Genomic DNA, 61,185 nt, shown 5'->3' with positions numbered 1-61,185 from the left:
TCTGCCCTACCCAGTATGGAGGGAGGGTAGGAAGAAAGGTACTCATTGTCAGTGTCTGCCCCCTCTGCCACGAGGGGTTAAGAGATTCCACTTGCCCTCAAGGGATAGGCCTTGATTTCCCCGGATCAGGAGAAAAGCTGGAGGATCCAAGACAAAGAGAACTCTATAGGCTCATCCTTAGCTTGAGCAAATGGAGAGATTCTCAAGGCTGTTGGAGAAGGGAAGGGTGAGAAGCAGGGAGAGGATTAGGCAACCAAGGGCAGAAGGAAATTATGGAGCAGGAGATGTTACTACCTGGTAAGCAGGAGCTTACCAAGGGCCTATAAAAATATTTGAGATCTTTGGGTGCCTGGGTGGCTCAGTTGGTTAAGCATCCAAGTCTTGGTTTAGGCTCAGGTCAAGATCTCCCAGTTTGTGGGTTTGAGCCCTGCATCAGGACAGCGCAAGGCCTGCTTGGGATTTCTCTCTCTCTCTCTCTCTCTCTCAATAAATAAACTTCAAAAAAATCTGAGATCTTAAAAAATAGTATTAGTTCTACAATACAAAAAGAGAAACTTGAAAAGTCAAAATTAATAAATACTTAATTATACGTCTATAAAATACACCTTTATGTCGGTCAAATGAAATATTTTGTAATTATATACAAAACTTATATTTAATATGGGATTTCAATATGTTTCAGTGTTTGATATGAAAGGTAGGGCTTCCAAAAAAGAAAAATGCTTTAAAGAAGGTCTACAAAGGTCTTAGAGGGACACTGAATTCATCTTAGAATCTAGTGAAAGTTTCAGGTCCTTTCCCTAGAAACATGCTTTTTTTAAAAAAGGTAATCTGGGGCACCTGGGTGGCTGAGTCAGTTAAGCGTCTGACTTTGGCTCAGGTCACGATCTCACAATTTGTGGGTTCAAGCCCCATGGGGGGTTCTGTGCTGACAGCTCAGAGCCTGGAGTCTGCTTCGGATTCTGTGTCGCCCCTCCCCTGCTCACTCGTGCTCTCTTGTGCACTCTCTCTCAAAATAAATAAACATTAAGAAAATTTAAAAAAACAAAAATTCTCTACACCTAACATGGGGCTCGAACTCACAACCCTACAGTCAAGAGTCAAGTCGCATGTGAGACTGAGCTAGCCAGGAGCCCTTCCCTAGAAACAGGCTTTTAAAATAGCGTTCTTAGATCCCAGGCTAAAAACTCTAGTGTTAGTAGCTTTGATAATCGCTGATAGTAACAGGAATCTGCTAGGGGAGAGTAGCAAGCAGTACAAGTACTTCCCAGCAGAAACAGGAGTTAATTTTTTATTCTCAGTTTGAGGGTAGATCCAGGAAGTGGCATTGGGCCTGGGCCTGGGGACTCCAAGCCTCCTCCCCGGATAGTTGGAATCTGACTAGTGAGGCTTTCCCAGGGTCTAATGATTAGGAGCAGGATTGAGTGACTAAAAGGACAGAGACTGGAGGAGAGGACAGGCACTGGAACAATTAGGGAAGGGAGTGAGGGAGTTCAGTGCCTAGCTGGCAGGACAGTAAAGAATCCAGGCTCTCGGGGAATGAGGCAGAGACCCATTGAGTCAGACCTGCCTCTTCAATGGATAGAAGCTGTTTGAAGAAGGCAAGTCCCAGGGCTTCCAGAAGTAGGGTATCTGGATTTGAAGTAAGGCCCTCACACATCCTAGCTCTGTGACCTTGTGGCTACATTAATTCAAATCTCTGGACCTGTTTCTCCCATCTCAAAATGGAGATAATAGTGGTACCTGCTACGTTGCTGTGGAAATTAAATGAGTTGCTGCAGGTAAAGCACTTAGAAGGGTACTTAGCTCTATAAATAACTTGATCACTATTAGCTGGTATTAATCAATGGAATTCTTGGCACCTTCTGACATAGTAACTGCTTAGTAAATATTAGATCCTTTCCTCTTGGATGAACGTAAAAATCTCCTAGGAATCATAGGGGAGCTACACAGAGAATTTAAAAACAAGACAGTATAGAAGTTCTATAAAAGACTGCGTCCGGAGGCTGCAAAGGGTCAGAAGCAGAATAAGAGATTTCTTGAAAGAGGCATTTGAAGTGCATCTTGAAGAATGACTCCAATTTTTTAAAGTGCCGATGAGGAAAGAGGCATTTTCAGATAGGTGACACATTAAGGGCAGATGTACAGAGGTTGGAAAACAGGCTGTGATCAGAAAAAAAGAGAATAGTCCCATTTTGTAGGGACGGAGGGAGGATAGAAGTTTTACAAGTTGGTGTCAGGTTTGAATAGTATCTTACCTATGGGCAGTTCTTTTGGGGATGAATTTGAGAAGTCCCTGGACATTTTGCTCTGATTTTTACTTTACTGAAGTTATGCAGGCCAGCGGCCTTCCAAACAACAGATGGTCATTTGGGACATTTCTGGAATGCAACTATTATTATCCATACAGAGCACGTAATGAGAGAATGTTTAGCAGTCTCAATATCCATTTTAAATGTACCCTTATGTGACTTTATCTTCTCACTCTCCTTAACTGAGGATATGCAGCAAGGGTCACATCAATGAAATAGGATTAAATTGTCTTAAAGCAGGGATGAAGAATGTTCTTCGTTCTATTTCCAACACGTTACCTGGCCAAGACCTGCGTTTCAGTTTCTCTCTCACTAGGTGAGTCGTCGGGCAAATCATTGCTCAGAGTCGTTTCCTCATCTAAAATGGTAGTAACAGCGTCTGCTTTATCTCATAGGCTTGCAAGGGGGTTCAAAATGGACAATGTATATGAGGCATGTATTTTTTTTTTTACTTTTTTATTGTAAGGACAAAAAATTTGCCATTGCTAAATTGTATTTGTTTGGGGGGGTGGGGGGCGGGGAGTACACATATATCCCCAAACATGAACACCAAGGTTTTTGTATTTGTATTTGTCCACAAGCCTATCTTTTCCTAATAGGGAAAAACTCCAGTATTTTTTAATGTTGCTAGAGTCTGTTGCTTTTTAATTATATTGTCCATAAAGTATTTCATTGAGTATACATGCGGTAAGTTAGCCGTTTTCACTTATGTTAGGGTTTTAACAGCCCTTTGCTTCAGAAGCTTCCATCTACACCAACTCCAGGTCAAAGCTGTCTGCCTTTGTCATTATCTGGCTTGGAAACCTTCAAGTCTCTGCCCCACGCTGCCCTCACAGGAGCCAGGCTGAATGTACAACATGACCCCACCCTAATACCAAACAGATACTGCAAACACCAGCCAGATTGATCTAATTGCCTCCCAAATGTGTCACTGTCCATTCTTATTCCTGCCTGTATCATTCTGCTTTTTATACCCACCCACCCCCCCCCCCCGGAATTTTCACGTGTTTTCTTTCTTTTGCGTGTGTGTGTGTTTCCTTTTTTTACAAATTACCAATCAAGGTCCATCCAGCTCAAGTCCCAACTTCTTTAAAAAAACTTTTCAATTCTAGCCTTCCCTGACCCTCTGAACTTTTTTTTGGATTACTTGCCTAATCACATAATGACTAATTTTTAACAATTTTATGTGTTTGAGACAACTCCCTATTGTAGTTTTCTTAACTCTTTGTATTTTTATAGCATCTGACAGGATACTGAATGAATCATTTTGAATTCCCACACGGTTCCCAGCCTTGTGCTAGGGATGCTGAACACGAAAAATAAGTATGGTCTGAGTTACTGTAATCACTTCTGGGCGTCAAAAAAAAAAAAAAAAAAAAAAAGGTGGCCTCTTTTATCTTAATTCTCCAAAGTCAGAAACAAACAAAAATATCTCATTTTCTATGTATACATATGCTTTCTGCGCCCCATGGCTCAAAAACAGGTCGCTCAGTATACTGGCTAACATGAAATGTGAGCATTGCTTCTAACAGCAGAAAACTGAAGGCCATCGAAAGCTCCAGTAAACAGACCAGTCAAATAAGCTATGAGACAAAGGATTATGTAACTATTAGCAAACCAGGAAGCTTTATAAATACAATATGGAATATCCAAGATATAATTTCCAAGACATCCAAGTCTATTTCGATGGACAAAATAAAAGGTGCAGAACACCTTGTATTGTATGCTACAGTTACTCTATGTTTAGACTAGTTTTGGAAAGACCTAAGGACTTGTTGACATTGATTGGTTGCTTTTATGGAGGTAAACAGGAGGCCTGGGGTTGGGGGGGGTAGGGAGACAGACTTCACTGTATAACCCCTTGATTTTTGAACTATGCTACTGTACTATTTTTTAAAATAAAAATTAAAAGACACCAATAAAAATATTTGAGGCTGTGAAGATTTTTAAAGTCACATGTTTATCATTTATCATTTTGAGATTTCCAAGACAGCTGCAGTTTGAATTGACTGTTCTAACTCCTTTTACTTTTAACCAAATTTTTAATCATTAGTTTTTATCAATATGTTACATTTTGGCTGAGCTCAATCCCTTTAACATGTCAACGATTGTGAATGATTTGGGGCTACTATTCCCCAGTTGCTACATCTCGATCTTTCCATAGCAACAGTTCCATAATCTCCAGGCTCTGGTTCTCCAGAAAATGAAGCACTGCCCTCTGCTGGCTCTAATAACACTGACAATTGGAAAATTCCTCATGAGGGTGGAAATACTGCTTAGTGCAGATTGTAGTCATCAATACATAGAAGCACTGATTAAATACATTTTCTTTTTCTTTCGAATGTAAACAATTTCCCACATGTAAAGTGGTCTCAAAATCCAACTGAGAGGAAAAGAATAGCACTGTCTGATTTGGCTAGGAAAATTCTGACCTCAAACATATCATTTCATCTCTTTGGTCTATAGGGACCACAAAAATAAGACTTCAAGATATAATTCCTAAACTCTTTCATAAAAACTACGGTAAAAAAAAAAAAAAAAAAAAAAGGCCAAAGGTTGCATATATTCCAAACTATGATGCGGCTGCTTCCGGTATTCCAGTAAGTCAAGTATGCTTGACTTAGACATACTGCCTTCATCTCAGTATTTACCTGCAGCAAGACCGCAGTATGGAAGTCCCTTCCCAATAGGTTCTCATATTTCCAAATCCAAGTAAAATGTGCCACTCGGTCCCCACCTGCACACCCAAGCCAGGCTTATGAACCACAGCCTGGGAATCAATTACCTGTAAACACCCCTCCCAAGACACTGCTACTCAAAAACCACACTGCCAAAAACCCTTAAAACAAGCTCTCCCTTAAGTCAATGAGGCATTGTTTTCAACTTGCAGCATCTGCCTGACGAATGGTTGTTGTAATTTGTGACAAATTTGGGAATCTTTCCCTGGAGCTGATTCCCCTCCTCAGGGTTAGGTGTCCCTTTAGTAACACTGCACACCCCATCTCCTATCATACTGCTTTCAAGTGGAATTTGTCAATTGTGTGAAGTTTCAGTCTCGAGTAACCCCCGACTTGATCCTTAGGTGACAACAAATTACAGTAAAACCTTGTACTGCAACTTGTTCTGCAAGATGAGCAAACATTTCTCAATTTTAACTTGATAAATGAGCAAGGTCTTGCAATACAAGTGGTATATGGTGCCAAACGTCAAATCACAACTAAACCAATGGTCTCTTTCTCGCTGCGGACCGTGGGTGATTGTCTCCCACGCTCAGATGCTTGCTCTCAGGCTGTGGTATTTGGCAGAAATCAATGATTTTTCATTGTAAGTGTGTCTGGCACTAGTGTATTTTTTTGTCACTTCAAAGCACCTCTGGGCAGTCCTTTGCTTGTCCATACAAGAGTAAGCTTAGGAATGCCTTGCTTCATTTTAGGTCAGGCTGCCTGCAGATAGAGACCCTCTGCTGCCTTATTGCCAGTTACGTTAAATACATACATGACAAGAGTCTCTCAACATTGTACTGTAGTTGTGGTGTCTGGGTGGCTTGGTGGGTTAATTGTCTTTTGACTCTTGGGTTTCAGCTCAGCTCATGATCTCAGTTTTTGAGTTCGAGCCCCACTGGGCTCTGTGCTTACAGCGGGGAGCCTGCTTGGGATTCTCGCTCTGATCCTTCTTTCAAAATAAAAAAACTGTACTGTAGTCAACATTCATTAATGATGGTGAAAGTCATCCTGCACAATAACCCTCCTCTCTCACCTCCCTCACACCAGCCATGAGAGTTTTCAAAGGTACATGCAAGTTCATTTTTCTTTATATTTTGTATTTTATTATTTTGTGTTAAATTACAGTACTGTAATCCTTTTTACATGAATGTTTCTGGGTTGTGGAATGAATCATCTGAGTTTCCAGTATTTCTTAAAGGGAAATTTGCTTTGATATACAAGTGCTTTGGATTGTAAACACATTTCCAGAATAAATTATGCTCGCAAACCAAGGTTTTACTATACTTCATCTGCAACTGAAGTCATTGGTCCATTTCAACACTTAATTTCCTTTTCTCCAGTGTTTCATTAAGTATTCCAGCAAACATTAAAATACCCCCAACATCCCCACTGAGGAAAACCAGCCTGGGTATTAACTTGGTTAACTCCCTGCAAAAGTACCCAAGGTCTGAACCATTATAAACCTGCAGGGCTAAAAATCTAGTAAAAAAATTATCTTTTTTTTTTAGCTTTAGGAAGTGCCTGCACACATGCACAAGCAGGGCAAATGGGCAGAAAATCTTTTTTAAACGTTTATTTTTGAGAGAGCATGGGGTGGGGGGACACAGAGAGAGGTAGACAGAGGATTCAAAGCAGGCTCTATGCTGAGAGCAGAGAGCCCTATTGGGGCTCAGTAACCATGAGATCACGACCTGAGTCGAAGTGAAGACACTTAACCAACTGAGCCACCCAGACAGAATCTTAAGCAGGCTTCATGCTCAGGGCAGAGCCCAACATGGAGCTCCAACCCACAACCCTGGGATCACAACCTGAGCTGAAATCAAGAGTTCGGCGCTCTACCAACTAAGCCACCCGGGCACCCCTCGTCAAATTTCTTAATCCAAAATTTCCACAAGTGAAGTTTATAGAGTTTCTTTTGAAAACAAGGCAAATATGAAACTTGCAATATTGTGGTCAAAGTGGTACCCTCGTGCATTGGGTCCAGAAACTATACTACGATCGAGTCCATTTCTACTAATTTGGGCTAAATATCTAACAATGCTGACCCAAATTTATATTTTTGAATTACACATCCATTGAGTTTCTTCCCTCAAAATGGGAAAAATATAAAAACCACCCCATGTAAGAGTCAGAGTCAACAGTTGTCTTCAAGCTTTTATTTAAGGGAAATTATCTACAACGAACGTTAGATCTTATTAAAAGCAGCCACGTCCATGGACTGCACATAGTCCTCAAAAGCAGTGATCCGCTCCTCCAGCATATCTGTTCCAACTTTATCATCTTCCACTACACACTGTATTTGAAGTTTTTTGATTCCATACCCCACTGGAACTAGTTTAGCTGAAAGAGCATCGAGAAAAAAACCTTAGGAAAGGCCTGTTCTTTGACAAAGGTGGTAATTATGCAAACTCCAGATGCTATTTTCAGAAAGTAAAGACTGAACTCACAAGAGCCCCAAACCAAGCCGTCTGCTTGAATGCTTCGGACGCACTCCTCTAGTTTTGCCATATCTGTCTCATCGTCCCAAGGTTTCACATCCAGTAAGATGGAAGACTTGGCAACAAGCGCAGGTTCTAAAAAGAGCACAAACAGCATTACTCAGACACTCAATTACGTTTTCTTCATTTTAGTCGAAGACATTTTTAAAATCGTCATCTGTTTTCCGGTGGGTCATCTCCTCAGCCCAACAAAACCACAGAAGTCATCTGTTTGTCACTCACATGCCCACTTTCTGTCGTGCTAAGAAAGAGGTATTTAATTGTGTGACAGTTTCTTTCCCACAGAGGAATGCCACAACTGCTACCATAAGAGCGGCTGCAGACCAGTAGCTGTGGAAGTTTTATGAAGAGCCACCTACACGGCTTTTAAAATACTGACCTATTCAACAAAGGAGGAAATTACTTTGGCGAGAAAGCTTCAAATGAAACTACTCACGTTATTATAAAATTAAAGCAGCACAAATTATAAAATGACCTACTTTTGGCTTTCTTTGACTCATATTGTGCAAGGCGTTCCTCTCTTAGCCGCTTTGCTTCTTCGCTTTCCTATGAAGAAAAAGTAAAATCATTTCACAAAGCTAGTTGTTCCTCAGCTCAAAAGCTAGTGGACCATCACAACAAAGACCAGTCTCATCAGAAAAAAGCAAATCCATCACGAGCTCAGCCGAAAGATGGTGATTTGGTTTTACTCATCATTTTTAAGTCAGGTAGGTAACAAAGCGGTGAAACCAGAATTGAAATCCAGGCAATTTCACCAGAGCCTACAACTAAGCTCAACATACGTATTCACGTATGTCATACCTCCTCATCATCAGAACCGAAGAGATCAATATCATCATCGTCTTTACTATCTGTTGCTCCACTTCCTGTGGTGTCTTCCACATTAGCAGGGCCATACTTGCCCAAAGCTTTCTTCACTCCTGGAAGGCTTGAAAAACATTTTTAAGTTCAATCACGATGAAATGGGTACGATGTTCTTTTTCAGACCATACGCCAGAACTTGTTTCCATCCCTATTTATCAACAGAACCCTTTTGTACTACGAATTTACCCCTAACCACTCCCAGATAAATACTTTTGCATCTTTACCTCCTCACCCAACAAACATTAGTAGCATGTGAGACGTTATTACATTCAATACTCACTAGGATTTACTCTTTCAGTATGAATATTTCAGTTTGAGATTTCATTAAGTATGCTCAGTTCCATTCTTAGTGAACTGGAGTCCACTTCCCCAAACTTCCACCCTTGTTGGCAGTTTCAGAAGAATGGCCAAGTACTGAATGAATGAGCCACCCTCTCACCCCAGAGGTGGGCCCCCCAGGTCAGGGTCGAGGCACATTGTCTGGGCAGTGTGGGGAAAAGTTGAACTGCTGTTGTCCATGTTCTACCTGTTCTGTGAAAAAACGGAGGACTTCAGTCTCTTGGCCTTCTCAAGTCACAAAGATACTTAGCTCACAATATCCCAACAAAACTAAAGTAGCCTGGGTCCCATTTGGTCAGGTGTTAAATCTTGGGTTTAAGTTTAGAAAGCATCCTGCTCTTCAGACAAATACCAAGATAATCTTACCTGGCCTTTTCCTTTTCGTACGACTTGATGTGATTATACCAACGTAGGGCATGATACAAGTCGGCAGGTGGGGGGCCGGAGACTGCTTCAAATACCGCCACGTCTGCTTGTGATGGCACATACCTGCCGCGGACGCAAAAATAATTACACTCGCCTTTAAAAGGAAAAAAAAAAAAAAACCACCAACGCCAGCAAATAAATGACAAACGCCACCCCTGTCTAACTTATTCCTGGGAACTGGCCCATTTGCTACCTGGCAACCTAAGCTGCCCGGCTTTTCAGTAAACTCGAGATCAGGGACCACGTGTTTGGTCCTCTGCGCTATCCCGAGAAATCCCTGCTACTTGGTGGACCTCAAAGATTGTAACCTCTAACCCAGACCTACAGGCTTACACTCGCTAACCGAGTAAAGCCGCGGGAAAACCCGGCTGAACCCCGTCAACGGAAAGAAAGCACACGTTTAATCCCTCACCCCTCGCAGGCCCGCTGCCTTTCCCCCAGCGGCGGCAGAGGCCGCGCCACGTGGCCCGACCGCAGGAGCCCGGCCCCAGCCCGAAGCCCGTCCTCACCCCTCGATGTAGCTCTTGTCCGCCAGGTAGTCGTTGAGCACTTGGAGGCCGGCGGGGGTTTTCAGGTCTCCAAAACCCATGGCGCCAGTGGATCGCGGAACGGGGCAGCAGCAGGGGGAAGAACGCGAGGGCGGGGAGCGAGCGCCTAGCGCTAAAAGGGAAAAGGGGCCGCCGAAGGCCGGAAAAGGCCTTATATAGAGACGTAGGCGTTTCCCTCTGCCGCACGGGGCCGAAGGTTAAAGGTCAAAGTACGTTAATCTCCTCATCCTCAACGTAAAACTGGGTGGCTCTGAATTGAACGGCCCACGTGTTATTCGCAGGCCTTTGTGTTTAGAAATAAACTGATACAAAAGGGTGTTTCTTAAATAAGTACCGCGCGGCCCCGGAACACTACAGGAACCGCCCCTTGAAGTGCCGGAAATGACCGAAAACGCCCGGCCTCAGGAGCCTGACTACTTCCGGCGGAACTGCGGTTCCAAGCTCTACCATCCCCACCCTGCCCCCGCCCCCGCCCCTTCCAACCGACTGGCCCTTCGCCCCGCCCCCTGGCCAGCTGACGGAAATTGCCGAAGTCAACCTGAGCGGGGGAAATTGTCGAATCTGGGGCTTCTAGTCCCTCCTGGCTTCCCGTTCTCCGGGCCCGGCGGGCGAGGTTAGCCGAGGCCGCCATATTGAATAAGCAAGCCGGTCTCTCTGAGGGGTTTGGTGCGGTGCAGACAGTTCCGCAGAGCGGCTTCGGCGGCTCCAGGGGGAAGGTGAGGTCGTGCTTGGGTGAGAAGGCTGAGGTGCCTCTTGCCACAGGAGTTGATTTCTTGACGAGACTGTTTCCTTTGGCCCAGGTGACTCATTCTACTCTTGTCCTTGACTGGGTGCCGCGTCCCACCCCGCCTCCGGCATCCCCGAGAGCCGGCAGGTGAGGGCTGTTAGCCATGGTCTCTGGTCTTTCGGAGCAGAAAGCTGGTGGAGGAGTAGGAAGCCCTGGGAGCGCTGGCCCGGAGACAGGCTTGTGGGTGACCTTCACTGTGCAAGGGAAATGCAGGTCATTCCCCTTTGTGGAGCCGAGGCCGTTTTGTTCCCGGGGGAGAGGATCTATGTACTTGACTTAGGCCCGCGGATTGAGCATTGCCCCCACCGAGTTCACACGCACTTGGTACAGTACGTTTGGCCGCTATTGCCTTAGCCACCATCCACTCCTCGGGGGGGTTTTGTTGTTTTTGCTTTTGTCCATTGAGTGCGTTGGGGAACATTTTTTATCCCTTTCCCTGGTGGGGAAACTGTAGGAAATATTTAAAAGCTTTGCCCCAGGTCGCATTGCGGATAACACAGCTTCGTTGCTTAAAAGTTCCTGGGATCTAACGCGGGTACCGGGAGACCGTGGACGCGCCCCAGCTCCGCTCGAGAACGAATAGAGGGCGTTGAAAATGTAACGTGAACCGTGTCTGCTGAATAAACTTCAAGTTGTTTCTTTACGGAATGTTCTTCTTTCCACCGAGTCGCGTGTGCATCGTTAAGCAGGGTGTTTGCTATAAGGCTGTCAGAGCACCTGCACTTTTTAATTCCAGGGAAGTGGAAGTTAAGTTTCGGCCAGAGATTAGACATAGAATTCATTTAGCAAATAGTTCTCGAACGTCTGCTATGAACTAGAACCGAGTCCACGAAGAATAAAATGGGTGATGGGACTAGGGACTAGTTGGGAAATTTAGGACAGGCTGATAAGGAAAGTCTCCCTGAAGAATGGCTTTTAAGCCCGAATTTGAAGGACAAGGAGAGGCCAGAAAGCTCTGAAGGAATGCGTTGAAGTCCGAGGCCACAGCCTGTGGGAAGACGGGAGAGGCTGTAGGAACAGTGTAGAAAGCAGGAGACCTGTTGGGGGGGCTTTTATAATAGTTCAGGCAAGACGATGGTGGCTTCCAATAGAGGGGTACCTTGGAGAGAGAGAAGTGCGTGGATGCAGGCTATATGGTAGGGAATATATTGTATTGTTCCTATGCTAAAATTGCCCAGTCTAGTTTTAGAAATGATTGGTCATTAACATTTTCCCATTTGGAGGCGATTATCTCCATTCCCACGCGGTAGATAAATACATGTAAAGTACAGATTAAAGTTTTGTGAAACTGTCTTTTGTTGGGGCTGTGCACCATTCCCTGCTGGATTTTCAAGAGACCACCTATTTCTGCTTGATTTCCTAGCTAAAGTGGGCAATACTTTTATATTGTATGGAGACAATAATAGTAAGAAAGTGTTGACGTTGTGTGAAATATTATTGATTTTCATTCTGTCACTACTCTTAATTCAGCAAATCCAGATTTACCTTTATATAGCAATAGATTTTAATAAGATAGAGTTTACTCATTTTGGAACTTGATAAGATTATTTGATGGTTATTTTTCAAGGGCTAGGTCTTCGGAAAAGGGAAATGACCAAATTGCACTATTCCTCTTCAAGGACCTTACAGTTTAGTAGGTACTAAAATCAGTTACTAACCTACAGTTTAGTAGGTGGAATAATAAAGTTATGTACACAATGTGTGCCTATGGTACAGAGAGGGAGTACCAAGGAAGAGGACTTTGAAACTGATCTTTACTGGCTATTTCTGTCTACGTTGAATTTAGCTCTAATTGACATTTACTGAACTCCTACTAATACCACATAATCTAAGAAGTATTGTTTGCTTCCTGATCTGTACATTAAGCAGAAACTCTGATTTATCAAAAATCACTCATTGGTATGTGGTAGCCTTCATGTCTGCAAATTCAGTATCACAAGTTCTGAATTAATGAATTTTATGAATTAACAAGTCTGAATTAGAAAGCTTGTTATACCTCTTCTATAATAGATATGTGAAACTTTATGCTTAAAACTTACGTATACATACTGTTTTCTACTCTCTTTACTTTTGAAAATCATTATGTTGATACTTTTTTTTTTTTTAAGTTTATTTTGAGAGAGAGGGTGTGTGTGCGTGGGGTGAGGGAGAGTGAGAGAGAGTCCCAAGCAGGCTCCATGCTGTCAGTGTAGCGCCCCAGGCAGGGCTGGATCTCATGAGCCATGAGGTCATGACCTGAGCGGAAATCAAGAGTCTGTCACTCAACTGTGCCACCCAGGTGCCCCTACATTGATACATTCTGATCACGTAATTTCCATTTTTAGAAGTTCCAAGTGAAAAATTATAATTTAGATGCTTAGCCCATTTGATCAAGTGAGTAGACAAAAAGTTCAGTTCCAAGCCCTTATGATCAAGTGAATGGATGAAAACTCTAAAGTTCGGTTAACATTCTGTTTGCTTATGTATGTCTTTAATTGGTGTTATTTATATAATTCATTCCTATTTCTTTCAGTAATTCAACAAAGATTTATTACGGGATACTGTCCTGTGTACTGTAGGATGTTTAGTAGTACCCTGGCCTCTACCCACTAGATGCTAGTAACTGCCCCCCCCCCCCCCCCCAGCTGTGACAACAGTGTGTACAGATGATGCCAAATGTTCCCTGGGAAGCAAAACTGTACCTGGTTGAGAATCACTGTTTTATTTATTTGTTTTTAAATTTTTATTTATTTTGAAAGACAGAGAGAGAGAAAGAGTGTGAGTCGGGGAGGAACAGAGAGGGAGAGGGAATCTCAAGCAGGCTCTGAGGTGTCAGCACAGAGCCCGATGCCCGGCTCGATCTCAAATGGTGAGATCATGACCTGAGTCAGAATCAAGCCTCAGATGCTCAACTGACTGAACCACCAAGGCGCTCCTATTTATTTATTTATTTTTAATTGTTTTTAACGTTTATTCATTTTTGAGAGACAGAGACAGCGTGAGTGGGGGAGGAGCAGAGAGAGAGGGAGACCCAGACTATGAAGCAGGCTCCAGGCTCTGAGCCAGCACAGAGCCTGACGCAGAGCTCGAACTCACAAGCCGTGAGATTGTGACCTGAGCCAAAGTCGGACTCTCAACTGACTGAGCCACCCAGGCGCCCCTTTATTTATTTATTTTTTAAAGTTTATTTATTTTGTGAGAGAGAAAGCACGAACAGAGGAGGGGCAGAGAGAGAGGGAGAGAGAATCCCAAGCAAGCCCCACCCTGTCAGCACAGAGCCCCACGCAGGTCTCAAACCCACAAACCATGAGGTCATGACCTGAGCCAAAACCAAGAGTCAGTTGCCCAACTGATTGAGCCACCCAGGCACCCTGAGAACCACTATTTTAGAGTTTACTGTGTATCAGCCTTGGAAATAGGCACGAAAGATACAAAGATTCAAGAAGTTCATTAATCCAATGAGGGTAGAACAGACCTATAATTGCAAATCTGTAAAATAATTGTACCAAGCCCAGAAAATAGCTCTCCAGATACTTAAAAGGCTTGGACTTCTGAGCCAGCTCAGAATCTCAGGAACATTTAGTAGATAACTGCTTAGAACATGGAAAGTTAGGGGCGCCTGGGTGGCCTAGTCGGTTGGGCGTCCGACTTTGGCTCAGGTCATGATCTCACGGTCCGTGAGTTCGAGCCCCGCGTCAGGCTCTGTGCTGACAACTCGGAGCCTGGAGCCTGCTTGGGATTCCGTGTCTCCCTCTCTCTCTGACTCTCCCCTGTTCATGCTCTGTCTCTCTTTGTCTCAAAAATAAATAAACATTAAAAAAAAAATTAAAAAAAAAAAGAACATGGAATGTTAGAATGAGTATTGGTACGAAATGAAGGCAGAAGGTCTTATTTACATAGTATTAATGATAAGCTCACTTATTCTTAAAATTTATATTACTGCATAGTAGTGTTTTACATTTGATTGTTTATACTTTAAAAACGACAAAACTGCCCTTTACGTAAATTTGATTACTAGCTGTTCCTTCTTAGCTCCTTGACATTGTACAAGTCAGTTAGTTACTCTCTCTCAGACTGAGTATTCTCATCTCTAGAATTTGAGGAAAAAATATCAGGACTTGTGAATGTTCAATGAAATAATGTGTGTAAAGTGCTATTAAACTTAAGAACCATTACCCAAAAGTTTGTAATTAGAGTTTTATTATTTCCTATGATAATATAACTATTCTTTGTTTTATTCTTAGCAATATGTTAAGGATACCTCTAAAAAGGGCCTTAGTAGGCCTTTCTAAGTCTCATAAAGGATGTGGTGAGTATTTTTTTTTTTGCATTTGTGGGTACTATTTTTGCATTTACTGTCTTTGTCAATTCATTGGTTTATGGAATGTTTCATAAAAGACCCTAAACATAATTTGTTTTAAATAAAATAGAAACAAATGACCCTAGTCAAATTGAGTAATTTTAAAAATATAACTTCAAACAGTTTATAGAAGTTGTCATGGAATAAAAAGTAGTAGGAACTATCAGTCCCAAAATGGAAAAAGCAGTCCTGCTTTTGAAAAGTAGTATTCCCATGAACATATTTTCCATGGTATTAAAAATTTTAAATTAACTACCATTAAAAGTGGGCAGCCATATTCTACCTTGGTATTCAGGTTTGGAAAAGTTTTTGTCTAATTCAGTATTCTAAAAGTTTGCATCTAGAGAAATAGAGGGGAATAGTGTAAAATGAGGAAAAATTTTAGACTTGTAGGTTAGAGTTAACCCATTATCCTTTGCTATAATAAATTCAACTCTTAATTTATTTCTCATCTCAATATTTTTGATGGTCAGTTCGAACAACTGCCACAGCAGCAAGCAACTTAATTGAAGTATTTGTCGACGGTCAGTCTGTCATGGTGGAACCAGGAACTACCGTACTCCAAGTAGGCATATGTTCCAATTCTTTGTTTTTGTATATGTTGTGGTTTTTTTGTATCAATTTATTTCTGTTACACTGTTTATTTACTTTAAAAAATTTTAAGATTCCTTGATAAATGCTCATAAAAGAACTATAGACAGTAAAATTATATGAAAGTAAACTGGATTTAAAATGTTGGCATTTCAAAGTGAGCTATCATTTATCTGTTTCTGACTTTCTTCAGTGAATTATGGCAGTTATTTTGTTTCACTTCTGCCTTCCCAGTATATACCCATTTAAAATTTGAAGTTACCAAAAATAAATTACAAGTTAATTTAGGTAAGTTTGGGGAAAAGATAATTTTTGTTAGTTGTGAACCTGCTTGATGCTTTTCATTTCATGTGATTTCTCTATTTTTAGTAATATTTTTTAAGAATGTGTCCTACAAAGCAGGTAAATGAATTCATGCATTAAATATATAATTCCTCTAGATTCCTTCAGAACTAACAAAATTGGTCTTGAAGAAGTGATACTTCATTCTGTCTGCAAGTTACCAAGAACTAAATGCTCTTTATTCATTTAGCAGTTATTTTTAGACTATCTGCCAGGCATAGACCTGTAAACAATAAATACATAACAGTATATGTTCGAGGTACAGTGGAGAGCATTTTTGCCAGGTATATAGGAAGTGATAGAAAGAGATGTTAGGGGGGCGCCTGGGTGGCTCAGTCGGTTGAGCGTCCGACTTCAGCTCATGTCACGATCTCGCGGTCCGTGAGTTCGAGCCCCGCGTCGGGCTCTGGGCTGATGGCTCAGAGCCTGGAGCCTGCTTCCATTCTGTGTCTCCCCCCTCTCTATGCCCCTCCCCCGTTCATGCTCTGTCTCTCTCTGTCTCAAAAATAAATAAAACGTTAAAAAAATTTAAAAAAAAAAAAAAAAGAAAGAGATGTTAGGGATATCTCAGGTGGTCCCTCAGGAGATTTGTAAAGGATAAGTGTTTATATTTGGACAAAGAAGCTTTAAATAGTTTGCTATTGTTAGAACATAAGGTATATATAGAAGATAAGAAAACAAGAAATCAAATTACTATAATAGATTCAGTAATGTAAGAAGATATATGTCATACTAAAGAGCTTATAGTTTGACTTATCAGTAGTTTTCATGGCAGTTAAGCTGTATCGCAGTGACCATAGAGGATGTTAGTTTGGAGAATAACAAGACTGGTGTGAGACACAAGGGAAGAGTATCTTGCATTAGTAGAACTGAAAATTAAAGGCCTAAAATAGATAGTGGCAATGGGAATGAAAATAAAAGAATAGATTCAGTGAGAGTGAGTTGATAGGCCTTTAGGCACAATGAAAAGCAGGAAAAACTTTTGTGGTTTCTGGCTTTGTTAACTTATTTGGAGATGTATCATAGGGGACACAAATAGATTGAATTTTAGCTGTCCATAGAGCGTATCCATGCACAGAACTATTTAAGTCTAAAACTTGGAGAAGTGGTGAACTGTCAGGGCTCCAGATGAGGGTTTGGGTATAATTTGAAATGTGAACCAGTATGAAGGTTGGGACAAGATCTTGCTTATTACTCTACCCACTGCATCTAGTACATGGGAAGTCCATGTATGAAACCATGGGGACAGAGTTTGAAGGGGTGTCTTTATGGACAATGGTTCAGAGTGGAAATGAGGAGTCAGACCTTCAGCACAATCTGAGGTTCATTTATTCAGTTTCTTCCATAAGGTATAGGCATGCTGAGACCTTAGAGCAGGCTTGAGAGCAGACAGGAGCAGGAGTCAAGAGCAAAGAAAGAGGGAAATCTCTTTAGGGATGAAGAATAAAAGTATAGATGTTTATAGATAGGAGTAATAAGGCAGGTGGTATAGCCTTTCTTTTTCTGTTTTAGGCAAAGCAAGGATGAGGTCAGATTGTTCTAATGCAGGAATTTTTTACTTTGTCTTCTAGGCTTGTGAGAAGGTTGGCATGCAGATCCCTCGATTCTGTTATCATGAAAGATTGTCTGTTGCTGGAAACTGTAGGATGTGCCTTGTTGAAATTGAGAAAGCTCCTAAGGTACTTGATACCTAAAATTCCACACCATGCTGTAGAAGGTAGAAAACTTTAATCTTGCAGCGAATTTTACTTAGAATCATTGTTGTAGTGGAGAAACCTAGCCCTGTTTAATTGTATCTGTAAATTTATTATTTTGTGCAGTTGAGTCTGTTCATTTCAAAACTGGAAATGCATTGATGAAAGTGCTTTATAAATGCAAGCCCTATATAATTACAACAGATTGAGAAATTAAAGGTGACTTCTTACAGCTGGCAGTAGTATTTCCAAATGGCTGTGTGACAACTAGGATGTGGAATTGCCAGGCAGTACATTGGAAGGGCTCATGCCGGGCCATTTTCACTAGAGAAAGGGATTACAGTGAAGACGTTCACTTTCTGTTTAATTTCATTTTGTCTTCTAAGTTTTAATTCAGTAGTACCTGCTAATCAAAACACAGTTATTTGATGTTCTGTTTCAGAGTCTCTATATAGAGTTGCATTGACTAGGAGGATAGAATTTAGAAGTACAAGATCTTATTTTTTTTTCACAGAGAAATGTGAAGTGTCAGATTATCGTATCGTAACTATGAAAAGTAAAAAAATGAATCTTCAAAGATACTGGGCTTATTTTCAAATGTATAGCTGAATGTTTTATATGTTGGGTTGCTTATAATTACAACTAAATACAAATACTTAGACATTTTTCCATTGAAATTCCAGGTTGTGGCGGCTTGTGCCATGCCAGTAATGAAAGGTTGGAATATCCTGACAAACTCAGAGAAATCTAAGAAAGCAAGGTACTTTCATGTTATTTAGCATAGTAACTTTTCTTAGAGAAGAAAATTGTTCATTTCAGTATTTAGACCTTCCCATAGATGGGAAATTCAATAGCAAGTTTTGAAAAAGTTGGTATGTTTGACTTCTAGGAGCAGTGGAATTAAGTACATGTTGAGGAGGTGAAGTCAGGTGTTTATGGTTTTGAGCATTAAAAGCTCTTATTTAGGGGAAAGAAAAAAAAAGCTTTTATTTAGGAGCACCTGGGTGGCTCTGTCGGTTAGGTGTCTGACTTTTGGTTTCAGCTCAGGTCATTATCTCACAGTTCATGAGATTGAGCCCTGTGTTGGGCTCTGCACTGGCAGCGCAAGAGCCTGCTTGGGATTCTCCCTGTCTGTCTCTGCCCCTCCCCTGCTTGTGCTGTCTCTCAAAATAAATAAACTTGAAAAAGAATCTCTTATATAGTAACCTGTTCAACTTATGATGAATAGTGAGTCTGGGGCTTATTGAACTGAGATTATTGTAGTGAAGTATTACTGTTACTATATAGGCATTGATTATATTTGTTTTTGCTGTGCATTTGTGTGGGTGTTTTGTTTTTTCTTAATTTTTTTTTAAGTTTATTTTTGAGAGAGACAGAGTGTGAGCAGGGGAGGGGCAGAGAGAGAAGGAGACACAGAATCCGAAGCAGGCTTCAGGCTCTGAGCTGTCAGCACAGCCCAAGACAGGGCTTGAGCCCACAGACTGCGAGATCATGACCTAAACCGAAGTTGGATGCCTGATTGACTAAGCCATCTAGGCACTCTGTTTTGTTTTGAATTAATGTTTTCTGAAGACTATTTAGTGACTTTGGGTAATTTTGTGTTTTTAAAAGTCATAATTTTCTAGATTCTTTAATGATATTTTATTCCTGGACTTCTATAAGCATTTTTTAGACTGTGTGTCTAATACTAGAATGATGGTTGCATTGGCATTTTGATAATAAATGTAAAGTTAATACTATATGAAAAAGTACATCCCTGAAGGTTAGATAGCCATTTTGAGTGCCAAAAATTTATATCATTTTGTGTACTACAACTTTTCATACAGAGAAGGTGTGATGGAGTTCTTGTTAGCAAATCACCCACTGGACTGTCCTATTTGTGACCAGGGAGGTGAATGTGATCTGCAGGTATGTTGTCAAACTTCATAAATCTTTTTGATTATCTCAGGTTTTAATTTCATTAGCAGCATTATGTTAACTCTCTCCTAATCTACTAAAGGACCAGTCCATGATGTTTGGAAATGATAGGAGCAGATTTTTAGATGGGAAACGTGCTGTGGAGGACAAGAATATTGGGCCATTGGTAAAGACTATCATGACTAGATGTATACAGTGTACTCGCTGCATCAGGTAATGTTTTTCCTTCTCTCTTCTGCAATATCATTCAGATACTTAATAGGCACAAAATTTGGTGGAATAACAATACTAGAAAAAAAAGGCAACTTTTTTTTTGGTAGGAGAAGAGGGATGTTTTTAATATTTTCTGCATAAGCCAATAAAATGAATCGTTCACTTTCAGTGAATATCAACTTCTGTGGAATTTACAAATAAAAATATACAAGCATTAACTCCTTGATAACTTGCTGAGCTATACCTATGATTCATGCAGTTTGTGTTATGCTGTGATTAAATTACATGCAAGCATTGAACAATTTTTTATTCAAGGACTTTTCTCACCATTGAAAATAAACTCGTGTCTTTTTGGTGTTTTGAAAATCATTATCTCACTGTGATCATAGGAAAGGAGATAATTTTGCTGGATTTTACCATTTGATGGTATATTTTTATCCTGCAGGTTTGCAAGTGAGATTGCAGGAGTAGATGATTTGGGAACAACAGGCAGAGGAAATGATATGCAAGTTGGCACGTACATTGAAAAGATGTTCATGTCTGAACTGTCTGGAAATATCATTGATATCTGCCCTGTAGGTGCCCTGACTTCGAAGCCCTATGCTTTTACTGCCCGCCCTTGGGAAACAAGGTATTCAGTGTTGTAATTTTTGACAATTTGTTTTTTATCCTTTAATTGGCTAGTATTCAAAAAAATTTAAGATTCATTTTCTTCCTGTATTCTAATTGTTTTGGTCTGCTAAGGTTTTATGTATTTGCTTTAAGTAAAACCCTCTTAATGGAAAGTAAGTAGATAGATTAAAGGATAGGATGATCTGGCAAATTAATTATAGTTTTCTTGGAGATTGATTCCAAAGTACTTAACCACATAATTATTTTATTCACTTGTTCTTCCAAAGAGTAAAATTGTCTTGATGTTTTAAAATTTATAGTCTCTTCTCACTGTATATTGTTTTCAGACATGTGGCTATATCATCCTTTATTTAATCAGTTCCTATTATTAGACATTTTAGTTTGTTTCTTTTTTTTTTTTTAATTTTTTTTAACGTTTATTTATTTTGAGTTTTAGTTTAGTATTTATTTTTTTTTTAACGTTTATTTATTTTGGGGACAGAGAGAGACAGAGCATGAATGGGGGAGGGGCAGAGAGAGAGGGAGACACAGAATCGGAAGCAGGCTCCAGGCTCTGAGCCATCAGCCCAGAGCCTGACGCGGGGCTCGAACTCACGGACCGTGAGGTCGTGACCTGGGTGAAGTCGGACGCTTAACCGACTGAGCCACCCAGGCGCCCCTAGTTTGTTTCTATATAGTTGTAAATCTATGATAAAAATTGTTATTCGTAAATTTTCGCGTATATCTCTGATTCTTCTGACTAAACTGGGAAATGGAGTAGGTAGTTGCAACAAATTTGGGTATTTTTAAGGTTCTAAAGCCTATCATTAAATTGCCCCCCATATTTAGACTTCCACTAGAATATGTGGGAGTATCTCAAAATTCTGTGTTTTAAGCCATGTATTTTATGTATATAAAAAGATTGGGGGGATGGGGCACAGTACATAGGTGAAATGTTCAAGTAGAGGTTTTTCTCTTTTGCTTCCTGAAACTCCCATAATGCATGCAGAAAAGAAACTTCCATCTCCACAGCCTCCCTGAGCCTGGCAGAGCCTCCTGTTCAGGTGGTAGGAAGGGGATGAGAACAGGCCCCAAGACACACCACCGCTGATTTCTATGCTTCTTGCTTGAAGTTCAGTAGTTTTGCCCCACATAAAAGCTTCTCATGATGGTGTTTGCCTTTGGAAGATTTCCAAAGTGCTGAATTGGTTGTTTTTTGTTAATTTTGTCCAGCTTTATTTTTGCTTTTTGTGGGGAGGATTTATCAGACTTTTTAATTGGCCATACCCAAAAATCTTACTCTCTTGCTATTTATCTTGATAATCAGATTTGGCCATTTGGAGCCTTTACCATTGGCTTTTGTATTATTTAACAGTTCCTATTTTTATTTATTCATTTATTTGTTCTTTTAAAGTTTATTTTTGTGAGAGAGAGAGAGCGCGCATGCATGCAAGCGCAAGTGGGGGAGGGGCAGAGAGAGGGAGATGGAGAATCCCAAGCAGCCTTCACGCTGACAGCCCGGATTAAGAAATTTTGTCAGTGCGGAGCCCAACACGGAGCTCAAACTCACGAACCATGAGATCATGACCTGAGCCGAAATCAAGAGTCAGACTCTTAACTGACTGAGGCACCCAGGCGCCCCTAGATAACAATTATTAAAGCTTTATTTTTACAGTAGGAATTAATGTGACGTATTCAAGTACGAGGGTATTTTTTTTTATTGCAGTTTCTCTGAGTCCCATTAACTTTAGAAATTCAGAAAGGAAAGTCATCGTAAAATTTTTTGTTTTTGGGAAACCAGGTAACAGAAACTTTGTCCTTATTGCCAAAATAAATGTGGTAAACATAGGTGTTTATTTTCTCAGAAAGACGGAATCCATTGATGTAATGGATGCAGTTGGAAGTAATATTGTGGTAAGCACAAGAACTGGAGAGGTGATGCGGATTTTGCCAAGGATGCATGAGGACATCAATGAAGAGTGGATCTCTGATAAAACCAGGTATGTGCTACTACATTGTTTTCCTTCACTTTTGCAGTTGATTTAAACTAAATTTTATAGTCACTTTAATTTTAAGGGACTGTCTTTATCCTTGTAAATTAGTTAATCTAGATTATTTGTATAGAGAACTGGACAAAACTAATGTTGATAGTCCTAGGTATATCAATGGCTTTCTTACTAAGTTTGACAAATACCATTTTCCTCCCAGTTGGAAAAATTGAAGGGGATTAATATATTTAATCTATTCCAGTTTGTTCATTGGAGAAAAGAAGCTAAATATAAGTTAGAGCTTGCACGTGATAATTTTGATAAAATATCTGGAGGTATTCAAGTTTTATAAGTAAAAGTGATTTGAGAAAAAAAAGAAAAAGTGATTCAATGATTGGCTTCTTTAGCTGTCAGATTTTTATGTGTTACAATTTCAAGAGTATTCAGGTAGCTGAAAACAAATCATAAGAACCCAAACTTTTTAGATGTTTTAGTTTCAGATGGTGTTCATAAAATAATTTATTAGTTCATCCTTCAAAAGACCTGAAGTAATTATTTGTATTCAGGTATTTATTCTGTTTGACACTTTAACCAGTACTGTATTTAAATAACATTTCTTTTATATTTTAAACTTGAAAACTATAGTTGCCTCTAGCAAGATTCCGTAAATGGTGTATTTTCTGTTACCTAGATTTGCCTATGATGGGCTAAAACGTCAAAGACTAACCGAGCCAATGGTCAGAAACGAAAAGGGGCTTTTAACCTACACTTCCTGGGAAGATGCACTCTCTCGTGTAGCTGGAATGGTAAAAAATTGAAATATAGAATAAATAGTATTTGTAATTTTTAAGGGACATCTTTGTAACAAAGAGGGGTCATGTATGTCTCTTCACTTCTTTTGTTTTACCAAGATTGCCTTCCATTTAATGAGCATTTATTAAGAACCATATGCCAGAGGGGCGCCTGGGTGGCTCAGTCTTTATTGAGCATCCAACTCTTGATTGTGGCTCAGGTCATGATCCCAGGGTTGTGGGATCGAGCCCCACTTCCGGCTCTGCTCTGAATGTAGAGCCTACTTAAGGTTCTCTGTCTCTTTCCCTCTGCCCCTTTCTCCCCTACTTGTGCTCACTTGCTCTCTCTTCTCTAAAATCAAAAAACAGGGGCGCCTGGGTGGCGCAGTCGGTTAAGCATCCGACTTCAGCCAGGTCACGATCTCGCGGTCCGGGAGTTCAAGCCCCGTGTCAGGCTCTGGGCTGATGGCTCGGAGCCTGGAGCCTGTTTCCGATTCTGTGTCTCCCTCTCTCTCTGCCCCTCCCCCGTTCACGCTCTGTCTCTCTCTGTCCCAAAAATAAATAAACGTTGAAAAAAAATTTTTTTTTTAAATAAAAAATAAAAAAAAAAAATAAAATCAAAAAACAAAAAATGCAACAAAACAAATAAAAGAACCAAATACCAGATATGCTGGAAGTAGGGCTATAGAGACCACTAATATATGGTCCCCACTTCCCACAATTTTGTAGTCGGGAAAGATGCAGAGTCAGTCAGGTATCATGTGCTGCTGCAGTTAGTTGTGCAGGAAATCATGTCTGAGAGAGCCTGTGGGAGGGGTGCCTTACCACGACCAGCGTATCAAGGATGCCTTCCTACGTGAGGTGACTTAGGCAAAATCTAAGAATGAATGCAAACTTGCCAGAGCAAAAATGGAGAGAATGGCTTTCTAGCCAGAGACAAAGGCAACATACACAAAGGACTTGAGGGAACGGTGGATACTTCAGAAGAAATTGTATTTAGCTGTAATTCCTCACTCTTCATTCTCCAAACTTCATTATGAGACCTCTTTGTTTCTAATATAAAACAGCTTCCCTCCAAGCTGGTGGTATTATTAGCCTCATCTACACCTTTGCTTCTCACTTTTATATTAATAATTAGTGTAAACCTTTTAAGTCAAAAGTTCATTGCTTTTTTTTATACTTACAAATAACTATTGCTTTGTGTTCTGAGCAGTGGTCTTTGCCGAACGGAGGTGTTTTGGTGATACCCTTTTCATCCATTTCTAGTTGCAGAGTGTTCAAGGCAAGGATGTGGCAGCAATTGCAGGTGGCTTGGTGGATGCTGAAGCCCTGGTAGCTCTCAAAGATTTGCTTAATAGAGTGGACTCTGACACCTTGTGCACTGAAGAGGTCTTCCCCACTGCAGGAGCTGGGTGAGCAGTATGAATCTAGCATCTAGGCTTGCTTTGTTGTTGTTGTTGTTGTTGTTGTTGTTGTGACAAGCTGTGTATAAATCAGTACATCTGGGCGCCTGCCTGGCTGGCTCAGTTGGTAGAGCAAGTGATTTTTTTTTTCCTGATTTTTTTTTTTTTAAGTTTATTTACTTAAAGGGAAAGTGCAAGTCAGGGAGGATCAGAGAGAGAGGAAGAGAGAATCCCAAGCAGGCTCTGCGCCATAAGTCTAGAGCCTGATACGGGCCTCGAACCCATGAATTCTGAAACCGTGACCAGAGCTGAAGTCAGATGCTCAACTGACTGAGCCACCCAGGTGCCCTACAGGTGACTCTTCATCTTGGGGTTCTGAGTTCAAGCCCACATTGGTGGTAGAGTTTACTTAAAAAGATAAATTTAAAAAAGAGAAAATACACCTATGGCTGATATGTGACCGCTTGGATTCTCCATCATACCCACCAATTTGTTTTCACATATATAGGCCAAAGTCAAGCCAGGAACTATTAGAGAATCCAGTTATCAATACTAAGTATCTGAAACTTTGATGTAATTTAGAAATACTTCCTAAGAATTTTTTTGTCTGGGAATACCTTGGGTTTGTGGACTTGAGAATGTTGCGTGGATTGTCATTGTGTATTAGTAAACCTGCATTTTTAATTTTGTATTTCTAGCACAGATTTGCGTTCTAATTATCTTCTTAATACTACAATTGCTGGTGTGGAAGAGGCAGATGTTCTCCTTCTGGTTGGTACAAATCCGCGTTTTGAGGCACCACTGTTTAATGCTAGAATTCGAAAGAGGTTAGTAATATTCAGGGTTTAAAAACTGGTTATATAATAATTTGTTTTACATCTGAAAAATGACTACTTAGCTGATTCCTAATAGTGTTAGTCGGAATGAGACTCCAGAAGATAATTGGAGGGCTGCTTCTAATCAGTCCATTCCTTCCCTCTTCTCCTGCTGATCGTTTTACTTTATCTTCTCATTTTGAAATAATTCAAGATGCACCAATTTTTCCATAATTTCTTTTATAATTTTTTCTAATGATTTTTTTTTTACCTGCCCAGGATCCAGTTTCAAGTCACACATTGCAATTAGTGTCATGACTCTCTCCAGGGTTTTTTTTTTGTTTTTTTTTTTTACATTTTTTTGAAGAGCAAAGCCAGGTATTTTGTAGAATACCTCCATCTTTTCATATTTTAGAGATTTATAAATAGGTTGGTATAATTTGTCTATAATGTGATACTGTTGAGAGTGATAGGGGGAATTAATTACTCCAGGGTAACAGATGAAAACCAGCACTGTCTCAGACAAACAATATGTGGTCACTGCATTTGTAACTATTTTTAGAAGAACTGGTTCTATACTTGCCTATCAAAGAGAATAAATATGAATGATATAGTTTATTTTCATGAACTATATTAAAGTGGCCTTAATGGATAATTAGGAGATGACTGGCTCTGCTGTGATAAGGCAAAATAAAAATTATAAATCATTTATTCTAAAATTAAAAGTTTTATTTATAGGTTGCATAGGGTTCCTAACAGCAAATTAATTCACTGACTTATCTTGGTGTGTATTCTTACAGCATTATTATTTTGAAAGGTATACAATAAGTTGTATCTGTTAAGGTTAAGTGTGCTGTGAGTGTTTTTGTGTTTTTAACATTTGTAACATAAATGTAGACCCTAGCATTGATGAGACTGATGACTATTCTGAATTAGTAATTTAGCTCTAAAAGTTTGTCATTTTTATTTCAGCTGGCTTCATAATGACTTAAAAGTGGCCCTTATTGGCAGCCCAGTGGATCTCACTTACAGATATGACCATCTGGGAGATTCCCCCAAAATTCTTCAGGAGATTGCTTTGGGTAACCATCCATTCAGCCAGGTGCTCTCAAGTTATATGTACCTACCTTTGTTAATTTTTAAGCATTTTTAGTTTAAAAAGTTACTGTTTTATAAGAGTGATATGTAATTACTGTTAAAAATTACACCAGTACAGAAAAGAAAATGGAAGAAAGTAAAGTATTACCCCAAATTCCACCAACCCAAACAAGCATTGATGAACCATCATAGTCATCTCTATTCATGTATAGAGCAAGATGGATGGATAGGCAAACAAAGATGAGATCGTGTTATACATGCTGTTTTTATGTACCATGGTTTAATTTTACTTGAAATTATCAGAAAAGAAATTGAAGTGAACCTGAAACAATTAAACTTTAGGAAATCTTTCTTTATTGCAAGAGTTATTACTAAATTTCACCAGTCCTTCCCTACTGAGCGCTTTATTTACATTTATCTCATTGCTGTCTGGTATTTATAGGTCTTAATTTACTTTTCCAAGAGGGGCTGATAAGTACACTATACCTTGAGTTCTTGCTTGCTTGGGAGTGTCTGTTTTATTCCTGAAGAGAGTGTTGGCAGGATACAGAGTTCTTGAGCCACACTCTTTTTTTTCTCTTTGTGAACTTTATAAACAAGGCCTTTTGTTACTGTGGAGAAGTGTGATGTCAGTCATATTTCCCCCCACCCCTGTCCTAATTTTTTTTTTAACTGTCTAGGTACTTATTTAGAGAGCTTGAGCAGGGGAGGAGCAGAGAGAGGAGAGAGAATCCCAACCAGGGGTTTGCGCAGAACTCCATGTGGGACTTGATCTCAAGAACTGTGAGATCATGACCTGAGCGAAAATCAAGCATCAGACGCTTAACCAGCTGAGCCGCCCATAGAAACTTTTTTTTTTTGATACTTTATACTTAGATCTTTATCTTTGAAATTTAATAACTTCACCAGAATACCTTAACGGTGGTTCTCTGTCACATTTTTATGGGACATGGTATACCTTTCATTGTGAAGATTCAAGGTTCTTTTTACTTTAGTATTTGTGTGTGTATGGTGGAGTGCTGATTGTTAAAAAAATGAAAGAAGTTTCTGGTTTTCATGTAATGGCTCTGGAGGGTAGGCAGTTTGACAGATGTTGTGGTTGTCCAAGGATGTCATCATGGAAGGACATTCCTTCCTGCTTTACTATCCTCTGTGCCTTTGCTTCCTTGTGTGTTTGCGTGTGCGCTTCTCCTTATTGTTCCAAGATGGTGTAGCTTTAGGCGTAGTCAAGTGGGACAAGGCAGCTAAGCCCAGTTCCTTTGTTTTGAATAGGAAAAACATGATTACAACTGCAGTGATCAAAAATATAAAAAAACTTAAAAGTGTCCCTCTCTTCTAGTTCCTATCTCCATGCCCCAGAAGATGATAAGTATGTTTTTTTTCTATACTAGATTTAAGTCTGTTTTCTATTAGTTAAGATGTGCTGCTAACAAAAAAAGAATGAACCAACAAAGCAGATACTGGATCCCCTTTTGTGTCTTTTTCTGTCATTTTTCCTTTGTTCTTTTATTCTTTTTCAGTTTGCTTTATATGATTTTGTATTGCCTGTCTTTCTTGTCCCTATTTTTGAAGTCCTGTTTTATTTTGTTTTTTATTGTTTCTGGAATGATGTTCATCGCTAATTTGTTTCTCTTTCAGTTCTTTCCTGAGTTCTGTGACAAAATGTCCTTCTATTGTATAATACTTTCTGTTTTGTCACTCTTCTAAGCCTTTCTTTTCAAGCGAGAAAAAGCGTGTTTTTCATTTTCTCTGAGGCTATTGAAAACTATTTCTCTGCACACTTCACATTTTCTTGGGAAATTCCTCTTGTGATCAATGTCCTCCCCTAGTATGTAGGCATACTTTTCATGCTGATTCTTTGCTTTGGGCCGCTTATTTATTGAGGAATGATATAGAGGGTGGACAGGAGAGTGAGCTATATAGTCTTCAGCTTTTAATTTTTCTATCCTCCACCAAATCTGTTGTTTCCTTTGCTTTTGGCATGCACTTCCCTTCATGTTTTGACATTCAGGAAGCAGAGCCCTTAAAGTCTTAGCTATTCTGCGTTGTAATCCTAGTGATTGTTGCTTTCCCTACCTCTTCCTCCTTGTCTGGAGCATGGTGGGTAGATAGACTATAGCATGGTACTTGAGTGTGGTTTTTCCTCTTAGACGGTACCAACTAAATGTCTGTAGGGACGTTGCCCAGTTTTTCTTGGACATACCCGTAATCATTCTGACCAAAGGATATTTGGGAAAGTCTTTCATTCTCAGTACTTAGTTTTAGAAAGTCTGTTTTATCTGATTCTCACTTAGCCATTTCACCGTAGCATTGGCAACATGTTTTTGGTTAAATCTGGTTGGATGTATGTCTATATGTTGATTAGTAAAAATCAAAGGCATTCTGCATTGAAACTAAAACTTGACACAACATATCGTAGATGCAAATTTGATTAGATTTAGTTGATTGTTTAGATTTTTTAATCAAAATTCTTTTTTTTTTTAAATAGGTATTACATGAAGCTAAAAAACCAATGGTGGTTTTAGGCAGTTCTGCACTCCAAAGAAATGATGGGGCAGCAATTCTTGCAGCTGTTTCCAACATTGCTCAAAAGATTCGGACGAGTAGTGATGTTACCAGTGATTGGAAAGTTATGAATATCCTTCATAGGTATGTTGAGTAATTGTTTTATATACTGTAAAATTCAAGTAATTTGTGTACGTGTATTCTGTTACATTGTCACATTTAGACTTACAAACAGCTTAATATTTAGCATCTGTAGCAGATGCAAAATAGATTAAAACCTTTATTTTCTGTGTGAGAAGAACCTGAGATAATAAATAGTATTTAAAATATTTGAAAAAGCAGTGCTGACAAAATTTTGAAAATCTGTACCCTATTAGTATACCTTGGTTCAATAATTGCAGCAAGTCCTGTGACTTCGATTAAATGATAAAAATGTAAACATGAGAACTCAATGTAAGGAAAGTTTTTTTTCTGACTATATTAATAATGCAAATTTATTTTAGAAAGTTGGAAAGAGAACAAAGTATACAAAAATGGAAATTATCCTTATTCCACAATTTACAGATAATTACTGTTGCTACTTCTGGTCCTTTTTTTCCTGTGTAAATATTTTTCTAGTTATATAGTTGAAATCATATTGTGTAAACAGTTTTGTAACCTGGTTTTGATCAATTTTCATTACCTGATAAAATTTCCTCCTGTAATTAGAAATTTTTTATAAACTTTAATGGCTGTTTAATATCATGAATATGTATAAAATTTTAGCTGTTTCATTATTATTAATATGTAAATTGATGCTAGTCTTTTTTTTTTTTTTTCGTTAAGAGAGAGCAAGAGTGAGCAGGGGAGAGGAGCAGAGAGAGAGAGAGAGAGATTGATTCCCCACACGATGTGGGGCTTGATCCCAGAACCTTGGGATCATGACTTAACGCCAGAATCATGAGTCGGATGCTCAACTGACTAGCCACCCAGGCACCCCTAGTTTAATATTTCATTTCATTTCATTTTATATTTTATTATTTATATTTGAGTTAGTTAATAGTGCAATATTGGTTTCAGAAGTAGAATTCAGTGATTCATCATTTACATACAACACCCAGCGCTCATCACAAGTACCCTCCTTAATCCCCATCACCCATCTAACCCATCTCCCACCTACCTCCCTCCATCAACCCTTGGTTTGTTCTCTATTGTTAAAAGTCTCTTGTGGTGTATTTCCCTTTCTTCTCTTCTCCCTCCTTCCCATATGTTCATCTGTTTTGTTTCTTAAATTCCACATATAAATGAAATCATATGATAGTTGTTTTTCTCTGATTTATCTGGCTTAGTATAATACATTCTAGCTCTATCTATGTCATTGCAAATGGCAAGATTTCATTCTTTTTGATGGCTGAGTAATATTCTGTCTCGTGTGTGTGTGTGTGTGTGTGTGTGTGTGTACACACATACATACACACACCACATTTTCTTAAAAACATTTTTTTTTTAATGTTTGTTTATTTTTGAAGGAGAGAGAGACAGAGTGTGAGTGGGGAGGGGCAGAGAGAGAGACACACAGAATCTGAAGCAGGCTCCAGGCTCTGAGCTGTCAGCACACAGCCTGATGCGGGGCTCAAACTCACAAACCGCGAGATCATGACCTGAGCTGAAGTCGGATGCTCAACCGACTGAGCCACCCAGACGCCCTGACACCACATTTTCTTTATCCATTCATGAGCTGATGGACATTTGGGCTCTCTACATAGTTTTGCTATTGTTAATACTGCTGTAAACATTGGGGTGCATGTACCTCTTCAGATCTGTATTTTTTTTTATCCTTTGGGTAAATGCTTAATAGTGCAATTGCTAGATTGTAGGGTAGTTTTACTTTTAGTTTTTTGAGGAATCTCCGTACTGTTCTCCAGAGTGGCTGTACCACCAGCAGTGCAAGAGTGTTCGTTCCCCTTTCTTCATATCTTTTCCAAAGCCTGTTGTTTTTTGTGTAGTAAATTTTAGCCATTCTCACAAGTGTGAGGTGGTGTCTTACTGTGGTTTTGATTTGTATTTCCCTGATGAAGAGTCATGTTGAGCTTTTTTTTTTTTTTTAAATCTGGGGGGAGGCGCTAGTCTTTAAAAATAATGCAATATCAGAGAAAGTGAGAGAATCCCAAGCTGGCTCCACACTTAGCGCGGAGCCCAATCCAGGGCTTGATATCACGACCTTGAGATCCTGACCTAAGCCGAAATCAAGAGTCAGACACTTAACCTACAAGCTACCCAGGCACTCCACGTATTACTTTTCAAATTTGTTTAAGGATTAAAGCTAACCACTTTAATTTTTTTTTTTAATTTTTTTATTATTTTTTTTAATGTTTATTTATTTTTGAGACAGAGAGAGACAAAGCATGAACGGGGGAAGGTCAGAGAGAGGGAGACACAGAATCTGAAAGAGGTTCCAGGCTCTGAGCTGTCAGCACAGAGCCTGACGCGGGGCTCGAACTCACGGACCACGAGATCATGACCTGAGCCGAAGTCGGCAGCTTAACCGACTGAGCCACCCAGGCGCCCCAAGCTAACCACTTTTAAATATGATAGGCAAATTGTTTTCATTTAGAAGTATTTTCATACATTCTAAAACATTAATTTCAGTGTTATATTTCTCCTTTATTGGTTTGATTTGACATTGCAAATCTTGTAAACACTTTGAAAAACTTTATATTTTATATATGTTTTTAAATGTTTATTTACTTTTGAGAGAGAAAGAGAGAGACAGAGTGTGAGTGGGCAAAGGGCTGAGAGAGGGAAACACAGATTTGGAAGCAGGCTCCAGGCTCTGAACTGTCAGCACAGAGCCCGACATGGGGCTCGAACTCAAAAACCACATGATCATGACCTGAGCCAAAGTTGGACGCTTAACCGACACCTCTGGATCCTTTCTGGTCACAATTTTTACTTCTTATTTTTAGTTCACCCTTGCATCCATGTCCTTATTCGTACAGTTTTGTGTTTCTGAATGGGTACCAAAATTAATAACTTCAAAAAAATTCCTGAATGTCTAACAATGTATTTCTGGTTCCTTCTCACAGATAAACACCTGGCTAAGTACAAAGGTGACAGTTTTTTTTCTTTTAATAGTCAGTAATTTTTCACCATTTCATTTAACATTTTAAAGAGAATCTCCTGTAATCTCAGTTTTGTCCCTGAGAATGACCTGACTTTGTGTAGGTGTGCGTGTCTGCTTGCTTGCCCTTTGGTTCTTGATTTTTAAGGGTTCCTTATTTTTGATGTTAAAGAAAATTCTGCCAGAATATAAGTGGTGACAGTAGGCTGTCATTACCTTTGCCTGGGAATATCATAGTTACTGGTTTACTTAGTTACTTGCTCTCACGCAGAAGCTTCTTTTGTTATGCATTGGTGGCCCTCAGACTTTTGGTTCTTTTCCCTCATAATTTTTCTCATTTCCTTTTTTTCTGGGTTTAGAGAAAATGCCTTTTTAGAAAAAGTGTATTTATTGGGGCACCTCGGTGGCTCAGTTGGCTAAGTGGCTGGCTTCGGCTCAAGTCATGATCTTGGGGTTTGTGGGTTTGAGCCCTGTGTCAGGCTCTGTGCTGACAGTTTTGGATTCTGTGTCTCCTCTCTCTCTCTCTGTCCCTCTCCCATTTGCGTACTTTCTCTCTCTCAAAAATAAACAAACATTTTTTAAAAAGTTTATTTACTTTTGAGAGAGAGAACACAAGTGGGGTAGGGGTAGGAAGAGGGAGGTTGAGAATCCCAAGCAGGCTCTGCACTGCCAGCACAGAGCCCGACACGAGGCTCAAAGTCACTAACAGTGAGATCATGACCTGAGCTGAAACCAAGAGTCAGATGCTTAACCGACTGACCTACCCAGGCACCCTTAGAGAAAATGTCTTGTTTTGTTCCATCATTTTGTCGGTTTTCATTCTAGAGAGCACTGACGTTGATGTAATTTTTAATTTATTAACCTTGTTTTTCATTTCATTATTAAAAGATTTCCTTTTTTTGAAAGTTCATTTTAGTTTATTAGGACGTATCTTTTATTGCAAAGGGAAAACTTAGTCTTACTGAGTTTGTTTTTCCGGGATGAGGTAGACTGTCATAAGTTAATGTGAGTCTCTGCTCAGATCTTTGAGAGAGAGATATCAAGACATTAAAAAAATACTATTGGGGCACAGGGATTAGTTTTGAAATTGGGGAGTAGGAGTCTTCCAACTTTGTTTACTTTCATGATAGGTTTGGCTATTCCGGGTCCTTTGCAAACCATATGAATTTTAGGATCAACTTGTCAGTTTCTGTAAAGTATTCAGCTGGGATTTTTGATAGGGATTGCACTGAATCTATAAGTTCAATTGGTGAGTATTGTCTTAACAGTAGTAAGTCTCCTAATCCATGGACATGGGATGTCTTTCCATTTAGTAAGGTCTTCACTTTCTTTCAAAGTTGTTCTGTAGTTTTCGTTATATATATCTTACACTTTTTTTAAAAACGTTTCATTCTTTTGACGTTATCCAGTCAGAGTTTGACAGAGTAGTAGCATCTGGTAGGAGTTGGTTTGACCTGCTCTCCTCCCCCAACAAATAGGTAAAACACCAATCTGCTTTATATATAGTAGGTCCTCAGAATGGCTACTATTTCTAGAAAGAAAGTTAACATTAGCAAATTAGACCAAAGACTGAGTTGTTCAGAGTATAGTTATTTCAGACTTGTTCTTTAAAGGATTATTTTCTGCTTATAAGAGTAGTATATGTTCATAGAAAGAACTTCATAAGGACATACACCCATGAACTAATTATAGTTTTCTCCAAGTTACAGTCTTATGGGTAGTGTTTTAATTTCTCCCTTTCAGTTTTCAAAATCGTCTAATTTTTATCTAATGACAGTTTTTGGCTTACTGTGACTGAGAACCAATTTTAGGGTAATTTCAATTGGCATAATGTTTCCACAATTATTCTAATAATTCTAAGCACCTTGTTTCTTTGTTTGCCATTCTTAAAACAGTAAAAAACTGCTGTTTCTGGTTTTGACATCTGTTTAAAATGGGTAAAGAAGATAAGGGAAGGTCTTTGTCAGCATTGAATAGAAAGGAGATTAAGTATCATTTCAACAATCACATTTAATTTTTTATAATGATAACACTGCAGGTGTGCTAAAAATCTGATTGTTTTACAGGATTGCAAGCCAAGTAGCTGCTTTGGACCTTGGCTATAAACCTGGGGTGGAAGCAATTCGTAAGAGCCCTCCCAAAGTGCTATTTCTCCTGGGAGCAGATGGAGGTTGTATCACTCGACAGGATTTGCCAAAGGATTGTTTCATTATTTATCAAGGTAAGTAGCATCTGTGATACCAGAAACAGAAGAGAATTGAATACTGTGTAGATTAGAAACTGTATGGCAATATATTTAGTGGATTGAATATTTTCCATTCAAGAATTTCATACACACGCCCCAATATTTTTTTAATATATTTTTTTAATGTTTATTTATTCTTGAGAGAGAGAAACAGAGTGTGAGTAGGGGAAGAACAGAGAGAGAGGGAGACACAGAATCCAAAGCAGGCTCCAGGCTCCGAGCTGTCAGCACAGAACCCTATGCAGGACTCGAACCCATGAACTGTGAGATCTTGACCTGAGCCGAAGTCAGATGCTTAACTGAGCCACCTAGACGCCCCTCAATATTTTTTAAAAACCAAATCGTAGGTTTTATTAGTTACATAGTTGATGCTGCAATTGAGAATTATTACCTGTAGAAAAAAAGAATTATTACCTGGGACACCTGGCCAGCTCATTCGGTAGAGCTTCTGACTCTAGATATCAGGGTCATGGGTTCAAGCCCTATGTTGAGTGTAGAGATCACTTTAAAAAAAAATTACTTAAGGGTCCTGGGTGGCTCAGTTGGTTAAGCATTGGACTTCAGCTCAGGTCATGATCTTGCGCTCCATGAGTTCAAGCCCTGCATTGGGCTCTATGCGGATAGCTCAGAGCCTGGAGCCTGCTTTGGATTCTGTGTCTCCCTCTCTCTCTGCCCCTCCCCTGTTCGCACTCTGTCTCTCTCTCTCTCTCTCTCTCTCTCTCTTAAAAGTAAACAAATATTTTAAAAAATTAAAAAAAAATTACTATCTGATGATATCTAATAACAAAAAATTAAAAGAAGCCTGAATGCTTCAGTAACAGGAATGGTTAAATTATGGTTTATTTATACAGTGAAATATTATGTAGCACTAAAATTCTGCTTTTCAAAGAATGTTTACCATTATTATATAATTAGAGGAAAGCACTTTTATATAAACAGTATAAAAAGTTTAAAAAATCATGAGTGTTATGTTACAGAAAATTTAATGAAATATATTTGACAGTACTCCTTTGGCTTCTTTGTATTTGACTCATTTTCTTGAACTCTTACTCATAAATGTAATCAAGTTTCCCTGGAATAGATGGAGTCCAGAGTGTTCCTGGATATTTTACAGGGAAAAGTATTACATAACTCTCTACTTCATTTTACACAAACACCATAAATTTATTAATAGGCTTTTTATTCCCATGGCACATAAAAAGCATTATATAATGTTTTGTATTTTTTGTTTGTTAAAATTAAAGCAAAATACATAAATTACATCCAGCTCCTTATCCTATCCAGAGATAATCATTGATGATGGTTTTGAAATGTGTGCTTCATGTATTTTTCTATGTATGTACAAAAATGAGACTAAATATTTTATATATTTTGTTTAACTCAAGTTCTTTTTTCCTTCTAACAGTTTCGTTAAACTATTAAAACTTTCATTATACTATTTCAGTTTTTCAGCAAGCTATTTTGTATAGTTTTCTGTTTATTGTGTTTTTAGTATTATCACTGTCATTCCTGAACTACATTTTTGTTCCTCCACCATTTCCATCTACTTTACCAAATTTCACTTACATATACCTGAGCATTTCTAGTTTGTAATTATCAAGAGAAATAATATAGCTAGTTGCCCATATATGTGCGGTGTTATGTGTATTTCTGTATTTGCAAAAAATTATGTGGGAAGATACATAGCAAATGCTTATCAGTGATTTCTTTGGGAAGGGAGTTGAAATGTGGGCTTTTTATTCCAAAAAATTTTTATATTGTTTTGTATATTGTAATTTAGTAAACAATTTTGTAATTATTTTTTGTTTTTTAACACTTTTTAAATTTTTTTTTTCTTTTTTTATAATTTTATTTTTTTTATTTTTTTTAAATTTTTTTTTTTTTTCAACGTTTATTTATTTTTGGGACAGAGAGAGACAGAGCATGAGCGGGGGAGGGGCAGAGAGAGAGGGAGACACAGAATCGGAAACAGGCTCCAGGCTCTGAGCCATCAGCCCAGAGCCTGACGCAGGGCTCGAACTCCCAGACCGCGAGATCGTGACCTGGCTGAAGTCGGACGCTTAACCGACTGCGCCACCCAGGCGCCCCAACACTTTTTAAATTCTTAATGGGATTTACAAAAGGGTATCTTCTGGGTTCATGTATGGTACCTAATCAATTTTTTGCTAAAATATGGTTTGCATTTTCCGTCTTTTCACAGGACATCATGGAGACGTTGGAGCTCCAATAGCTGATGTTATTCTCCCAGGCGCTGCTTACACAGAAAAGTCAGCCACTTATGTCAATACTGAAGGCCGAGCTCAGCAGACAAGAGTAGCAGTGACACCTCCTGGCTTGGCAAGAGAAGACTGGAAAATTATAAGAGCCCTCTCTGAGGTATTTGTTCTTAGTGATGTTGCTAATGGGAAGTTTGACTTGTTAGCTTGTCAAAGACAAAGCGGATGCAAGTCTGAAGTGCAGAGATGATTTGAATAATCTCTGTTGGAAAAATATGTTCAGAAAATGGGAATTTGATATTGGTGTTTTTATTTTTGGCTTATTTTTTGCCTAAAAATACTGCTTTTAACTCTTTTTATTGTGAAAAAGAAAAAAGGCATCGTGACATTTAAAATTATACACAGTTGTCTGTAGATTTTGTTCATGATCAGTATCAGGTTAGCAAAAGCATTCAGATTTAGCATACCATTATCTCTTTAATGATTTATTTCATGATCAGTCTAATTTCTAAAGAGAAATTACTAACATACTGATAGCTGTTTATGAATTAAAATTTTTGACCATTGTGTTCTCCACTTAACCACAATATACATGCTAATGAACGCCAATAGAATTTTCATTGGTACAACATTATTTCACTATAGTTGCAATTACGTATGATTTGAATTTTTAAATACTAAAGCTTTGTGTCAATTTTGGGGACCTGATATGTATAGATTGCAGGTATGACTCTTCCATATGATACTCTGGATCAAGTAAGGAACAGATTGGAGGAAGTCTCTCCTAATCTCGTCCGATATGATGATGTCGAAGGAGCCAATTATTTCCAGCAAGCAAATGAGCTCTCCAAGGTAAAAACTTGCCTGTATGCAGTTTTCATACTAGTGTATCCTCTGGTGTTAGTTTTCAATTCTATTATTGATCTCATGCTTTTTTGTTCTTGTTGTTGTAGCTAGTGAACCAGCAACTTCTTGCTGATCCGCTTGTTCCACCTCAGCTAACAATAAAAGACTTCTACATGACAGGTATGCATCTGTCAGCATGCCTGCCAAATATAAAAGGTGGGAAGGTAGAAGATCACCTAATTTAGCATCGTGATTCCAACGTCTTCGAGTGCCTGGGTGGCTTAGTGTGTTAAGCAGCTGACTTGATTTTGGCTTAGGTCATGATCTTATGGTTCATGAGCTCGAATCCCATATTGGGCTCTGTGCTCACAGTGCGGAGCCTACTTCAGATCCTCTGTCTCCCTTTCTCTGCCCCTCTCCCGCTCAATCTCTCCCTCTGTCTCTCTCAAAAATAAATAAATGCCAAAAAAAAAAAAAGATTCCAACCTGTTATTAAGAATATTTGATATTTTTATTTAATCTTTGAAAATTTTCAAACATCAGAAGTAATGTAATTTGTATCATCTGATTTTACTCTCTTTTTTTTTTGTTTCTGAAATGTAAGCATGTTTTCAATATAAAATTTTACTGTTGTGTATAAAATCATTGTATACTAATTTAGGAAGCATTTTTGTAAGTGACAGCCAGAATTGCTAAGGTTTTTCTGAGAAATACAGTAGAAATATCAAAACTCATGTTAAACAGTGCATCTAGGTATGCCTGGGTGGCTTAGTTGGTTAAGCATCTGACTTGGGCTCAGGTCGTGATCTCATGGTTCGTGAGTTCGAGCCCCACATCGGGCTCTGGGCTGACAACTCAGAGCCTGGAACCTGCTTCAGATTCTGTGTCTCCCACTCTCTCTGCACTGCCCTGCTCATGCTGTCTCTCTCTCTCTCTGAAAAATAAAATAAAAAAATAAAAACAAAAACCCAGTGCTTCTGATGTATGTTGTTAGGAATGTTTTTAAGGAATGCAGACTTACTGAAACTTCTTTACTGCAAATCTTCCATTTGGTATAAAATAACACCTGATATAATATCTGTGTTATGAGGTAATTTAAAAATGATTTTAAATAATTTTCTATCAAAGCAGATAGTGTTTTTTTAAATTTTTTAAGTTTGTATCTAAGATTATTGTTAATTGTTTTTTAGTTATGTTTGTTATAGAATACATACTTAAGCCCAAAGAGCAAACAATTACTATGATCCCACCATCCAGAAAAATAACTATATTTATTTTTTTAACATTTTGTCAGGCATCCAGGGATATACACATACATTTATTTAAACAAAAGATATGATTATTCATTTATGGGGGGGAGGGGGGTTGACAGCTTTATTGAAATATCATCCACATACCATGAAATTCACTCATAAAGTGTACAATTCAGTGGATTTTAGTATACATACTATTTTAAAAACTTTTTTTCAAAAATAGTATTTTGTACATGTTTTACCTGTCTTTAATAATTTTCTACAATATTTTTAATGTTGCATACTAGCACGTTGTATGAATGTATATAATTATTATTATTTTAAGTTTACTTATTTTGAGAGAGAGAGAGCATGCACAAGTAGAGAGAGAGAGGGAAAGAATGAATACCAATTTGTGCTGGCAGCACAGAGCCTGACATGGGGCTGGATCCCATGAACCCGTGAAATTATGACCTGAGCCAAAATCAAGAGTCGGACACTTAACTGACTGAGCCATGCAGACACTCTATGGCTGTATATATATAATTATTTAATCATTCCTAGGAGTAATTGTTAAAAACATTTATTAGCTAATAAGGGACTTCTGAATTTGTTGCTCTCACATTACATATAGTTCAATAGGGTTTTATAGTCTTTTTTTGTTGTTCCTGAATATGTGCAACAAGAAAGTTTTACTGTGTGCTTTTTTAAAAATTGTATTATCAAAATGCACTTTTTAAAATATCTTTCAGACTCAATTAGCAGAGCCTCACAGACAATGGCCAAATGTGTCAAAGCTGTCACAGAAGGTGCCCAAGCAGTAGAGGAGCCATCCGTTTGCTGAAACATCTACTAGGAACCCTGTTTTGTTACAAATAATTAATGGACAATTATGTTGGAGTGATCTCCTACAGGTTTATGTGTTTAAAAAATAATCTGAATGATGTAATATTTAAGATTGTACCATGCTTATTTGAAAATGATACTGTGGTTATTAGTGAATTTTGAGGTTTCAGAAACATTTATGTGTTGTATGTAAACATTGTTAAATAGTTTAATGAACATATTTACAGATGCTCTTTCACATAAAAGCATTGGTAATCTTTGTGACACATAAAGAAAATCCTTAAAATAGGAGTTTTTGTTTATTTTCATTGATTGTTTATGTTTGTAAAATGGTCCTTCCATTAGGAGCCACTGTTTTCTAGTGCTAATGATCTAAGCATTCTGTCAAGCTGGGTAAATAGAAAATATATATATATAATATAATCCTACATCAGATATGTATTTGAACAATTATAATTAATCATAATAATGGTAGATCATGATTATTCAGCTTTTCCTGTATGCTAAGCACTCTGGTTTTATGTGTATTGTCTTGTTTTGTCCTTGCTACAACTCACTGAGATAGTGTTCTCTCATTTTACAGATGAGGAAACTGAAGCCTAGGGGTATTTGGTAGCTTGCCCAAGGTCACAGCAAAGTCGAGGACTCAAGCTTAGTTCTGACTTCAAAGCCCATTGTTCTTTCCTGCTACACATAATTGCCTCCCATTAATACAGATCCTATAGGTTATTACTTCTAAGAATTAGCATTGAGAAGCTTAATATATAGTCCATTTTTCTGTTTTCTCTTGAATCTGTTTCTATGTCACGGTGATTTATGTGACATTTTTCTTTGTGTAAGAGATTATACACACACATACACCACTAGAGTGAAGGAGTAAAGAGATATAATTTAGGTCTTTATTGAAGTTCCATATTCATTATATTAACACTATCTGTAGTCTTAAATGAACTAAATTATTCCAATAATAGAAGAAAAACTGACAGCTTTCATAATTTTCATTGTTAAAAAGTAAGTAAAAATTTCACAATTAACCTAGGAGATAATCTAATTTATTAAATTTTTTTCACAATCTATGGTCAGAATCCTTTTGTTTTATAATCCTTATTCCTATTTTCACTAAAGACTTAGCCCAATTATAGGATGCAATATTCTTGATACAATGAGATTTTTAAAATAATAATATGTCATTGATACTTTATCTTCAAAAATTGTACAAAATGTGTCACTTGTAACAGCTTTTTCAGAACTGTTTATCTTCTTTAGTAAAACATTAAGAAATGTATTTTGCTTAAAGTACTTAAAATTCTAAGTTGCCTGAAATTATACAAATTCTTGCTTAAAGCCTTTGAATTCAGCACAACCTTTCTGTCCCCTTAGCACTGTAGCTGACCTCGAGGGGGCATATGTGGCATATGCTGTTTTGTATTTTACACAGTACTTTTCAGTGAATGTTAGTAGATTTCATAGGCTTGTTGGTGAGGGAACATTGTGTTCAAGTGGAGAAGAGGTGACATATAACCAAATTGGTCCAGAATCCTTGGGCTGCCATCTAGGCAGTGCGTGTTGAACTTGTAATTCTTTAAAGAATACTCTGTCTGGGGTAAGTAGTGCTCTGTAAAATTGGCTTGTTTTTACATAAAGTAAATATGCAAGTCTGTCTGATGAGTGCCTATTGTGTGTAATGCTTAATAGTAAGGTTATTGCGGACATAAACATTAAGGGTGGTTGCTAGGGAAAAAAAAGACTTTCTGAAGAAGAGCTCCCAGATAGAAAAGAAATATATATAGGTGAGACTAACCTGGCTGATGGAATTAAGATTCTAAGTAATGAAAGGGTCAGCAGTGAGAAGGTCTACAAAGGCTCAGGGCCAAGTCCCTTTGGGTGAAGAAACCAGTCTGAAAATATCCAGGAAGAATGATACTCATTTACACTTGATCTTAGCCAAAAGGGAAGCTAAGAAGCAATGGGAAAAGTAATATCATTTAAAGAGGACCTTCTAAATATGTATCTCTAAAGCTTGAAGTACATTATGTCTAATTTCACAAAAAAACCTGCAACTAATAGGTTTGAGACCCAGGAAATATGAAGTAACTTGCCTAAAGCTACAGTTACAGACTAAAGGTAAGGGAGTTTAAATTCGAGATATTTTTATTGTCCTATGTTGCCTCAAATGTAAACCTTTTGGACAGTATGAAAATTGAGTACATGTACAAGAAGAATCTTAATGCCTAAGCTCCATACAGAATGCTCCCCAAATTTATTGTGAATTGTATTATAACAAATACGTTAATAAAAAGTATTATGCCTTCTTAATACTCAGTATACAATCATTATTGTTTGTTGCTGAGTTGTTTAAACACCACTTCTTGCCAGGTCTGACATATCTAGTTCAACTTTGGAAAGGTATTTAGAAAAATTTTAATACTGTTCGTTTGTAAAACGGGGATAAAAATTGAATAATTGTATTTACTTCTGACCTCAAAGAGTTGTTTTGAGGAGTAGGTCAGAAAACCTATGAAACTCTTAGCTTTCTTCCTGACACATAGTAAATGTTCAATGTGCTCAATAACTGAAGACCATTATTAGAGGAAAACGTGTACTCAAAATTTTGCTCAATTTCAGGAGGTTGCAGTGAACCATCCGTGGGAATTCTTTTTTTTTTTTAAACTCTGTGCCCTGCCCAACATGGGGGATTGAACTCAGAAGAGATCAGGAGTCACTCTACTGACTGAGCCAGCCAGGCACCACCATGGAAGTTCTTTATCCTAAAATTAAAAGTTCCATTCTAAATGAATCAAGTGAAAAACTCAAACTATTGATTGTGAAAGTCATGCCTAATACAACCTCCAGCTTACATATTTCTAAAGAAATGCATTCCTTTCCTAAGGCTCCAAGGAATTAAATTGACTTATCCAAGGTCAACCTAATCAACAAAACACTGCTACTACGGACCGTCCACCAAGGTTGTGAAATTTATTATGTAGAACTCTGCTTATTTTGATAGAACTTTTACCAGTCAAGTAGAAAGATTTACTGAGTGTTGCGTTCTAACCCTTAAAAGAGAGTACTTCTAAGAGCAAAACCATAAAAACAATGCTATCAGAAGAGGGGGAAAATACTTGCTAGTGAAGTAAAGGTAGTAAGATAGATAGTAAGGTAATAGAGGGTCAGAGCTATTGATGTGCACAAAGGAGGCCAGTGGATTCTTTTGCCAACATAAACTTCTAGCTAATATAAACTCAGCCTTATTGCTACTCTAACCAATTACACTGCCACTATTCAACACATGAGAAAAGAAAACAGTGCTAAGAGGTGTTTTGTTTTGTTTTGTTTTTTAATGTTAACATGTCATGACTACTGTTAAGATGTCCCTGGTAATACTACAAATCTGTTGGTAGCAAAGGTCTTGTATGGCTATGAAAATGAGGGTTCAAATAGAAATTATGATACACATTAATATTACAAGCTATTTTTTTTAGGACTTTGGTGAGGCTAGTCGTGTCTTAGCATGCCTAGACCTTGTTAGTGATTGACTCAACTTTTGAAAACGAGTGGGAAAAAATCTGATAAATCTATTGGAAAAAAATATATAGGGACAAAAATGGCCACCTTTTAATAATGATGAAGATAGCTAGTAACTCCCTAATAATTTTTTAATAACCAATATTTTAAAATATCTTAATTGCATAGTACTTTAATTATTTTATTTAATTTAGCCTAAGAGACCATGTTAATGAGAAAACTATGACTAGATCTCAGGTCTAGATTTTAAGAGAACAAGGATCTTGGAAACAAATACCTTTTGCTTAAAGTATTTGTGAATTTTACCATTGAAAAACTTTGAAGATTGATTTACCTATGACTGATATTCAAGATCTTTGACATCTTAATATTTCAAAAATAACTTACACTACAAAGCATATGTTGGTATTGAAAAACATGGCAAATGTGTGGTTTACGACTAGTCATTAGTTTATAATATTTAATTTGAATTGGTATGTAAAGAGATCACAAAATGAATAACATTTATTTAGAAGCATATAATTTTGGATCTGGAAAGGACTGTAGAAAGAAATCTAGTATTACATATGCATTTTGTAATTGTGGAAATAGAGAATTAAGGACAAATTAGAGGCAGGTTTTTTAATTAGAAACAGCTCTTTTTTTACTATTTTTTTTTAACATTCATTTTTTGAGAGACAAGAGTGCGAGTGAGGGAGGGGCAGAGAGAAAGAGAAACACACAGAATCTGAAGCAGGCTCCAGGCTCTGAGTTGTCAGCACAGAACCTGACATGGGGCTCAAACCCACAAGCTGTGTGATCATGACCTGAGCCGAAGTCGGGTGCTTAACAAACTGAGCCACCCAGGTACCCCAACACTCTTATTTAAATGAAGAATATGTAGCAGCACCTGGGTAGCTCAGTCAGTTAAGTATCAACTGCAGCTCAGATCATGATCTTGTGGTTCACGAGTTCAAGCCCCACGTTGGGCTCTGTGCTAACAGCTCAGAGCCTGGAGCCTGCTTTGAATTCTGTGTCTCCCCTCTCTCTGTCCCTACCCCGCTCGCAGTGTATCTCTCAAAAATAAACATTAAAAAAAAGGTTTTTTAAATTTTTATTAAAAAAAAATTTTTTTTTTCAACGTTTATTTATTTTTGGGACAGAGAGAGACAGAGCATGAATGGGGGAGGGGCAGAGAGAGAGGGAGACACAGAATCAGAAACAGGCTCCAGGCTCTGAGCCATCAGCCCAGAGCCTGACGCAGGGCTCGAACTCGCAGACCGCGAGATCGTGACCTGGCTGAAGTCGGACGCTTAACCGACTGCGCCACCCAGGCACCCCAAAAAAGGTGTTTTTTTAAATGAATATGTAGTGAAACAAAACATCAAAGTCGATGACAACTAAAAATAGGATACAAAATTATGCGCATGTTATGTGTGGTAGGCAGCCTTGAAAATGACCCCCACCATCCCTGCCTGTTGGGATTCATGCCCTTATGTCCTTATGTAATCCCCTCTCCTTAAGTGTGGGCTGGATTTACTGATTCACTTGTAATCAGTAGGGATGTCCCTGCTGAGATTAGGTTTTTAAAAGACTGGCTTTCATCTTGGTTGTTCTCTTATTCTCTCCCTCTCAGATCACCACCTACCATGTTGAGAGGACACATAGGCAGCCTATGAAAAGGACCATGTGCTAAGGAACCAGCAATCATCAGCTAAGGATTCAGCAACCACTTGAGTAAGCTGAATCCTTTGGCCCCCAGTTGAGATGGCTATAACCCATAGACTTCCAGATTCCCAACACACAGAAACTGAGGTACTAAATGTTTGTTGTTTTTAGCCACTAAGTTTTGGGTTATTTTGTTATGTAATAATAGATCACTAATATGCTGTAGTTATAACCTAGCAAAAGCATATGGTAGGATGACTCACATACAATGACTGACCCATGTGGGAGTATAAAGGCCTGACCTTCTAGATCCACTGGAGGACAACTCTAAAGGGCTTTCTTAAATCTTAGCTTCTGAACTCTTTGTGGGTTTGGATGAGATTGTCATTGGGCCTGTACTACAGCTCAGCCTTTCCCTCTGCCCATTCCTGTTTTCTTTCCCTCCTTAACAGGTGTTGACCTTCAGGGAACTCCTTAATAAATATTCTGTAACCTGGGGTGCCTGGGTGGCTCAGTTGGTTGGGCAACCGACTTCGGCTCAGGTCACGATCTCACAGTTTGTTGGTTTGAGCCCCGTGTTGGGCTCTGTGCTGACAGCTGAGAGCCTGGAGCCTGCTTTGAATTCTGTGTCTCCCCCTCTCTCTACCCCTCCCCTGTTCATGCTCTGTGTCTCAATAATAAATAAACGTTAAAAAGAATAAAATAAATATTCTGTACACTAAACTCTTCTCAGAGTCTGCTACGTGGGGAATCCAGTCTGTGATAGCATCCGGAATATCTATGTATCCTAGATAGCTGCTCCAATTATCACTGTTTCAGCCAGCAAGACATGGATGGATGAGAGAGAGGAAGTGGAGTTTTATTTTATTTTATTTTATTTTATTTTATTTTATTTTATTTTATTTTATTACTTTATTTTTTAGAGAGAGAGTGCGTAAATTGGAAAGGGAAGAAAGAAAATCTCAGGCAGGCCCCACGCTCAGCGTGGAGCCCGATATGGGGCTGGATCCCACGACCCTGGGATCATGATCTGAGCTAAATCAAGAGTTGGCTACTCAACCGACTGAGCCACCCAGGCACCCTGCCTTTTAACATTTTATTGACTTGATGTAGAAATTGCATCATTTCCACTCATATGTCATAGGCAAGACTTAATAGCCACATTCACCTGCAAGAGAGGAGACTGGGAAATATACCCAACTAAAGCCATCTACCTAACTAAAACAGATTCCTATTTAGTTAGTTTTGAGAGAGAGAGAGCAAGCAGGATCAGGAGAGGGGCAGAGAGAGAGAATCCTAAGCAGGCCCCATGCTGTCAGCATGGAGCCCAATGTGGGGCTCAATCCCACAAACCATGAGATCATGACCTGAGCCCAAATCAAGTGTGAGACACTTAACCAACTGAGCCATCCAGGTGCCCCTAAAACAAAGATTCTAAGAGATGGTGTTCTAGTTATTTTTTGCTGTGTAACAAACTACCCTAAAACTTAATTATATAAAACAACAACTATCTTACTATGCTTATAAGATGACTCCATGAGTGCAAAGTACAGAAAGGGCACAGTAGAGATGGGGTGATCGATCTGTGTTCCATAAGGCTGGATCCTCAGCTGGATGAATGGAATTCTACAAGATGACTGAAACAGCTCGGGGCTAGAGCACCTGTGGTGGGAAGACTCCGTTCCCAGATAGCGTCTTCACTCACAAGTTTGGCTCCTGGGCTGGAATGCTAGAAGGACGGTTTCAGATGGGATTGTCTTCAAGAGCATCTACTTGTGGCCTATTTAGCATGACAGTCTCAGGATAATCGTAGAGTGTTCAGGGCTCCAAGAGCAAGAGCATTCCTGGAGACCAATGAGGAAGCCGCAAGGTGTTTTATGACTTACCCTTGGAAGTTCTATAGCATCACTTCCACTGTCCACAGTCTTAGAGTGCACCCAGATTCAGGAGGGGGAAACATACATCCCATGGGAGGAGTGTCAAAGAATTAAAACTGCCACAAGGGTGAATATTGAGGGACAATTAGTTCCTGCCATAGGTCCTGAGTCTGTACCACAGCAATGAAGAGGGAAATAGAGAGAGAGAGAAGGAAAGCCAGAGACCATTAACAACTATAAAATGAAGTTTCTATAATATACCAATTAATCCGTAACTATTTTCTAATTACTTACTACATACACAACTCTAGTACTTTTGTATCCATTACAGAGTTGGTAAGTGTCCTGTTATATACTAGATAGCATTGAGGCCCTTCCCTTTGGCTCAAATTCTTTAAGCTTTTAAATATAGCTCAGGATCCTTGGCATATGTAACTGAAATGTTCTTTGTGGGCTTAAGGTTATTTATAGGAGGAAATGAGTCTTTGTTAGGTTGCTTGCAGATTGTCCAGGCTGGGGTGCTATAGATTGGTAAGTACTAGGTCCAAACGAAGTAGTGTTCCTCAGGTGACATATTTAGTATCACAGTTTGAGCACCACAATGGACCCCGAACTGTAGTTTTCTAGGGACTTCCATTCCATTTCCATTTAAAGGATTTACTACATTATTCAGCAGGATAAGTAACCTCCCTGCCAACAGTCTACTGTATATTATTTTTTTTCTGAATTAAAAAAAGAAAGTTGGGTTTTTAAATTTTTTTTTTAATGTTTATTTATAATTTTTGAGAGAGACAGAGCATGAGACAGGGAGGGCAGAGAAAGAGGGAGACAGAGAATCTGAAGCAGCACCCAGGCTCTGAGCTGTCAGCACAGAGCCCAACACAGGGCTTGAACCCAGGAGCCATGAGATCATGATCTGAGCCAAAGTCAGATGCTTAACTGACTGAGCCACCCAGACACCCCCAAAAAAGAAAGTTTTGTAATCACAAAGACAAACTAGGACAGGAACTGAGCATACTGAGATCTTTAAACTCTTCCAAGATTTTGGGATTTTCCTCATATTCCTAGGGATAGGGTGACCTCACCCCATTGTTCTAGAATAGAAGCGTCTACTTTGCTGCTGGAAAGGCCTGGGATAATGTTGGAAATCTAAAAGGAGCAGTAAAGCATGGCTAATTTCATTAATCTCCTTTTCCCCTGTCAAGAAGAATAAGGGCCACACATTTTTTGCCTGTTTCGTTTCTTTTTTTAAGACTGGAAGCCACTTGGGGTGCCTGGGTGGCTCAGTTGGTTAAGTGTCTGACTTGGCTCAGGTCATGATCTCATGGTTCGTGGGTTCGAGCCCCCAGTCGGGTTCTGTGCTGACAGCTCAGAGCCTGGAGCCTGCTTTGGATTCTGTGTCTCCCTCTCTACCCCTCCTCCACTCGTACTCTCTCTGTCTCTCAAAAATAAACATTAAAAAAAAAAAAGTCTGGAAGCAACCTGGTCTCAATCTCAAGGGCAACATTATGTGGGTAAAGTTAAGTAATAAGATAACATATGCCTTCCTTTAGCTCCCCATATCTCAAACTACAATTCCCATAAAGCATGAAGTGGAAATGTATTATTTACTTAGAAGCAGGAACTAAACAGCCACACCTCTTGATGGGTTGGGGCTTGTTTTGTACCTGCAAACCCGGAGGGAATGATAAGGAAGGGTAGTGTATCCCTGGGCAGCCGCATTCCCTTGGGAAATTGGGGTTATTCCTCAGTAACTCCTGTGTGTGTCCTCACTCTTGTGACCTATGCCCTCTCCTTTATCCACTTTACCAGCCAATGTGTGTGTCCATCTCCCTTTAAACCTTTTGTTCCATAGGAGATGAGATGTGTTCCATATTCCTTTCACTCTATCTCTAGTGGTTTGCCTCAAGTGTTCTTACCTATTATTTCCCTCTCATGTCATTCCCACTTATACTTGAGATGCATTTTCTACCAGTTCCAATTTATCATTGTCCTCCCCTGTACTCTGCATCTTTCCTTCATGTGACTCGGTATAGAAAATGTATTGCCCTTTGGTAAAACCCTCATCTGAAACTGGAATATTAGGACAAATATCTTGTAAGGGAATAGTTTTAGGAACATGTGGTGCCCTGTATAAACCTATTGGTGGCCAGAAAAGAGATACCTAATCATTTTCAATAATATATTTGAGTCTTAAGAATCCACATCTTATTCTACTGTGAACTTTTTGATGAGAATTAGTTCTTCCATTCATGTTTTATGGTTTAGTTCATTAAGTTCCTGTGCAAGAAAAACAATTAAAATTTTTTTAATGTTTATTTATTTTTGAGAGAGAGACAGAGAGACAGAGTGCAAGCAGGGGAGGGGCAGAGAGAGGGAGACAGAGGATCTGAAGCAGGCTCCAGGCTTTAAGCTGTCAGCACAGAGCCGACATGGGGCTCGAATCCACGAACTGTGAAATCATGACCTGAGCTGAAGTTGGGCGCTTAACCGACTGAGCCACTTAGGTGCCCCAAGAAAAGCAATTTTAACAAGGAAAATGGAAAACACCCTAAGAGGGGTAGGAAACCTTTCTGCCAGGTGAACTACTAAAGAGATTATTAGGAGCTTCTGTGCTTTTAACAGTCACCTGCTAATATCCTTAATAGCTTGACAATTAAGGTTACTAGGCAAGAACTGTGCCTATTCAATTTTATTCCCTGGGCAGTACCCAACGTGCTCTGTATATGTGAACATCTGATGTTAACTTGAGTTATTATGCCTGATCCTCAAGGTTGAGTAGAACAACTCAACTGCTCATTCTTGGGAATAATAGGTAATTTTTCCCGGGCACCAAGATACAATGATTAGGGCATGGGCAAGGAATTTTCCTAAACTGGCCTATCTGCCCGGAAGAGGTCATTCCTTTTCCCATGTGAGTACCTCCCTCCCAGAGAGCTGCATTGACTCACTCTCTGACTCAGCACGATTACACACAATAAACAGTTGAGAAATTATTGTCTCTGCTAAGAGTTTCTGATGCGGTAAAGCACATGGATGCAATTAGTGACCAAAAAGATACCAATCTCAATTTCTAATAAGGCCCCTAGTTCTTTCCCTGGTCCCTTTTCTCTCCTGAACCCACTCACAAAGCTAATGCATCAAAAGTGTTGGCTACCCTCTTCTCTCCTCACACTCCAGTTTCTCCAAAGCTTTTCACCTTCCTTCTCCAAAACCCCCAAATGCTTTTTCCACCAGAGTTCAAAGAATTTACTCTTTGTTCTTCAATATATATGTGCTAAGTTTAGCCAACTTAAGTTTAGCTAAATTTTTTTCTTAGGCATTGGAGGGAGACTAAGTTGGCAGAGATTGCTTTCTGGTTAAGTAGAGTATATAGGGTTCTCTTTACTAGTTTACTAGTTACTTAGTCTTCCATTGTGTGCCTCTACCAAAATTTATCCCAATTCCTATCCATAATGATAGCTAAAATGTATTGAGCATATACTGTGGGTTAGGCACTGTTCTAAATATCACAGCCCAATGAAGTAAATTCTATTATTAGCTTTTGGTAAACCAAAAGCAGAGTGGGGTAATTTGTCCATGATCACATAGCTAGTAAATTGTGCAGATGGGATTGGAAACTAGGCAATTCTTAGCCACTATGCTATACTTCTTCCCTGTTGATGGGATATTTAGGCCTTTCTCTAGATTCCTTTAGATTTTTTTTAAATATAGATAATGCAGTAATGAATACCCTAGTACATAAATATTTACTTTTTTTTTTTTTTTTTTTTGAGAGAGAGAGGGCACAACTACAGGAGAGGGGTAGAGGGAGAGAAAGAGAGAATCCCAAGCAGGCTCCATGCTCAGCATGGAACTTGATGTGAGGCTTGATCCCTCAACCTTGGGATCATGACCTGAGCTGAAATTAAGAGGTGGATGCTCAACTGACTGAGCCACCCAGGTGCCCCATTTTCTAAGTATATCAGTAAGGACAAATTCCTTGAGATGACATTATGAGGTCAAAGAGCAACACATTTTTATTTGAACAGGAAAAGTTTCTCCTCCAAATGTATCATTTGTTTGGAGGAGGCAGCATTTTTATCAGAGGCAACAAGCTGTCCTCTTACAGTATTTGAATTTTTACTAGCAGGGCATCTGGGTGGCTCAGTTGGTTGAGCATCTGACTTCAGCTCAGGTTAGTGATCTTGTCATGAGTTGGAGCCCCACATCGGGCTCCCTGCTATCAGCATAGCACCCACTTTGGATCCTGTCTTCCTATCTCTGCTCCTCCCCTGCTTGCTTTCTCTCTCTCTCTCTCAAAAATAAACAATTTAAAAATAAGTAAATAAAATAAATCTTATTAAAAAATAAAATAGAAAATAAAATAAAAATTTACTAGCAGAAGTACTAGAAAGTCATCTTAGTCCTTTATCTGAGGGAGTGATTATCTAAGTGGTCCTTTCCTCCTATCATTGCTGTTATTTGATTAGGAGTGCACACAAGTAAATTGCAAGCCGAAGAGCCCTAGACTGGGGCCTGGGTCATGGTAGTTCAGTGATTGAATTAAATGACAAGGTCTTTGATTTTTTTTTTTAAATCTGTAAAATGGGGACATTAAGTACTACTTACTTTATCTCCCACGTATGGGTTTAGAGACACAAATATGAATGTATACATTGTTCATATGTGTCATTAAGAACACTTATAATGGAGGGATACCCATCTAGGAACCAGGGGTGAGAACTATGGGGCCCATTAGGAAATTGAGATCTGGTATCTTTTGGGTCACTAAATGCATACATGTGCTTCACTCATACATGTGCATTAGAAACTTAGGCAGAGACAATAATTTCTCAACCATTTATTGTGTGTGACCATCTGTATAAGTCTTAGTATACTTTTAGCAGGTAGGCTTACTATAAATATTTTACGAATAAATTAATGAACAAAGTTTTCTTTCTTTTTTTAAGTTTATTTATTTTGAGAAAGAGAGCAAGCTAGCAGGGTAGGAGCAGAGAGAGAGGAAGGGGGAGAATCTCAAGTAGGCTTCCTGTTGTCAGTGCAGAGCCTGACATGGAGCTCGTTGTGAGATCATGACCTGAACCAAAACTAAGAGTTGGATGCTTAACTGACTGAACCACCCAAGTGCCCTGTACAAAGTTTCCAATGCTGGTCATCAATTTTCCAAAGCTAATACAAACATCCTTTCAAAAAAAAAAAAGAAAATAATTTTTAGCACTTTGTTTTTCCCCTAAATAATGAATGTCTATGTCTTCTTTAGGAGAACTATGTTCATAATATGGCTTAAGGTCTTAAATTTTGGTCTTGGGTAAACTAATAAGCAAATCACCCAGAGCAGAGTCTGAAGTTATCTACGTTGTCAAATGTTGAGTAACTGCCTCTCTATAAATTTGGAAAATACAAAAATGTAGAAAAATAATCCATTTATTAACTAGTAACCCTTATGCTGTATAATTTATTGGTCCTTCAGGATACTATCTTCCATTTCTTTAAATTTGTTGATAGACAACCCTATTTGTGAATCACTTCCAAGTGATTAGCAATCTAGTAGAAATTAGTCATATGTAGTCATATATATGCTGACAAAACTTTCAAATTATATCTTAGATTATGTGTATTTTACTGGACTATATAAGTCACTTTTTATAAATTTCATCTTCTATTTTATTCTAAAACTTTCAATTATCTTGAATAATGTTCTTTCTTGTTGAGTGTATCCATATTTCAAATATTTGTACAAATGTGGATATAAATTGAATCCATTTTTCCCCTTTTCCAACTTGTGTGTGTGTGTGTGTGTGTGTGTGTGTGTGTGTATTTTATTTTTTTAAGTAAGCTCTATGCCCAGCTGGGGCTCAAACTCACGACCCTGAGATCAAGAGTTGCTTGCTCTATTGACTGAGCCAGCTAGGCACCCCTAGATTTATATATTTTTTAAACTAAGTTAGGAAATATCTACCAACTTCAACATGGAAATATTATTTATTTATTTATTTTTAGCACATGTATGAACAGGGGAAGGGCAGAGGGAGAAAGAGAATCTTGGCCTCCATGCCCAGTGCAGAGCCCAATTTCGGGCTCATGATTGTAAGGTCATGACCTGAGCTAAAATCCAGGGTCGGATGCTTAACTGACTGAGCCACCCAGACTCCTAATATGAAAATATTTTACACTTAGGTGTTTTGGAATAGAAAACTATACCTTTCTATGAATGATACATGTGTGTACTCAAATGCAGAAATAAAGTAAACATGAAAAACATTCTTTCTAATTAGGGATAGATAGAATATATATATATATATATATATATGTATGTATATATATGTATGTATGTATATATATGTATGTACGTATATATATGTATGTATATATATGTGTGTATGTGTGTGTATATATATATATATATATATATATATATATATATATATAATTTTTAACATTTATTTTTGAGAGAGAGAGAGACAGAATGCAAGGGGGGGAGTGGCAGAGAGAGAGAGGGAGACACAGAATCTGAAGCAGGTTCCAGGCCCTGAGCTGTCAGCACAGAGCCCAACATGGGTTCCAACTCATGAACCGTGAGCTCATGACCTGAGACACTTAACCAACTAAGCCACCCAGGTGCCCCAGATTAGAATATTTTTAAAGAATTTATCACTAAGCAGCCAAAATTTTTATTCTCAAGAGTTTCAGGATTTTTCCAAGAACTAGAAAAATAATATTGTTTTAGTCTGTTGGGGTTGCTATAAAAAAATACCACGGACTAGGTAGCTCATGAACAAATTTATTTTTCACAGTTCCAGGGCCTGGAAGTCCACCATCAGGGTGCCAGCACGGTTAGGTTCTGGTGAAGGCCCTTTCCAGGCTGCAGACTGCCACCTCCTATGGTGCCTCACAAGGTAGAAGGGAGCACAGGGCTCCTGAGGTCTCTTTCATAAAAGCACTGATCCCATCCATGAAAGCCCCATCCTCATGACTGAAGCACCTCCCAAAGGTCCCACCTCCTAAAATCATTACACTGGGCATTAGGATTTCAACATATAATTTTTGAAGGGACACAAGCATTCAAATAAATGTTTGAATAAATCATAACAAATAAATCAACAAATACCCAACTCGACAGCAGTCCTCCTCAGTTATGGGAAAGTAATTGCCAATGCAAAACAGATACTAGTATGAAGTTCTACTTTATTCTGAATAACTGTGCTGGGACCTATATTTTCTGAGTCATGCTATCGAATAGACAACGAACTCAATGATGAACTTAAGTTCTAGTTATTGCGTGTGTACTCAACAAGACTTTGATTTACTAAGCGTTTGCAGCATTGAAGCTGTTTCTAAAATTTTTGTTCACTCTTTTTGGGGCAGTCATTATATCCAACACTATTTACTGGGTGGCAGCACTATGTGATAATGTACACACTAATTTGTGGGGTACCTGGGTGGCTCTGTTGGTTAAGCGCCGACTTAGCTCAGCTAATGATCTCACAGCTCGTGAGTTTGAGCCCTGCATCAGGCTCTGTGCTGACGGCTAAGCCTGGAGCCTGCTTCAGATTCTGTGTCTCCCTCTCTCTTGCTCCTCCCCTGCACGCACTCTGTCTCTCTCTCAAAAAATGAATAAATGTTAAAAAAAAATTTTTTTTTAATGTACACACTGATTTGTGTGTTAAGAAAGAAAGTTCTGGAATCAGTTAATTGCCCAGATTTGAATCCTGGCTCGACCACTTATCAGCTATGTCATTTCTATTACTATTACCTATTGAAATGGAAATGACAAGGATAATTACACCTGCCTGGTAGAGTTAACTAAATAATATATATAAAGCACTAAGCAAGAGTAGTCTTAATAAGTGTTAGTTGTTATTTCATCCTTTAAAAAGAAAGAATGAAAATGTATACATAGGGATGCCTAGCTGGCTCAGTTTGGTAGAGCATCCAACTCTTGATATTGGGGTTGTGAGTTGAGCCCCACATTGGGTGTAGAGATTACTTTTTTTTTTTAATTTTTTTTTAACGTTTATTTATTTTTGAGACAGAGAGAGACAGAGCATGAACGGGGGAGGGTCAGAGAGAGGGAGACACAGAATCCGAAACAGGCTCCAGGCTCCGAGCTGTCAGCACAGAGCCCGATGCGGGGCTCAAACTCACGGACTGCGAGATTGTGACCTGAGCCAGTCGGCTGCTCAACCAACTGAGCCACCCAGGCACCCGAGATTACTTTTTTAAAAATGTGTGTTTAGAAGTCTGTGATTTAGTATGCAACCCATCTGTAGCTTAGGACTAGAGTAGAAAGCCTTATGGCTTTTTCCACATAATGCTTTACATCAAAAATTTTATTTCTAGTCAGTTGAAAGTAATAAGAATGGGGAAACCTTGTCTTTACAAGTAACTTCCAGACAGAAAATAAGTATATAAATATTGGATACCTGGATTACTCCCTGAGGTTTAGCTACTAAAAGCAATATCCCCTATTTTGAATCATGATTTATTACATGCCCAGTAGTAGTCACCACCAGTACCTATTGCAGTGCCTTGCACAGTCAGGCATTCAAACATTAGCTCAATAAATAAATGAATAAAAAGTAAATTCACAGTTAAAGCCAAGAGTATGAAGAGAATGTTTAATTTTTTTTTTTCATTTAGTTCCAGCAGTGTAATTCCCAACCAGCAAAGTGCATACAGGTTATATGAATCAAGCTCTTTGGTCCACAGAGTAATGCATCATACGAAATTATAATCATTGCTTTTACAACGGTGTATGATCCTGTAAAATTCTGTGCTCTTGGTGGCAAATGGAGGAGGAAGACAGATAGATGGATCAGCAAGAGTTCTTCACTCCTGGTGGAGGACAAATCAAAACCAATGTCCTACCAATGGAAGATGACCGACATTTACTTTTATGAAGGATTTAGACAAATTTGCAAACATATTGCAATTTTTACTTTTTATTGAAAAAAAATTTTAAATACATTTTATTCTGTGTTTTCGTATTTTTTCTTAATGTTTGTTTATTTTTTTTTAGAGAGAGAGAGAGAGAGACAGTGTGAGTGGGGGAGGGGCAGACAGAGAGGGAGACAAAGAATCCAGAGCAGACTCCAGGTTCTGCGCTGTTGGCATGGAGCTCAATGCGGAGCTTGAACTCACAAACCGTGAGATCTTGACCTGAGCTGAAATTGGATGCTTAACCGACTGAGCCACCCAGACTCCCCCATACTGCAATTTTTAAAAAAGTGATTTACTGAGCTATGAAAAAATAAAAGGGGACCTGTTATTAAAGAGATATTTCCCTTTTGCTTGATTTATGTGGCCTGATTGTCCCATTAGTCCATATATATTAATTAGTCTAAATATATTCATGTGGTAGGCTGAATGATGGCTCCCAAAATGTCTGTGTCTTAATTTCCTGAACATATGAATATGTTACCTTGCATGGCAAAATCAATTTTGTAAGTATGATTAAGTTAAGGATCTTGAGATGGGGAGATTATTCTGAATTATCTGAGTGGGGGCCCAATGTAATCAGAAGGATCCAAATACAGCGAGACAGGAGGAAGGACAAGAGACAGAGGAGACTGGAAGACACTGTGCTGTTGGTTCTAAAGATATAGGAAGAGATCATGAGTCAAGGAATTCAGGTAGCTTCTAGAAGCTGGAAAAGGCAAGGAAACAGATTATATTCCCTGGAGCCTCCAGAGAAATGCAACCTTGCTGATAGCTTAATTTTAGCCCTGTAAAACCCATTTTGGACTTCTGACCCACAGAACCGTAAGATAAAAATCTATGTTGTTTTCATTTTATTGTATTTTTTTAAGTTTATTTTTTCAGAGAGGGAGAGGGAAAGAGAGAGCAAGCCAGAGAAGAAAAGAGAGAGAATCCCAAGCAGGCTCCATGCTCTCCGTGCTGAGCCCAATGTGGGGCTTGATCTCACAAACCATGAGATTATGACCTGAGCTGAAATCAAGAGTCAGACACTTAACTGACTGAGCAACCCAGGTGACCCTAAACCATGTTTTTGTAAGCCACTAAATTTGTGGCACTTTGTTAGGACAGCAAGTTTCTAGTATACATTCATTAATCTGCACCTAACTTATGGAGACACTAATTTGTAGTCAGTACAAACAAATTTACTTCTAGTTCTCTTGGATTAAAACTGGAGTTATCTTAGGGTGTCTAGCTGGCTGAGTTGGTAGAGCAGGCAACTCTTGATCTTAGGGCATAGGTTTGAGCCCCATGTTGTTGGGTATAGAATCTACTTTAAAAATAAATAAAATGAAAAAATGAACAAAACACAACTAGAGTTATCCTTGGAAAAGTGATTTATTCCAGGGCTGGGGTAGGAAAAAATATAATTGAATCTAGAGCATCTTTTGGTATCAGAAAGTGAAGAAGTGCTCAAAAAAGATTGAGGGTATGTCAAAAGGGTACAGACACTACCTGAAAAAGGTATCAATGGCTAAAGCTGGAAGTTGAACAACAAAATAATGATAATTTGGATTATAACTCCCCAAATTAAGTATAAATATATATGCATGAGTCCATAATAAAATAAATACATACATAAATACATAAATGGAGGAGAGTGGACAATTCCATTGAAGAATGTTAATGTGGGGGGAAAAATTAATGTGAGAAAGTTTGAGGAAAAGCAGAATATTTACATAGTTCAAAGTCTCCCATAACATTAAAAAATTTTTTTGTCTTATTTATTTATTAATTTATTTTTTAAATTATTTGTTTTTTATTTGAGACAAAGAGAGACAGAGCATGAGCAGGGGAGGGGCAGAGAGAAAGGGAGACACAGAATCTGAAGCAGGCTCCAGGCTCTGAGCTGTCAGCACAGAGCCCAACACAGGGCTCAAACTCACAAAGCATGAGATCATGACCTGAGTGGAAGTTGGATGCTTAAACGACCAAGCCACCCACATGCCCCTCCCATGATATTTTTAAATTACAATTTTTTTATATAATTATAACTTTACGGTGGAGAAATCTAGAAGAAGCTTAACCAAGTAATCAAGATCAATAATCACTAGTGTGGCGGGGAGAATTTTAAGATGTCTGCTCACTTCCTCTGTCCTTGCTACCTTTGATATATATGCCTTGCCTCCAGGCTGTGAATATAATGGATTTAAATCCTGTAATGAGGTTATATTATGTGACACTGTTGACTTTAAGAAAGGGAGATGATGGGTTGGGGCCTGACCTAATTATATGTGCCTTTTATTTTACTTATTTATTTTTTGTAAGATTTTATTTTAAGTAATCTCTATATCCAACATGGGGCTCAAACCTATAATTCGGAGATCAAGAGTCCCATGCTCTCCCAACTGATCCAGCCAGGTGCCCCTTTCTGAGTCTTTTAAATCTTGGCCTAGAAGTCAGAGATTCGAGGTGTGAGAGGGATTGTCTGGGAGGTGCTCCTGCTGCCATTGTAGGTGGAGGCACCACACAACTAGAACTTGAGAGTGGCCTCTAGGAACTGAAAGTGATCCCTGGCTGCCAGATACCAGAAGACAGGTCAGTTCTATAACCAAGAAGCTGAATTCTGCCAACAACCTGCATGAACTGGGAAGAAGGATACAAGCTCCACATGCGAATGCAGCCATCCGACACCTCAGTTTCGGCCTTATGAGACCCCGAGCAGGAAGCCCAGCTTCAACTTGCCTGGACTTCTCACCTCCAGAATCCATGAGATAATAAGCGGGTGGTGTCTTACCGCGCTGGGTCTGTGGTGATTTACTCTGGCAGCGGAAGAAAACTATACAAGCAGCCATAACATATCTCAACATCATGCCCCAATAGGGTGCTCTGAAAAGGACACATCGCGTACGAGATTTTCTTGCCTAAAATAAATTACCTCATCTAATCATGGGAAAACATAAGAGGAACCCAAATGGAGAGACATTCTACAAAATGACTGACTAGTACTCTTCAAGACAGTTGAGATCATGAGAGACAAGGAAAGACTGAGTGTCTGGAGTGGAAAAAGGACTTTAGTGGTAAACTGGTGAAATCTGCAGTTTAGTTAACAATAAAAACTACAACAAAACACAGTCATTTCTCTCTAGAACTGGCTAGGCTATGTAACCGTAAACAAATCACTTGCTAGATGTTGGTTTTTCCAGTTGTTACAAACAGTGAGTTTGTAGTGGTACTTTAGGATTCTTAGCTGAGGGGCGCCTGGGTGGCTTAGTCAGTTAAGCGTCTGACTCTTGGTTTAGCTCAGGTCATGATGAAGTCCTCTTGGGATTCTCTGTCTCTCCCTGCCCCTCTCCCACTCATGTTCTCTCTCTCTCTCAAAATAAACTTAAAAAAAAAAATAACAGATTCTTAGCTGAAATAGTCGCTTACTGTTTGTTTTTTAGTAGTTCTATTTTCCTTTAAGAAAGCTTAATTTTGGAAGAGTTGGTATGTTTTGGAAAACTTAGTGTGCTTTAACATTGTAATGATTGTGATGTGCTGATACAGATTAATGAAAGCAAATACTATGAATGGATATAATCCAAAAATGAAAATCTGGACAACTTAGTACATTGTGGAGGCTTTTTGCGGTTATTGCTTTGCTTTGAATTTTCTTTTTATTTCAAATTAAAGAGTTGGCATAAACAACAAATACACAAAATCCTTTTACGGTTTAAAAGAATGAACATTTCAGAAATTTTCTGAATTCAAGTCAGGATAAAGAGAGGCAACCAGAAAAGAATTCAGTAACACACCATTCAAACAGTTTGATTCAGACAAGATAGAAACCTCCTTCTAATAGGAAAAAAAAAAAAGGACAAATGGACTACATGGAGTATTTACAAGAGCTTTCTTTTTTTTTTTCAAAGTTTATTTAATTCGAGAGAGCGAGCATGAGCAGGGGGAGGGTGGGGAGAGAGAGGAGGAGAGAGAGAGAGAATCCCAAACAGACTTTGCACTGTTGGTGCAGAGGACCCGGGGCTCAAACTTATGAACCATGAGATCATGACCTGAGCCGAAACCAAGAGTTAGTCGCTTAACTGACTGCTTCACCAAGGTGCCCCTACATGAGCTTTCTAAGTATGGTATCATGAGTCTCTTCCCCTATAATTTTTTGTTAGCTTTATTTCAGAGAGATGGACACATACGGTGTGGATTGAATGATGCTTTATCACATCATCAGTGATAACTGTATAAAGTACTCTAACTTTGCTGCTTGTACATTTTAGGTAACATAATTCTTCCCTCCTTCCTCCATAGAGAGAAACACAATGCTTACCATTTCCAGCTCAAGACTGGCTTAACGGCCTCCTCCGAGGTTAATGTTAACATCGTTCTGGACAGAGTAACAGGAAGCATCTGTGTATCTGACCACAAACTGAGATGATCCATTCTTCCCCCATCTGAAGTATAAGTTCTGTTGGTATTAAATTGCTTAATTGCTTCTGCTTTATATATTAATACTTTAAAACATCATAAAATCTCTGGGAAAACTAAAATGATTTATGACTATGTAAATATTTATTTAGTTCTTCCCAGTTGGTCAATATTGATTCTTTTTTCCCCCCCTCTATACTTATATTATTTATTTATTTATTTTTAAAGTTTTTATTTAAACTCCAGTTAGTTAACATACAGTATCATATTAATTTCAGGTGTATAATATCGTGATTCAACAATTCCATATATCACCCTGTGCTCCCCACGTCAAGTGCACTCCTTAATCCCCATCACCTATTTAACCCATCCCTCCACCCCCTCCCTTTTTCCTCTATAATTTAAAGGAAACTTGTATTATGAAAGCTATTCTTAGATATCTTTTGTTTTTATGTTCTAGAACCATCTATGGCTACAGGAAACTCAGGGAAGAATGTTAGTCAATTAGCAGATGCTAAGTTACCCAGAAGAGCAGATGGAATAATTGATTATGTCCTACAAAATGGGGGAAGGGAATACTTAAAGATCTTTCCTCAAGTATGCTACAGAGTTTCCATACAAAAGGCTGTAACTAAAACTATATTTTTCTTTTTTTTTAAATGATTTATTTATTTATTCATTTTGAGAGAGAAAGAGAGCACAAGCAGGGGAGGGTCAGAGAGAAGGAGAGACAGAATCCCAAGCAGGCTCCACACCATCAGTGCAGAGCCCGATATGCGGCCCGAACTCACAAACTGTGAGATCATGACTTGAGTTGAGATCAAGAGTTGGACACTTAACCAACTATGCCACTCAGGTGCCCCATAAAACCATATTTTTCTTCTCTTGTATGTTTGTTTTTATTTCAGGTGATCTTTTATGTTACTTTTTAACCTGTAGAGTTTTCAATATGATGTGGCATTAATCATTTAAAAATAGAGTATGCATACATTTAAAGTTTTTTTTGGCAATAAAAAATGTACAAGAGAAATAAGCCAATAGAACAAAGTAGCATACTTTGCACTGCTCCCAGATTTTTTAGCCTACACTATAATATGGACGATTGGAATATATTGGCATCATTAGAATTGTACAGATATTTTACTAATCACCTTGGGACTCTTAGTGAGATTGAAAGTCCACATTTGCTTCCTCAGAACTCTTCTCATTCAACCTATAAAATAGCCATATCTTTAAAAAAACGTTTTTTTATGTTCATTTTTGAGAGAGACAGAGACAGAGCACGAACAGGGGAGTGGCAGAGAAAGAAGGAGACACGGAATCCGAAGCAGGCTCTAGGCTCTGGGCTGTCAACTCAAACTTGTGAACCGCGAGGTCATGACCTGAGCTGACGTTGGACGCTTAACCGACTGAGCCACCCAGGTGCCCTCAAATAGCCATATCTTAATTATGTAATAGTCTTGAAGACATTGTACTATTTAAGAATTCAAAATCTAAACTATTAAGTT

At 38.7% G+C, this 61,185-nt stretch overlaps 2 protein-coding genes, 1 long non-coding RNA gene and 2 other non-coding genes across 7 annotated transcripts; 2 read left to right on the top strand and 3 right to left on the bottom strand.

Annotated features, from left to right (window-relative positions):
• Positions 1-7,176: 7,176 nt before the first annotated feature.
• On the bottom strand, positions 7,177-10,089 carry EEF1B2 (eukaryotic translation elongation factor 1 beta 2). Its single transcript, XM_043577613.1, has 6 exons — positions 9,672-10,089; positions 9,103-9,225; positions 8,335-8,461; positions 8,013-8,079; positions 7,483-7,608; positions 7,177-7,375 (listed from the first exon to the last, which is right to left on the bottom strand). The coding sequence occupies exons 1-6, from the start codon at positions 9,749-9,751 to the stop codon at positions 7,221-7,223; spliced, it is 678 nt and encodes a 225-aa protein (XP_043433548.1). The 5' UTR covers positions 9,752-10,089; the 3' UTR covers positions 7,177-7,220.
• LOC122482356 lies at positions 7,739-7,871 on the bottom strand. The gene has a single exon (XR_006297142.1). It is a non-coding gene; the product is annotated as a small nucleolar RNA SNORA41 (small nucleolar RNA).
• Positions 8,160-8,237, bottom strand: LOC122482353. The gene has a single exon (XR_006297139.1). It is a non-coding gene; the product is annotated as a small nucleolar RNA SNORD51 (small nucleolar RNA).
• Positions 10,090-10,211: 122 nt separating the features above from the next.
• NDUFS1 (NADH:ubiquinone oxidoreductase core subunit S1) lies at positions 10,212-41,608 on the top strand. Of its 3 annotated transcripts, none has more exons than XM_043577609.1 (19): positions 10,212-10,426; positions 14,721-14,785; positions 15,310-15,401; positions 17,341-17,448; positions 18,147-18,223; positions 19,290-19,371; positions 19,463-19,593; positions 20,039-20,224; positions 22,071-22,205; positions 22,885-22,999; positions 24,251-24,396; positions 25,086-25,214; positions 26,175-26,304; positions 28,789-28,949; positions 33,972-34,126; positions 36,351-36,526; positions 37,084-37,218; positions 37,320-37,392; positions 39,197-41,608. In XM_043577609.1, the coding sequence occupies exons 2-19, from the start codon at positions 14,725-14,727 to the stop codon at positions 39,286-39,288; spliced, it is 2,184 nt and encodes a 727-aa protein (XP_043433544.1). In that variant the 5' UTR covers positions 10,212-10,426; positions 14,721-14,724; the 3' UTR covers positions 39,289-41,608. The 3 variants fall into 3 exon arrangements, with proteins under 3 accessions (XP_043433544.1, XP_043433545.1, XP_043433546.1); XM_043577610.1 differs by having other exon boundaries at positions 10,235-10,510; XM_043577611.1 differs by having other exon boundaries at positions 10,285-10,584.
• A 2,234-nt stretch (positions 41,609-43,842) lies between these two features.
• LOC122481684 lies at positions 43,843-59,734 on the top strand. Its single transcript, XR_006296910.1, has 3 exons — positions 43,843-43,895; positions 44,143-44,609; positions 59,561-59,734. It is a non-coding gene; the product is annotated as an uncharacterized LOC122481684 (long non-coding RNA).
• The last annotated feature ends 1,451 nt before the right edge of the window (positions 59,735-61,185 follow it).

This window comes from Prionailurus bengalensis, chromosome C1, assembly GCF_016509475.1.
Source record: "Prionailurus bengalensis isolate Pbe53 chromosome C1, Fcat_Pben_1.1_paternal_pri, whole genome shotgun sequence".
NCBI classification, from domain to species: Eukaryota; Metazoa; Chordata; class Mammalia; order Carnivora; family Felidae; genus Prionailurus; species Prionailurus bengalensis.
Note: the sequence above shows the minus strand (reverse complement) of the source record. Positions and strands in the feature narration are given on the sequence as shown.

What these genes read in the sequence shown, in the direction of transcription:
- EEF1B2 (XM_043577613.1), bottom strand. Translation starts at nt 9,751, where the DNA reads ATGGGTTTTGGAGACCTGAAAACCCCCGCCGGCCTCCAAGTGCTCAAC. An exon ending in TGAGTCAAAGAAAGCCAAAA is followed by an intron (nt 7,609 to 8,012) that starts GTAGGTCATTTT and finishes TGCTCTTTTTAG; the next exon opens with AACCTGCGCTTGTTGCCAAG. An exon ending in CGGCTTGGTTTGGGGCTCTT is followed by an intron (nt 7,376 to 7,482) that starts GTGAGTTCAGTC and finishes ATGCTCTTTCAG; the next exon opens with CTAAACTAGTTCCAGTGGGG.
- NDUFS1 (XM_043577609.1), top strand. Translation starts at nt 14,725, where the DNA reads ATGTTAAGGATACCTCTAAAAAGGGCCTTAGTAGGCCTTTCTAAGTCT. An exon ending in GAGAAATCTAAGAAAGCAAG is followed by an intron (nt 18,224 to 19,289) that starts GTACTTTCATGT and finishes CTTTTCATACAG; the next exon opens with AGAAGGTGTGATGGAGTTCT. An exon ending in AATGCTAGAATTCGAAAGAG is followed by an intron (nt 25,215 to 26,174) that starts GTTAGTAATATT and finishes TTTTTATTTCAG; the next exon opens with CTGGCTTCATAATGACTTAA.